At 38.6% G+C, this 72089-nt stretch overlaps 1 protein-coding gene and 2 non-coding genes across 3 annotated transcripts; all 3 read left to right on the top strand.

Annotated features, from left to right (window-relative positions):
* The first annotated feature begins 36134 nt into the window (after positions 1-36134).
* On the top strand, positions 36135-39326 carry LOC147543964 (G-type lectin S-receptor-like serine/threonine-protein kinase SD2-5). Its single transcript, XM_086637237.1, has one exon. The coding sequence runs from the start codon at positions 36734-36736 to the stop codon at positions 39173-39175; it is 2442 nt and encodes an 813-aa protein (XP_086493363.1). The 5' UTR covers positions 36135-36733; the 3' UTR covers positions 39176-39326.
* A 13207-nt stretch (positions 39327-52533) lies between these two features.
* On the top strand, positions 52534-52640 carry LOC147543963 (small nucleolar RNA R71). The gene has a single exon (XR_015224409.1). It is a non-coding gene; the product is annotated as a small nucleolar RNA R71 (small nucleolar RNA).
* A 6166-nt stretch (positions 52641-58806) lies between these two features.
* LOC147543962 (small nucleolar RNA R71) lies at positions 58807-58913 on the top strand. Its single transcript, XR_015224408.1, has one exon. It is a non-coding gene; the product is annotated as a small nucleolar RNA R71 (small nucleolar RNA).
* Positions 58914-72089: the final 13176 nt, after the last annotated feature.

Here is a 72089-nt window from a genome sequence, read left to right as displayed (position 1 = left end):
AATTATTAATAGAAAATCGCAAGAAGCGACCTTCGATAATAGGCAAAATTTAATCAGATTACATGCGTAGTCAACTAAACCGTCAGCTAAGACAAAGTATGAAAATCATGCATAAGTCTAAGGCATAAGGTGTATTTTGAGAATAACCTTGACTGGTAAATTGAGTGGTTAGAAAGAGTTTTATGGAAGAGGCTCAAATTTACAAACTCTCGTTATCAGAAATAAATTAGTTATTTCGCAGTCGTCTAAATTTGGTTTAGTATTTAAACGACAGTCCGTGGATAATAAAACATTCCAAATAGGTTTGTCAGATACGTGATCTGATGAATGAAACCCTATTAAGTGAACTTGAAATATTTCATTATCATCTCCCTAGTCCAGGTCATTGCATGGACAATAATGACTCAGGAACACTAGCACGTGAGGTCGTCGAGATACCGCAGTTTCATGAGTTATAGGATTAATGTATACAAGTCGACTACGTGGGTATGTGATGAGACATGCAAATGTCTTATTTGAATACCTTAATTTGGGTTAGTTAGTCCATTTCGAGCCGTTTCTCCGATGAATTACTTGTGTTTCCTTTCTCAGGTGTCTTTACAGGGTTCAGTGTGAAAAACAGACAAAATCGGGAAAAATTGATGTTAGGGGCATTTTGGTCATTTGGTGACAAAGGTAACATGGTAATATTGGATAATGTTGATGCTCGGATGAATAGTAGGGTCAGAGAGGAACCCAACGCCGAAAGCAGAGGCTAAATCGGAGTCCGGACGGGAAAGATAGAGCGAGTCAAAGTTCGGGTTAACGTACAGTTTTTTTTTAAGGACACGTGGCGTGCAATCTGACGCAAGATGAACTTTTTCGGTACAGTGTTAGGCCAAGGTGGGACAACATTCGGGTTCTTCTTTGGCTCTGATCCCGTGTGTTGCGTTGCAAGATAGGTTGACGGTCCCTATAGATCTAAAGGCTGATTTATCCCCACAAACACGTTGCAATCAGCGAAGCACGTGTGGTGGTAAGAATTCGCGGGTCAAGAAGTCAGCAGAGACCGGGTCGTTGACCGGAAGTCGAACCTCCACCTGTTAATAATTTTGCGGGCAACGACAATGTCTTTGGGCTTAACCTGTGACAAAAGAGACAACAACGCACGTGATCGTGAGATCTTAGGGGACATTGGGATGGTGCCGGCCGAAGGGGGCTCCGACGGTCAAGTCAGTAAACTTGGCAAAGAGTAAGTAAGAACTGTAAACCAGAGTTTGAGCTATGGAGTTAAATATGTTGCTTAGGCGAGACGCTCGTTAGGAGAAAAGGTGATACAGCCGAGTGTATGCCTGCCTAGTTCTCTGGTCGTCGAGTGAAATAAAGCGCTTGCACCCCTTAGTCGTGTGGAGAGAGAAATAAACAGTCGTTTGGTCGTCCTTCCTTGGTTGTCAGGTCGTTAGGACAGAGAAAGATTACCCGTCTTCCTTGAGCAGGTGGTCGTTGAGGAGAGAGAAGGATCACTCGTCTTCCTTAAGCAGGTGAGGAGATGATGGTAGTAGTAGTCGTTGGTTGCCTGCCAAAGGTTTGGATGATTAATATGAGAGAGAAAATAGGTGGTTTGCTTATTGCCAGTGAATTTGGATGTCGGGTGTTGTTATCCGTAGTTGGATGCCTTAGCCAATACCAGTTGATCCTTATATAGGGTTTTGTGGTCAACTGTCCGTTTTGGTTAACCGTCACCTGGTGGTGAGTTGTTGCCTTGAATATGGTAACGCACAGAGTTATTACCATGGATGGGGATATCGTAACTCCCATCCAACGGATATACTGGGAATATTGTCATCTTGAATGACGGTGTCGCTTCCCCAACTGATATACGAAGAGAGGTTAACTGAGGAGGAGAGGACGGACCTCTTCTATCCAGGGCTGGTTGTACTCCTGTATTTTGGTCTGCTGAGGGAATGAGGGTGAACCTCTTTATACAGAGCTGAATGCACTTCCGTATTTTAGCCTGCTGGTGAGGACGGACCTCTTTATCCAGAGTTGGACATACTTCCGTACTTTAACCTGCTGGTGAGGACGGACCCCTTTATCTAGAGCTGGACGTACTTTCGTACTTTAACGTTACTTCGGGATGCTTGAAGATAAACGGGTCGGGCCCATTGGTTATTAATTCATGGGATTGGTCACCGTGTAAGCCCAACAATCGTGGATTTCTGGGGGCGCCCCCGATGACGTATTTTGGCCTATACAGCACGTCGTATCCGTTCTTTGATACTCTGCACAACACCGAATCAATCTTGGGATTTATTCTATCTCTCTAACGTGAAAAGGAAAGAGTCCAGTGATTCTTTTAAATCAAAATCTAGAGAGAGGGGAGGAAATAAAATCATTAATGGAAGGTTGAAAAGAGAATCAAACCGAGATGGAAAGATTGAGAAGCTCGAACATGGGAATTCCTTTTATTCTTTGATTTATTTTAGACATACAAAGAGAAAGTTTTGTAATATATCTAGAGTCTAGAGAGTGCACTCTCTGAGAATGGAGACAAATTAAAGATATTTTCTAGGGGATGACTGAAGGAAGATTTGAGATGGATTTGTTTAGAGCTGGGTTCTGATTCTGATATAAAGTTTTGGATACTTTCTCTGGTTATAAATTATTATGGAGCTCGGCTGGAGATGATCTTGACAGTAGACAAAGTTAAATCTAGAACGAGAGATAGGGTCGGGCAGATTATAAGAAGAAATGGCTGGATAATTTCAAATTGATTAGAGAGAAGATATTTTCTCTCTCTAAAAATCTTTACAGAGAACTTTGGCTAGGGACTTCTCAACTTGTTGGTCGGACTTTCTTGATATTTGCTCGGATTTCTTTCCTTGATCCCACATATTCTTAAAGAGAGAAAGGAGCTTCTACAACTTCCTTTTTCTTCTACTTTTTCTATACAAACAGAAACAGAGACATCTCAGAGATTATCTCATCTTCGAGGATCCTCTCGAGCTCAATAGAACAGCGAGATTAGAGAGAGAGAGAGAGAGAGATCTCGGCTTTAACAGAGAACAAGCATCTCGGCTTTAACAGAGAGCTCGGGCTTGAACAGAAAATTATCTTTTATTTCTTTTTAGTAATCTCTTTTTTTTGTGAGAGAAAAGAGAGATTAATAGAGGAGAGACAGAGTGGTTGTTTGTGATTGAGATTAATAGATTTTCAATTCATTATCTATACTTTTAATTTGATGCATCATACTTAGGTCGAATCCTTTGATGATGTATACTTACCGATTGATAGATAATAGTTTCGAGATTTATTTATTTAAAACAAAACGATCACATTGTTATGGTTTTTCGGTTTTAACGAAAACATCTCCCGGAATTAGGATAGTTCATTATCCGAAATTCTGAGTTATAAAAAAGATAATTAATCACTTTAAGTATTTGTTCCAAAAAGTGATTTTATGCGTGAATTCTAAAATCCTAGATTCCTCCCCCATTTGAGTTCATTTTTATTGTTTGTTTTAGTATTTGATTTTATCATCACCAAAAACCCGATTTTAAAAGAAAACGTGTTACTTCTAAGTCTTAGAGCGAATTTGACTAGTCTCTGCGGATCGACCCGGTCTTACCGGAATTATCACTTGACGCCCGTATACTTGCGGGTGGTGACCTATTTTAGAAAACTTTCTAGGCCCATCAGTATGTAATAAGGATTATACACTGAATAACCCTCAATCAAAAGTACATCATTAGTGATGAACGTCAAACGCTTCTCATTGACAAATTGGAGAGATTCCTTAAAACATGAGTGCACCGCTCATCTTATGTAAGGAATGTCCGACTTTGGTTCTGCCAAACATCGGGCCGTAAAAGGAGGTTATAAAAGTGGATACTGGGAAAGACAGGATAGACATGAAGCTGAGTGGGAGTAAAAGAATGATTTGTGTCATCCTAATTATATTAGGAAAAAGTGTCTCAAGGTCGCTTGATGAGTAGCAACTGAAAATGCGTGGTCACGCTCAAATGGATTAAGAGTTAATTATTTTTCTTTGACAGTTGTACTCGGGATCAAGAAAGTCTGAAAGATGTAACGTATCAGATGAGATATAAATTGACACGAAAATCGAGCATTGCACTTGTTTTAAGTACAAGTGAGAGTCTGAAGGAAATGTCCTTCGTCCAAAGATGCAATGCGAGCAATTTTTCGGATAGGATATTTGATGAAGAAGATCATCAAGTCCGGACGATTTAGGGGTCGTAATGTTTAGCTAGAAACCAACTACGATCGTCGAATTACTAAGTAATTCGCGGCTAACTTTGACCGAATCTTACATTGGGTTACACAAAAGAATGTCTATTTGATCGGGTGATATGAATAGAGTGATGAGACATATAATCATGGGAGAGTGCCATAAACATGTCTCATAGGCCTAAAAGAAGTTTAGTCAAAGATAGTACAAAAGCCCCAAAAGAATGGTATTTGGGTCGGGCACCGAAAGAGGTGATATGGGGCCCAAAAGGGGACGGCCATGCTTGGACATGTACCCCTATAGGGGCCGGTCAGATCTGCCCAAGAAGGACCTCATATGGTCGGCCAAGGCAAGGGAATTGAGAAAACCGAAACTATTTTCTATTTTTGAGTATTTCCTAATTCTTATTCGGAAGGCCTTTTATGGAAACCTGGTTAAGATTTTATTCTAAAAAAAAGGTTCTATATAATGTCTCTAAGGAACTTGAATAAGGTGTGGAACTTTCTCAGGGAGCTTTCTTAATCTAAAACATCAAGTATAGAATGAAAGAGAGGAAACTACCAACTATCTATCTAGTCATAAAGAAGAAGGATTTCTTCTAATCAAACCACCATTTGTGTTCTAGCTAGCAAGAAGGTAGGATATTAAATTGATCATTCGGGTGTCTTGAGTAGAGGAACAACAATTGGATCTCTTGGTCTTCACATTCGATTGGAAATGTTCGAGGGAAAATTTAGCGATTAAGGTAATCTCTAACTCTTAGTTAATTATCAGCTTGTGCATGAGTTAATGGGGAATAGTAGTGTTAGACATCAGAGCGGAACTAATGTCTGAGATTCCCCTAGTGACACTAGGAGACACCATAACCCAACAGCAGGACAACTTAGTAAATAAATATATTCGTGTGACTTATTATTTACCAAATTTCAACTGTTCCATAATTGAAGGAGATGATGGTTGTAATCCTTTTAACGAGCATTGATCTTCTATAATCGACAGTGTTGAGCTCAAACTCATACTTCAACATATGAACTTGAACTCATTGAATTGTTTGAGATGTGGGCTCAGGCAGAGCCTTACATGATATTCTTAATAGATTATTTAAATACACCGGTCTCGCGGTGAATGAAGGAAAGAGTTCCATTTTTTGTGCAGCCATGCTAAATGAACAGAAAGAACAATTACGGGTAATTCTCGGTTTCCAACTAAGTGAACTCCCTATTAAATATCTCGGACTCCCATTACTTGCTTCAAAATTATCGTATAAGGATTGTATTCCATTATTAAATTAGATTCTGATGAGAGTACGAAGGCTCGCTTTCTCTCTTATGCAGGACGACTTGTATCGCTTAAGTCTGTCTAGGCAGTATGATTATTTTCTGGTCGTCAGTGTTTGTACTTCAGAAGCGAGTTTTTAAAGAAATTAATCAGATATTTAATAGGTTCATTTAGAAGGGCTTGGAGGAGGGCAGTAATAGACCAACAGTTAGATTGCTCGAGGTTTGCTTGCCGAAGGAAGAAAGTGGATTGGGATTGCGTGATATTGAAACAATGAATGAGGCAATGAATCTTCGACATGTGTGGGATATCATCAGTGAGAATAATACTCTTTGGGTTCGTTGGGTGAAGAAATACTTGATCAAGGGAAAAAACTTCTGGACTATGGAGATTCCAACTAATTGTTCTTGGTGTTGGAGAAGCATTTTGGGCAGCAAAGGTTTGGCTGAGGAGTTGGTCCAGTACCTTATTCATGATGGCCAGACTACCTATTTCTGGAGAGATAGTTGGCACCCGTCAGGGTCGCTGACCGAGTATTTCAAAACGAATCAACGATTTGCATCCCAATTAAGAGAAGATGCCTGAGTGTCCGATTTTCAAATTAATGGCAGTTGGGTAGTTCCTGACCGAGTAAGCCATCCTTTCTGTGAGGTGTTTAATGAACTGCAGACTATAGACGTGGGAGGGGGGGTTAGAGCATGACCAGGTAGTATGGAAGGTTACATCTTCGGGCGAATACACAGTAAGGGGCACTTATAACTCTATTAGGCTAAACGGTAATCGACAACAGTGGTTCAATTTAGTTTTGTGTATAGAGGGAGTTCCCAAACACTCATTTATCGCCTGGATCGCACTTAAGCCAGGTCTGAAAACAAAAGCAAAATTGCGGGGTTGGGGTTTAGGGAAGGATGAGCACTACCCGCTTTGTCATTCTGGAGTGGAGACGGACGAACATCTTATTTTCCAATGTACCTTTTCGATCTCTGTGTGGACAGAACTGTTGCTTATGATGGGCATACAACGCAATCACTCAGGTAATTGGGTTGAGGAAATTGACTAGTGTATAGATACATTTTGGGGTAACTCACTCCTTGGCCAAATGAGAGGACTGGTGTTTACAGCATATATTTATAATATATGGAAGGAATGAGATAAAGGGGTGTTTAGAGGTGAGGAAAGGTCGAACAGGGAGATCTTTAAGGAAGTGATAAGCGAGGTCAAAATTAAAGTAACATCATGGAAACAGAGAGAAACCCAAACGAGCGAGGCACTACTAATCATGGATGGGTGGAATCTAGCACTAACTTACCACGAAAATCGCAACTACGTGTACATGGAAGGGTCCTGAACTCGCCCAGATTCTTGTAAATACAGATGTGGCTTTTGATTCTTCATATGAAAGGTTTGGTGCTATATTGCGAGATAATAATGGAGATAGGACTGTTGCAGCTGCAGCCATTACAATGAGAGAGTCAGTAATAACTCATGCAATGCATGGAACCCGGTTAGGGCTCCAATTGCCTCTGAAATATGGTAGATCTCGGGTCAAGATAGCAACGGATATTTTGCTTACTGTTTCCGTCCTGACAAACCCAGAGAAACCCCCACTGAGGCAGATCAAGATATTGGTCCAAGAAATCAAACTATTATGGGAGCAATTTGAGTAGTGTTCTTTTCTGCACGTGTATAGGGAAATAAACGAGGCAGCGGATTACCTCTAAAAATGAAGGCGACAAATGGAATGATCGAGATGAACCCAGAAGCAATGCCTGAGAAATTAAAAAAGTTAGTGAGTAGAGGGGTGTAATTAGAATTAGGCATACTTCCATTTGCTGATTCATATGTTTCTTTATAAATTTTTATTGTTTTATTCGTTATTTTTCTGATTTATTAGATATGTAAAGGGTTGGGTCCTTTAACTCGTTGACAATTTCACATTAAAAAAGAGTCATTGCATATCATTAATATTTTTTGGGTTGAGTACAAAATTCCACGTGAATTAATTAACCAAAAGCAATACATAATTTTAGTTGACCGATCAGTTGGAAAATGCGTTTCGGGTTAAGCTTCAGCATTGAGATATAACTTTCCTCACTAGTTAAGAGCATCTCCAATGCAAAACTCAAAAAAATCTCAGTTCGTCCTATTTGTCAAGTTCCAATTGAGATTCTCACTCCTAGGTGTCGAAAATAGAGATCCTCAATTCTTGTATGTTTCCAATGCAACACTCTAAACTCTTTTATTTTACTTACGTGTCATGGTTATTTTTGTAAAAAAATAATTTGTTATTTTGGAAATATACGAAGACTTGATTTCTATTGGTTGAAATTTAAATATTGATGAGTTGGACAATTAGAGATATCTCAAGAGGACACTCTGAAAATAGAGTGTCCTCTTGAGATATCTCTATTCCACTCTCGACACATCATCTTTGAGATCTTAGTTGAGTTTTGCATTGGAGATGATTTTTTAAGAAAAACTCAAAAAATCCTATGTGGCACTCCGAATTTCTAAGATTGAGTTTTGCATTGGAGATGCTCTAATACCAAAACTACCACCATGGTTATCCCAGAAAATGATGTCAGCTAGGATTTCTTAAACGACAACTTAAGAAAAAATTTCAAGTTGGTTCCACTTTGTTGAAATTTAGGCATTTGGGGACTTCACCTAATCCTTTGTTTAATGGAAGTTGATGAATGTTTTCCAAAAAGTTACTTTTGAAGATGAACCACTCGAAAAGCAAAGACCTCCTACATTAATTAACTAGTTTTTGTTTCTTACGGGATTTCTTTCTTCAAAATATTTCCCTCTTCAATGCTTTACCCAGCACGACTCCATTTGCTCTTGTATAACTTTTCTTAAACCAACAAATAAAGTAATAAGCATTGGCCTAATTTTCCAAGGTGCCCAATTGGAAACAACAAGGGTAGTCTGCTGCTTCAGGGAAACAAAGAGTTTTTCGTGGTACAAAATTTTAGGTGGATTATCTTGTTTCTCCCAAATCTCCCACCACCATTTCTTTTCTAAACAGATATAGGTCTCTGTCAAAATGCAACCACCCTAAAACTTCAATGTCTTGGTTTCAAATCTTTCTTTTTTCTCCTCCGCCACCACCACATTCTCCCACCGCCATTATTCGTCCCTCCTCCTTCATGTCCCTCTCCTCCTCCCTCTCTCTCCTCATTCTCTATGCATCTGTTCCACGGAAAGGAATGTTGGTCCGGTTTGGAAGCAATTCAAAACCAGATCGGTGCTCCGAGAAAAGGGACTATACCAGTTAATTAGAGATCTAGTAGTACTAATTTGTATTTCCACATTTTTGTTTTATATCAACACAAGGTACAGTTAGGTGCCTAGGTAGGACAGGATAAAACCGATTTCAAATGTATAACAAGTTTTTAAGTTATAACACGTGGTGAGATAAAGTTGATTGGAGGTTTATTTATTCTAGCTAAGAAAATATGGGAGAAAGAATTTCTAAGCCAATTTAGATGGTAGTTAATTGATTTTAGTACTTCTCCAATGCCAAGACTACCATTCATTTTACAATTGTTTTAGCCGATGAAGTATAATATTTTTTTATGTGAGAGTCGTACTGGAAGCTTCGCATAATGTATAACTTTTTTTTATGGTTTTGATGTTCTTTGTTTTTTCCGATGAAGTATAATATTTCTTTATGTGATAATTTATTACGGATTAATCTCCGAGAATCTTGTGTTAGGACAAAAGTTTAGGACATCAAAACCTTTTCGCTACTACAGATAAATTAATCAGTATCAAGTTAAAAAAATGTTAGTCTGTATTTTAATTTGAGTACAAAAAAATAATAGAGTTGTCCGTTTTCGTGCCAATATAATATTTAAAACAAATAAAAGAAGAAAAAGCAACAACCATTGCATTATCAATTATACAGGTAAAAATATTTAAAACGACTAAATTAACCTTATAATGTTCCCTTTAATGTTGTATATATAACTTTTTTTATTAGATATCACATCTTGATTCAATTTCTATTGTTAGAAAAAAATTTGGAATATCTTCTTAACAAGATAAACTCTCAATACTTTTTTCTAAAAAGACACAAAAAACGGTATTTTTTGACCTTGAAACTACACTTGCAAATTTTAAAAACCCGATTGTAAGTTTTGCAAATCCAAACTTAATTTGTAAATCTCATAAACCAATTTGCATATGCAATGGGTTGGCGAACGGGATTTTAATTAAATTGGTCAAATTACTTTTGAAAGTGAGTAGAATAAAATCACAAAACATTTCATAATTATTATTGTTAGAAGTGACTCGAATATGGATTGGTATCGAACTCTATTTACAACCCGCAACCCGCCGAATTTTGGACCCGTTAGCAGAGCTGATTGCTGAGACAGGGCTAGTATGCGAAGCAGTGCTCCGAGGCAGAGCTGGACTCCAAGAAAGAGCTGGAATACGAAACTAGGCTTATGTCGGTAATTACTGTTAGCGTATCCATGTATAATGTCGGTTGTAGAGAGAGTCGGTGAGGCGGTGGGATTAGGGTTTAGTGGCTATATAAACTAAACCCTAAGGAGATATCAGTAGCACAATCTCACGAAATCTCTTGTGTAACTTGTTTGCTTATCATAGTGGAAATCATCGCGTTGTTGTCGCCGTGGAGTAGGTCTCACCAACCGAACCACGTAAATCTCTGTGTTCTGTTCTTGATTGTTCTTTATTTCGTATTGCTTCTGTTTGATTACCGTATTGATCACATTAAACTCCGATTGGCATAACAATTATTCAGGTCAAAAAATATACAAAGACTAATTAAAATGCCCTTTTTGTCATTTTGTGTAACTAATTTTTCTTTTAAACTTTAAATCTCTATAAGATGTCGGATTTTTATGAGATTTATATATTTAAAAAAGATTTTTTTCAATACCTCTTTCTAAAAAAAACTCAGAAAAACGTCGTTTTTTCTGTTTTTCTGCAAACGGGGTTTGCAAAATGTAAATCGCAAACTGGATTTGCAAGGTTTTTAGAATATAATCTCGGGTTCAGATTTCGCAAACTCGATTTGCAAATTCAGAACAAAAGAAAAACTGAAGTTTCTTTTTCTTTAAGTCTAAAAAATTTCTTCTCCATCATCATCAGATAAATTAGGATTTTAGATCGTGTTGCACGTCAGCATCATCATCACCATCAGCTTAATCATCATTATCATAATAAGAAGACAACTAGATTTTGTGTGTGTGTGTATGTAGAGAGAGAAAATGGTTGCGCCACTAAGATGGCTGAGAAGACAACATCCAATTAGTTGTTCACACTCAAAGTTTCTTCATCTCATCTCACCTTTCTTCCTTACCAAACTTTAATCTTGCCTTTTTCCCTACCAAATCTTTCATTTCACCCATACAACAAAACCACCACGTATTGTGGCATCTACACCTCACAATGTCGTTTTTAGTTTTCGATTAAGGAAAGTACCTGGGGATTTATATGGAGATGTTATTGGAGATGAACAAATTTCACCTTTAGAGCTTCACGAAGAAGGTTTTTCAATAGCAGAAAACCCAAATTTAGGATTTTCAGATTGAAGAAGACATAGTAGTTTCGTTGGGGAAGATAGAGACTGGATTTCAGTAGGAAGAAAGAGTGTTGATGTTCCAGCGGCACCAGTGAGTGTTGATGTCGGATTCGAAAGAAAAAGAAATAGAATATCAAAGAGGAAGACGAAGAAGAATCAGGAAGAAGAGATGGGAAAAAAAACCTAAAACTTTTTTGGATTTCTTGTGAGAGAAAAAAAAATTTTAATATACAAGGGTATTTCTGGAACCAATCAATTAGAATATGAAATTTAACAAAGGCGCAAAAACTTAAATATATCCAACAAAGAACACCAAAACCCTAAATTGTATTTCAATTGTAAAACCAATAAATAATGGAGTCTTGGTATTTTAGCCAATATACTATTATTAAGGTAAAAAATATTTATAAAGACTAAACTACCCTTATGAGTAATTTTCTCTTTAATTTTATAAATATAATTTTTATTAGATGTCAGATTTTAATAAAACTTGTAATCTTAGCAAGAAATTTTCATGATATCTTTCTAACAGGATCCACTTTCAGTACATTTTTTCTAAACAAACCCAGGAAAAATGACATTTTCTTATGTTTTGCAAATTACGTTTACAAATTTCGCAAACTCGATTTGCAGATCCAAACTGAATTTGAAAATCTCAAAAATGGAGAAGATGATCATGATGGTGGGTAAACGAAATGGAGGAGAGATGATGAAATGGAAGAGAGGGGGAGAGATGAGGTGGATTTATTTTGTTTGAAATTTTCAGAAAACTAATTCCTATTTGGCCTCTATTGGTATTTCCGAAAAGAATTGAAGTTTCTTTGGCCCTGCCAACGCGCATTTTCGGACCTTAAGGGCCAAAACATAGTTTGCTCACCGGGTCGTGTCGTCCAAGAAATAGACCTACACGATCTATTTCTAAGCAACACAACAAGTGATAAACGGGTTGTGGCAAGTCTAATATTTTAAGCTCTCAAACCCGTCAACCACGACACGTTAGGAACAGCAACCGGGAATGTGTCGTTCCTGACCATCCACGACCAAGTTAACCCTTTAAAAATGGGTTTGTTTTAATTTATAAAATGTCACGAAGTTCCAACAAATAAACAAAGGAAGGAAAAACACATGTTAGGCTTTAATTTTGACTTCAAAAAAGTTAAGTGTTATTTTTTGTTACTCTTTTTTTCACAAATAAAATAAAAAAATTTAAGTATTGGTGAATGGACCGATAAAGATTGGAACATTTACCACGACACAACAACGTCTGGAAACTCCACGACAATAGCTGGGGTCACTGCCATGCGACGTTTCTGTGCCCAAACCTTTGTGCTCTGAGCATGACACGACTCGAAGTTGTAGGTCGTGGTCGTGGCGTGTTAGACGCACCAGGACCCGTTGGCCTCCATTACCAAAATGTTGAGTTGGTCACGAACTAGGGGTGAAAAGACATTAACCCAAAAAACCTAGTCGAAAAATGTTGACAATAGAAAGAGATATGTTGATGAAAATAATTATGATGAAACGATTACAAAAAAAAAAAATATGGCCACGGTTTCGCAATAGAGATGAAAAGTGTTCTTTCTTGTTTCAAAGATTTATAATTTTGTAGACGTCGTAGAGAATATGATGTGCTTTATGTAAAGAAATACATTTTGTAATAATATTTTAGTTTTAATATAATAATTAGATATGGATTGAAGTAAACAGTAAAATTGATTTGGATAATAAATTTGAAAATTGCTAAAATGAACAGTAATTACATATGGAATTTAGTTTGCTATCTTCCCAAATAAAATGGAAAAAATAAAATGGAATAAATTGTTGGGAGATGATATTGAAATATAAAAAATAACCAATCTCATAGTCCTATCCATCATCTCTCACGATCAATCAAATGATTCAGATCTATGATTTTATATTCTTTTTAATGCTGAGGTAAATCACCAAAATACGAATCATATTTTATGATACTAACCTTGAGATCTTTTTCAAATCATTAACACTGGAGGAAAACTTTGGTTTGAGGCCCAAATAATAGGTCTCAGTACACATAAGTCCAATATCAGTAATACAGGAGGAAAACTTTGCAAATCTTGAGATTTTTTCAAATCATTTTTTGCATGCACTGTATTTTGTGGTTCCCCAAACAAATCATGTTTTGCATGACACTATTACCTTACTACATTAAACAAAACATAAATAACTCTACGCCTTTTATTGTTTATGCAACTTAGTTTGTGTTGCATACAAAACAAATATGACCTTACACATATCTACATCTTCACTAAACAATTGGCATATTAATGTTGCATTTGTGCATTTACACGAGGAAAAAGAATCAGGGATTCAAAAGAATGGGCTTTTTACCTATTTTTTTTATTAAGTTTGGACCATAGAATCCCATTTGTACTTGCTCAGTAATCTTAATAACCTTTTCATTGCCTTTCGAAGTTCCTCCCACCTTTCAGCCTTTATGGGTGAACTTTGTGTTTCCCTTGCTTCGAGGTCAACTAAGTCCATGCAAGTAAACTGACTCGATTGTTGAAGAGGATGGGGAACTACAACTCGGTTAACCTTTTGTGGATCCACTTTGCTGCTCTTATAGCAAGCATTTTTCATTTATTTTTGGTCCCTCTTTGATGATGCATAATATGTCCAGACGTTGACTAACGTCTAAAGAGTCAAGATCAGACCTGAAGTCAACAAGGTCAAGCTGGCTTCAGGCAGCAGGACCACTGAGCTCCTGATGGTCCCAAATGTTCCCCTAACTGGGAGGTCTTCCAGAAGAAACTAGCCCTACAAGACGCCCTTCGCATGGACAGATCAGCCCCGGGGTCTTCAAAGGAGTGAGGGGGGTCCACACAGGTTCGGCCAGTGTCTTACGCCCAGAACTGGCGAGGCAGCAACACCAAGCGACCTACCGACTTAATGCCGAAACTTCTAGAAGGATCTCGGTCGGCCATACATCTCGAAGTGTTTAAGCCAGTTTGGAATCTAAGTATCCGAAGGAGGAAACTTCTCCTTAGAGTCTATCACACCGGCAAGATATCTACAAAGAATCCTTGAACTTAGGAACTTCCACTTATCAAATATCCGGGATAGACTCTAAGAGAAACCCTAGATACTCAAGAGAGGGAACTTTCCCTTCGGTTTGAGGGCAACCGCCTCACCACCGCCACTAATCACAGTCGGCCTAACATCGCTTATAAAAGGCCCCCCACATCGTCCTTCAAAGGACACGATCTCTTTACCCTAAAAAGATCACAAGAAACTAAGAGTTCTCATAACTCGCCCCCCAAAAGGATCAATCAATATTCATTCTTTTACTGCAATGAGCACCCTGACTGGCTTGAGCGTCGGAGTGGTTTTCGAACCCTTTGCAGGTTTCCCCCCTCAAGAACAGATGAACATAAGCAAGGAGCTGGAGCAAGGAGCTGGAACTAAGAGAAGCAAAGCAGGAAGCAGAGCTGAAAGCAGGAACACAAAGCTAATCAATCCCCAACATAACGAAGGATTCATACATAACAGAGGTTGTCATGCATCAACTCCCTATTTCATGGTGATCTAACGGAAAGCCATTTTTTGGCATCAGCACTCTTAGCTTCATGTTATGGACATAAAGTGAACAGTGGGCGGTCAAAATGCTACTAACGATGCCTCTATGAATGTCTTGAGCTTGAAGGAGGGAAGTTCTAAACACGCCGGCCCAATCTGTTATTAGGGCCTCTTGGTTGTTGGCGCCCCAAAATGTGAAGAAGTGTTTATGTGCACCTCCTAGCGAAATAAGCACCCCCACCTCAAGTTGGACCTAACGAGGATCTAAACGCCATTAAGTCATCGTTAAGTCTTCATCCCTTGACTAATACCCAATAATTTTCATCTTCTTCATCCCTTTTTCATTCGTTAACTCACATGTCATTTTTTTTCTCTCTCTAAATTCAACTCTAAACCTAAGACCAAAAGCGTTTAAAGGTCTAATACTACCCTAAGTTTTGTTACGAACTTTACTTCACCTCCAGATGGTCTGCATATACAAACATTAAAACGAAACATAATTAGAAGTCAGTGCATTATAAATGTGAGTGTCATCTTCCGTGGAAGTCAGCTGAAGTATCCATACAAACAAAAATATAATAAGTACAGATCTTTGTGCCTAATGTAGCAAGAATCTTTGATGGTTGTTCGTCGCTCATAAGAACTCAATTGGCCTTGTTTTGACAACATGTTAAGATGCCTGGCTCGGCAAGACTGTGAGCATGCTTGGTTGAGCATGGTTGTTGAAAGTGGCTTGAATATAGGTTGATATCAAACCCGGTTTACAATCCGCCAACCCACTTACAAGGCAAAAGACCATTGCCTCGATTCATCACTCCTCATAGCTTCTTCGTAGGTGCATGATTCACCTCCATCAATGCTTTCTCCCACACTAAGTGCGAATGCAACCATATCTGCCATTCCATACCTTTCTGATGCTCGAATGTCTCTCCTTCTCCTGTTCCTCGCAACATTGTAATGACCTTCTTCCTGTTCATCTTTCTCAGCTTGCTCATCTACCTAAGGTCTGACCTCATCCCGTGTGCCTAAAACTCCACCTGTTCTCCATGATCTTCTTTCTCCACCTGTTTACCAACACACTCCCAAGCATCTACAAGTGTTACCTTCTGAGTTACCATGACTAACTCATCAAAAGTAACATCTCTACTTATAAGAAACTTCTTTGATTTTCCATCCGGATTCAACAACCGATAACCTTTCACTCCAGCCTCATAACCAAGAAATACACATTTCTTAGCCCTCGGATCTAGCTTAGCTTCCTGTTCATCTTTCTCAGCTTGCTCATCTACCTGAGGTCTGACCTCATCCCGAGTGCCTAACTCAAACTCCACCTGTTCTCCATGATCTTCTTGCTCCACCTGTATACCAACACACTCCCAAGCATCTACAAGTGTTACCTTTTGAGTTACCATGACTAACTCATCAAAAGTAACATCTCTACTTATAAGAAGCTTCTTTGATTTCCCATCCGGATTCAACAACCGATAACCTTTCACTCCGGCCTCATAACCAAGAAATACACATTTCTTAGCCCTCGGATCTAGCTTGACTTCTTTAACATGTGCATAAGTCGGGCAACCAAAAATCCTCAAGTTCTCATACTTTGCATGATAACCAGACCATACCTCATTAGGAGTTTTACACTCAATAGATGTACACGGAAAAATATTTACCAGATACGTTGCCTTGTTCGCTACTTCAGCCTAGAACACCTCTGACAGCCCTGCAACATACAACGAGCTCGTTCCAATAGAGTTCTGTTCATACGCTCTACCACACCATTCTGTTGTGGTTTCTTTCTGATCGTATGGTGTCTCACAATGTCTTCACAGAACCTATTAAACTCGTTTCCACAAAATTCCATGTCATTGCCAGTCCTTAAGCGTTTGGTTGATTTTCAAGGTTGTTTCTCGATCAAGGTCTTACACTGCTTGAACTTGACGAATGCTTCATCTTTGCATTTCATTATGTATACCCATACTTTCCTGGAAAAATCATCTATCAAGGTTAACATGTATCTACCCCCACCATGTGAGCTAACCCAGAAGGGACCCAAAAGATCTGAATGGATGTAGTCCAGAGTTCCTTTAGTATTATAAACCGTTGTACTGAACTTTACCCGACATTGCGTACCGAAGACGCAATGTTCACGGAATTACAGTTTTCCAACCTTCTGTCCACAGAGTAAACCCTGCTTGCTCAGTATAGCTATCCCCCTTTCGTTCATATGTCCTAACCGCGTATGCCATAGCTTTGTAGTCTCAACCTCTTTGTCTAATGATGATACTACCGCTACAGATCCAGTAACAGTGTTACCCTGTAGCACATATAGACCATTCTTCTTCAACCCTTTCATAAATGTAAGACTCCCCTTAGAAATCCGCAGAACACCACCTTCAGCAGTATACTTGCAACCATTATCATCTAGAGTTCCCAAAGAGATTAAATTCCTCTTTAATTCTGAAACATGTCTGATGTCTGTTATAGTCCTCACAACACCATCGTGCATCATGATCTGAATTGTATCAATTCCAACCACCTTACAGGGAGCGTCGTTTCCCATTAACACTTTACCGCCATTAATGGTCGTGTAAGTGGAAAAATATTCCCTATGAGGACATACATGGAACGTACAACTAATGTCCAAAATCCACCTACCTTGAGCGAAGCAGGCATTGACATCCAGAACCATAGCTTCATCACATTCTTCAATGATTGCCAAGACAGCGCTATCGTCGTTGTCTTCTTCGATAACTGCTGTCTCCCCTGATGAGACATGAAAATGTCCCATCTGAATCTCTTAACTCGGGTTAGTTAGTCGATTTCGAGCGGTTACTCTGATGATTTGTAAGTTTCTCTTGTTCAGGTGTCTTCTATGGAATTGTGCTCGAAACTTAGATAAAAACGGGAGAAAGTCACACAAAAGGGCAGTTTGGTCATTTGAAAATTCTGGTAATTTGGCCAATATTGATGCTCTAATGAAAAGAAGAGTCCAAGACGAACCCAACGACGAAAACAGGAGTCTGATCGGAGTTCGGATGAGAGAATTATGGCTAGTCAATATCTATTGACAATGTTCTAGAGGACACGTGGCAATGTTCCAGTTCGATGATATTGTTCAATCTGACGGTACGAGAAATATTCGGTATATTGTCGGGTAAAGAAGGACGGTACTTTAGGTTTTCCTGGAAACATGATTTGGTGCATTACTTTTCTACCTTCGGTACTCCCCACGGAAATCCAACGGAGGTCGAAATGTAGCGTTCAGATCGGACGATTGTTTCATCTGGTCTCGATACCCCAACTGCGCAGCAAATTTCGTCCTCTAACAGCTGTCAATAAAATCACGGGACCTCTTGACTTTTGATCCCGTGTGTTGCTTTGCAAGATAACTCGGTGGGACTTTTGATCCCGTGTGTTGCTTTGCAAGATAACTCGGTGGTCCCACAGATCCAACGACCAATACACTAGGCCGCAAGCTATCTAGTAGCTCGCGAAGTATGTGATTATTTCTATTGCCAATCTAGGATTCACGTGTGGACCCGTGACCAAGTTTTAACTGTCTTTCCTTTTCTTTCTCTTATCCCCTCAAATTAGTTTGGAAAGTATTAACCAAGTTAATACTAATAAACGAGATAGAGAAAGGGAAGATAAAACTACATGGAGATTGAAAGAAGATTTTTGGGAAGTGAAGATTGAGAAAAGGAGATTTTCAGAAGTTGGAAATATCATCATCTCGGTTGGAAACAGAGGTAGTGATGGAAATAAACCAAGAGCAGATTTTTGAAGATTGGGTTATTACCCAAATCATCTCAGATTCTCTCTCCCTCTCGTGATTTTCTCCATAGATATTCCTTATAAGAAAGTACAGTAGAGAGAGAGAGAGTGATCAGTGGGTTTCTTTTTGGAAAGTTTTCGCTGGAGATTTTGATTTAAAGAGAGATTGATTGAGTTTTTCAGAGAGGGAGAGAAATTATACTTCTTTCTCTTTTAACCAGAGAATGAAGATGGTGATTAAAAGAAAGAGATGATTGGGTTATTATAAACAAAGAGAGAGGAACTGGCTGGCTTTGATTTTCTTCCTTTCTGATTTAGAAAGTACGGCTGGAAATTTCTCTTATTCTAAAAGATGATGGAAGGTGCTAATTAAAGAAAGATTACAGATTATAGACAGAGAGGGACGACTGCAACTAAGGGATTCTCTTACATATATATTGAAGAACAGAGAGAAGGGATTTTTATCTCTCATTTGGGGGATCATCTCCTTTCTGAAGCTCAACTAAAACAGAAAAACCAGAGAGAGAGAGAGTAGTCAAACAAAATAGAGAATCATCAACTTGTCATCATCTTATCTTCATAACTTTTCTTTTCTTTGTGAGAGAGGGAAGAGAGTTATTGTAGAGGCAGAAACAAAGAGCATTTCTTATTCATCTTTTCTTCTTCATCTTCTGTATTTCTTATCTTTTTGTGAGAGAAAGTGAGAAACAGAGTGGTGAGTGAGAGAGAGAAAGAGTGATTGTAGAGGGAGATTAACAGAGAAATCCAATGAAATCTGCTCTTGGTTTATTTCCATCACTACCTCTGTTTCCAAATGATGATATTTCCAACTTCTGAAAATCTCCCTTTCTCAATCTTCACTTCCCAAAAATCTTCTTTCAATCTCCATGTAGTTTTATCTTCCCTTTCTCTATCTCGTTTATTAGTATTAACTTGGTTAATACTTTCCAAACTAATTTGAGGGGATAAGAGAAAGAAAAGGAAAGACAGTTAAAACTTGGTCACGGGTCCACACGTGAATCCTAGATTGGCAATAGAAATAATCACATACTTCGTGAGCTACTAGATAGCTTGCGGCCTAGTGTATTGGTCGTTGGATCTGTGGGACCACCGAGTTATCTTGCAAAGCAACACACGGGATCAAAAGTCAAGAGGTCCCATGATTTTATTGACAGCTGTTAGAGGACGAAATTTGCTGCGCAGTTGGGGTATCGAGACCAGATGAAACAATCGTCCGATCTGAACGCTACATTTCGACCTCCGTTGGATTTCCGTGGGGAGTACCGAAGGTAGAAAAGTAATGCACCAAATCATGTTTCCAGGAAAACCTAAAGTACCGTCCTTCTTTACCCGACAATATACCGAATATTTCTCGTACCGTCAGATTGAACAATATCATCGAACTGGAACATTGCCACGTGTCCTCTAGAACATTGTCAATAGATATTGACTAGCCATAATTCTCTCATCCGAACTCCGATTGGACTCCCGTTTTCGTCGTTGGGTTCGTCTTGGACTCTTCTTTTCATTCGAGCATCAATATTGGCCAAATTACCAGAATTCTCAAATGACCAAACTGCCCTTTTGTGTGACTTTCTCCCGTTTTTATCTAACTTTCGAGCACAATTCCATAGAAGACACCTGAACAAGAGAAACTTACAAATCATCAGAGTAACCGCTCGAAATAGACTAACTAACCCGAGTTAAGAGATTCAGATGGGACATTTTCATGTCTCATCAATGCTTCTTTAACATCCTCTAATGTTGTAGTTATTTTAATAGACATAAAAGAATCAACAAAGCTTTTATATGATGGTGGTAGGGACGCAAGCAATAGTATTGCCTTATCTTCATCTTCAAATTTGACATCTATATTTGCCAAATCCAAGAATACTCTGTGGATTTCATCCATATGGTCTGGTCTTTCAACGATTCCCTTTCTAACATCTGTAAACCAAATAATTTCTTCTTTAGATACAAACGATTAGTTAGAGATTTCGTCATATACCTAACCTCCAGCTACTCCATAGCCCATCAGTTGTAGTTTTGCGTCGCTACTTCCCGCAAGACCTCATTGCTCAAACACAACAGAATCTGTCCCTGAGCTCTTTCTATTGGATCTCCTTTCTCTTCTTCTGAGAACGATTCAGTGAGTGCAGCCTTCCGATATGTTTTCAGCAAACCCTGTTGAACTAATACTGAATTCAATATCAACCCATATTCCAGTCACTTTCAACAGGTTTTATCATGTTTGGCAGATCGAGACTTTTGTCGTGCTTGGCCGACCAGGGCTTTATCGTGTCTCTAGAGCAGGGATTTTGTCTTACCGGGCAAAGCATGACTTTTATTGTGCTTGGCTGAGCAGAATTTTTGTCGTGTGTGGCAGAGCATGCTTTAATCGTGCGGGGTCGTGCAAAGCTTTCATCGTGTCTGGCGGACCAGAGATTTTGTCTTTCTTAGTTTAACAGAGCTTTTATGGTACCTTATGAAGTAAGACTTTCATTGTGCCTCGAACAGTAAGATTTTTTCATGCCTAACAGAGTAAGATTTTATAGTGGTGTGGTTATGGTCTGAATGTTCAATCGTCAGACTAACAAAGCTTTTTCGTGGCCTTGTTATGGTGTGATTGTTCAATTTTCAAACTATCAGGCCTTTTCCATGGTCTGGTTAGGGTCTGACTATTCCGTTGTCAGAGTAACAATGCTTCTGCGCGGTCTGGTTAAGTTTAGCTATTCCATCCTCACCTAACATGGCTTTCTTACCTCGTTGAGTTCTGATTGTTCTGTAGTCAGACTAGCGAGCCTTTTCTTAATCTAGTTATGGTCTGATAGTTACACTGACAGACTAGCAGGACTTCTCGTGGCGTGGTTATGGTTTGCCTGTCAAGGCTTTTCGGTGGCTTGGTTATGATCTATCCCAATGGGGTATGTCTCTCCCTTTGTCGCTATATCTCTGGTGCTTGGGTTATGACTGTCATTGTCTAACTCGTAAGGCTTTTGGGTGGCCTTGTTATGGTCTGTTATGAAGGAGATCCTTCGACCAAAGATGCAATGCGAACAATTTGTCGGATAGGACAATTGATGAAGAAGATCATCAAGTCCGGCCAGGGGTCGTAATGTTTAGCTAGAAACCAACTACGATCATCGAATTATTAAGTAATTCGCGGTTAACTTCGACCGGATCCTACATCTGGTTACACCAAAGAATGTCTATTTGATCGGATGATATCACTAGTGGGATGAGACATATAATCATGGAGATTCCCATAAACATGTCTCATAGGCCTAAAAGAAGTTTAGGCAAAGATAGATAAAAGGCCCAAAAGAGGGTCCTTGGGCCGGGCACCAAAAGAGGTGATTTGGGGCCCAAAAGGGCACGGCCAAGCTTGGCCATCTGCCTCTATAGGGGCCGGTCAGGTCTGCCCAAGATGGGCTTAAAGTGGCCGCCCAATAATGAGGAAAAGATAAAATAGAAACTACTTTCTATTTTCGACTAATTCCTTAATCTTATTCAAAACAGACTTTTGGGAAACCTAATTAGGTTTGGACTCTAACTAGGATCCTATATAATGTCTCTTAGGGTTTTGAATAAGGTGTGGAATTTCTCAAGAAGTTTTTAACCTCTACAACATCAAGTAGAGAAAGAAAGAGAGATAATTCCCAAATTAGCTAACTAGTCTTGAAGAAGAAATGTTCTTCTAATCAAACCAACATTGGTGTTCTAGCTAGAAACAAGGTGGGAGATCAAGTTAATCATACGGGTGTCTTGAGTAGAGGAGCAACAATTGGAACTCTTGTCTTCACATTCGATTAGAAAGGTTCGAGGGAAAATTTAGCGATTAAGGTAATCTCTAACTCTTAGTTAATTATTAGCTTATGCAGGAGATCCTGGGAAATACTAGTGTTAGACATTAGAGCGGAACTAATGTCTGAGATCCCGTTAGTGACACTAGGTGACACCATAACCCAACATGTTATGTCTTTCCCTTTATTGCAATTTCTCTGCTGTTTTGGGTTCTATTCAGCTTTAGGCATGTGCATCTCTGCCAAATTCTTCATGCCTTCAGGGTAAAAATCTTGTATTCGCCTATGCTTCCGTCATTGCAGGATTTTCTCTTAATGAACTCACATGGTGCTTACTAGACACTAATGTCATACCTTAAGCATTCAGAAGACTTTGATCATGGTCTGCATCCTCCCACACTTCTGGGTGGAGTTATTTATGTCATAGCCAAGACACCGGCCTTCTGTTTCTTTTCTTCTCGCAGTCGGGTTATTTCTTCCACTAGATCTCCATGCTCAGACGTATTAACAACGGATTCAAGTGTTCAAACATTCTGAAGATTTCATGATCCGTGGTAATGAACGTCTGGGTTGTTCAAGTGACAATAACTTCCTTTAGCGTCAAAGTGATGATTTTGAGAAGTGCTTTCCTGGATATCTCTGGAAAAATTGTCAATGTTACCTTTTATTTGACTACCTCGACTACTATCATAGTTTATACTCTGGCTACCAGCTCTGTCAAGTTTATTGGTATTTCTTTAGTTATTTTTGGATGAGAAGGGAATCCCAAAATCACTTTTCTAGAGGAGCTCTAGCTATATCTTCGTTCAGGTGAGAGACTTACACCATCTCACCTCTGAATCTACGTTAATAGTCTTTTAGGTTCTCTCCCTTTGGTTGGACCAGGTTTAATAGATCTTCTTGACTCTCCTTTTGGCATGTTACTACTGTACAAGACCGTGCAAAAAGCAATAGACATATGTTCGAATCCCTTAATTGACCCTTATGCTAAACATGTATATTAGGATTTTATCGCCCCTTCGACACTATGGGGAAGATTCGCCACATAATAGGCTCGTCAGTAGTTTCCAAGCTCATGATCGTGACGTAGTTATTCACGAACACTTTTGGATCAATAGATCCATCATATCTTTACAGAGAAGAACATTTGATATCTGAGGTTTCTCGACATTTGTGTCTCCTTGCGAAAAGTTAATGGCATTAGCTTACCCGTTTAGGAGCTTCCTTCTCAATCATTTTTGTTTTCATCTCTGCTAACTAATGAACCATCAACGAGCTGAAGGTTGGCCCCTCGTCTTGTGAAATCTTTTCGTTTTGTGAAATCTTTTCAATGACCTGCAGGTCACCATCACAAGTGACAACAGGGGTAGCTAGAGGGGTTGGCGTGGCAAACAGGTTTCTTACCAGGGATTGAGGGGGTTCTTTTCTTACCTGAGCTTCCCTCTGCCTTTTCATTTGGTCCAACTTTTCTTACATGTTTAAGGGACTAGTATGCGCCTCTTCTCTTTTCTTCTTTAATGTGTGCTAGTTCTTCTACAAGATCCTCCACTCTCGACACGGTGATGATAGATTCGAGGGCAGGGGTGTTTTGTAGGTTTTGGATTCGTAGGAACGAATGTCTGGGGTTCTTCAAGTGATAACCCCTTCCTCTAGTGCCAAATTGGTGATGTCGAAAAGTGGCTTCCCAAAAATCGTCTTAAAAATATTCCTTATACTTTCGAGAATTGTTCTTCAATGCCGTTAGTGAGGAGATAGGGGGTACCAACAAAGACACTTCAACGCTTAAGTCAGCTCACTATTGCAGGTGGAACGTCAATACTAATCGAAGGGTAAATATCGGTTCACTTTTTAGGCAAACATTTGTCATTTATTTAGGCTTGTAAGATGGTGGTGAATTACCGACTTAAAGGATGCTACGTGGCGGGGCCATCAATCGAATCTTTCTGACCACAGTAGATATGACGTATCTCGGGAAATAGCGATCACACATTCCGCGTTATTTGGCCTTCCACATAGTAAACATATTTGTCAGGCAGAGCAGAGCTTGATGTGTCGAGCATACTTCTGTGGACCTCCTGTTTTAGGGCTAAGGTTGCAGAGCATACTCTGATCCACCCTCTACTGGCCTTTAAGTTATGACAAAGCTCGGTGTGTGTATGAGACTTGTGACGATCTCTAATGTTAGGTCTTAGATGTCAGAGCTCTTTCAGGTCCATCTTTTTGTGGGCTTCGTCAAGATCTCGTTCTTTAATTGCTTTTAGTTGGTAAAGATTTAATGGGATAGGGTAACCTTTTATTTGTCTGAATAAGTAATAATATGTTGACCATGAGAAAGCAATAAAAGATCACAATTACATGATAGTTATAATTGAATATGTACAATAAAAATAATGAAATTGACAAAAAAAATGCTAATAACATTTTAGTAGGTAAAGCCTAAATACAATGTCAATTTGATTTATTAAATTAAAGACTTCCTTGAGAGTGTGCCCACTACGTCAGATACCACCAAATGACATAAGAATTAATGGTGTTAAAATAACCTCTGCACATATTTAATTATTTTTATCAACTAATTAAGTCTATAAGTTCAACAAAAAAAAAAACTAATTAAGTCTATTAGACAAGTTATGTGTTTTGGACTTTTGACCTATTTGGTGTTTATACTTGGACTTTGTTATTAAGTTCCACATTTTTTTTGGGCTAACTTCCTACACTCATATTACCTTTTTTCTTGCAAAGATCACTAAATTAATAATAGAGCGTTATTACCAAACTTGTGCGAAAGAAAAGTTGGGACTATTGTCCAAATGGTATTACAATTATGGGTACGAGCCTATTTAGCTAAACTATCGGCTTGAACATTTCCCTTGCCAGGTATATGAGAGAATTTGACACGGTGAAAATGCGATAACAGTTTTTGATTGCTTTGGCATGAGCCTGCGAACGCCAGTGAATAATTTTACTGGGGTCTTGAAGATGCTTGATGATTGCTTAATTTTCACTTTCTACATGTACGAATTTTACATTGTTGCTAGAAGCCCATTTGATCCCCATTAAAATAGGTTCGATTTTGCATTTTTCCGCATTTCTTGATCTAATGGTATGCAACTAGTCCTAGAAATTTCATTAGTTTTGGTAAATGAGGCATCGGTACTCACTTTAATGTGAGATTAATCGGAGGAGCCCACTTAATTACTTTCACTTGAGGACTTTTTGAAGGAGTTGGAGGAGATGTCCTTCGACCAAGATGACAATGCGAGCAATATGTCGGCTAGGACAATTGATGAAGAAGATCATCAAGTCCGATTGATTTAGGGGTCGTAGCGTTTAGCTAGAAACCAACTACGATCGTCGAATTACGAAGTAATTCGCGGCTAACTTCGATCGGATCCTACATCGGGTTACACATAAGAATGGGTATTTAATAGGATGATATGACTAGTGGGAGTGTGATATAACATTGGGAATGTCCCATAAACAAATCTCACAGGCCTAAATAGAATTTGGGCAAAAGATAGCAAAAAGGCCCGAAATAAGGGTTTTGGGTCTAGGCCGATTCGCGCACTTTTAGGGCTCGGATTGGGCTGATTTTTGGAGGGACGTTTCCTTATGTTATGATCATTAAATATGCCAATTTTTGCTGGATTTGGACGTCATCTCCTTAGGGAATTGAGAAAATATCAACTAGTTGCTATTTTCGACTATTTTCCTAAATCTTATTCTAAAGGGTGTTTTAGGAAATCTAAAAGGAGGTGGATTCTTATTAGGGTTCTATATAAACACTCTTAGGGCAGAGAATAAGGTGTGGAATTTCTCTCTAAGCTTTCTTACTCTACCACATCAAGTAGAGAGGAGAAAGTGAGCAAATTCCCAAGCTATCTTCTAGTCAAGCAAGAAGAAGGTCTTCTTATTATCAAACCACCATTGGAGTGCTAGCGAGCTTTCAAGGAGGGAGATTAAATACACTATTCGGTGTCCCAAGTAGAGGAGCTACGTTTGAAGCTCTTGGTCTTCTTTAATCTATATAACTAGTTCGAGGGAAATAGCTGAAGGGATTTATACCCTTATACTAGTGTTTATAGCGGATAACGACATCTAATGTCTAACACTAGTATCCCCAAGATCATCATGCAAAACTAGTAATTAAACTAATGGAGATAGTAGATTACCTTAATCGCTTTTCCCTCGAACTAGTTGAATTGATTAAAGAAGACCAAGAGCTTCAAGTGTAGCTCCTCTACTTGGGACACGAGCAATCAACTTGATCTCCACCTTGTTGTATAGCTAGCACACCAATAGTGGTTGGAAAGAAGAACACCTTCTTCTTTGACTAGATAGATAGTAATGGGAATCAGCTCACTTTCTCCTCTCTACTTGATGTGGTAGAGTAAGAAAGCTTAGAGAGAAATTCCACACCTTATTCTCTTCCCTAAGAGTGTTTATATAGAACCCTAATAAGAATCCACCTCCTTTTAGGTTTCCTAAAACACCCTTTAGAATAAGATTTAGGGAAATAGTCGAAAATAGCAACTATTGATATTTTCGAAATTTCCTAAGGAGGAGGTGTCCAACCACCACGAAAATTGGCAGATATAGTGTTTATTATATCAGCAACTAACCCTACAAAATTCAGCCCAATCCGAGTCCTAGAAGTACCCGAACCGGTCTAGGCCCAAAAACCCTGTTTTTGGCCTTTTTGTACTATCTTTGCCTAATTCCTTTTTAGGCCTATGAGATATGTTTATGGGACACTCCCATGATTATATCTCACTCCCACTAGTCGTATCCTAGATCAATTTTTCACTCTTATGTGTAACCCGTTGTAGGATCCTATCGAAGTTAGCCGCGAATTACTTCGTAATTCGACGATCGTAGTTGGTCTCTAGCTACAACTCTACGATCCCTAAATCAACCGGACTTGATGATCTTCTACATCAATTGTCCTATCCGACAAATTATTCGCATTGTCACCTTGGTCGAAGGACATCCCCTTCAACTCCTTCAGACTCCCACTTGGACTTAGAACAAGTGCAATGCCTTGATTCCCGTGTCAATTTAGTATCCCATCTGATACGTCACGTCATTCAGACTTTCTTGATATCCGAGTACAACTGTAAAATACAAACGATTAACTCCTAATCCGTTTGAGCGTGGCCACGCATTTTCAGTTGCTACTCATCAAGTGGCCTTGAGACACTTTGTACCTAATGTGATTTAGGATGACACAATCCATTCTTGCGCTCCCACTTAACTTCATGTCTATCCTGTCCTTCCCAGTATCCGTCTTTATAACCTCCTTTTACGGCGCGGCGTTTGACGGAACCAAAGTCGGACATTCCTTTCATAAGATGAGTGGAGCACTCATGTTTTGAGGAATCTCTCCAATTGTCTTTATGAGAAGTATTGACGTTCATCACGAGTGATGTACTTCTCATTTGAGGGTTATCCAGTGTATAAACCTTTTACACACACACGTAGTCGAATAGAATATACTATTCCTATAGCCCATGAAACTGCGTTATCCCATCGATTCCCGTGCTAGTCTTCGTGAGTCATTGTTGTCCATGCAATGACCTGGACCAGGGATTTGATAATAAATATTCCAAGTTCGCTTAATAGAGTTTGATTCATCAGATCACGTATCTGACAAACCTATTCGGAATGTTTTATCATCAATGGACTGTCGTTTAAACACTAAACCAAATTTAGACGACTTGTGAAATAATTCTATTATTTCTGATAACGAGAGTTGTTAATCTGAGCCTCTTCCGTAAAACTCCTTTTACCCACTCAGTTTTACTTGTCGAGGTTTAAAATTATACCTCATGCCTTAGACTCGTGTATGACTCTCATACTTTGTCTTAGGTGACAGTTTAGTTTGACTACGGATGTAATCCGTTTAAACTTTGCTAATTATCAATTAATTTGAAGACCGTTATCTTCAACCTTAATAATTTCTAGTAACTTTTACTAGAGTCAAGGCTTTTAATTCTTTATGTAGTATTTGCAACAGTTCCCGGCTTAAAACACTTTTAGCCTACTTTCCTTCCATGTCTGGAAGTTTGCTACGATGACATGTTCAACTTTTGTACTACTTCATCCTTTAGCCTTCTAGGATGTTTCTATGTAGTGTTTCGGTTTTCAAATCCGAATTTGGATATTCAAATGCTAATCATATCCAATATGATTGACTTTATGTATTCGAACATAAATCTCCCTCTCATGCTTGTTTGCTACATCGGTGTCTTTTCAAACTCCGATTTAGCAACGCTCTTAGTCATGAGTTTTGGGTCAAAATTCTTTTAGACTTTCCGAGTCTTAGATTTTCTGTTTCAGATCTCAAGCATCTCAGCGTACTGAGTCTCTCTAATCCTATCATCCTTTTGATCTATGCTTCTAGATCTTCAGATGCCCAAAATGGCATTTCATCCTTGTATGTGGTCCTTTTATTGAGTCAGTGTGTTCATTGTTACACAACATCTTATGTCGTACTCAATCTTTTGTATGTACTCAGCATACGGACCCGGAAGGTTTGTTTCTCCCACTTACCTTCTTGAAACTCGTGATTCAAGATTATCTTCATTCCTCAGGAATCAAACTTCTTTGATTGCCTTTTGAATCGAAGATTCTAACTCTTGCGTGCTTTTAATCCGTCGATAGATTTATGAAGCATGCCTATGGACATAACTTGATTGGAAGAATCTTATTCTTCTTGTCTAGTTTCGGGAAACATGAATGTTTCCATTCTTCTCAGTTTTCTACTTTGGAAAACCAATTTAGGTCTTCTGTTGACTTAAATTATCAAGCTTCATGTCTTGACGAGATATGGTTTCCACGATGATTTTGGCTTCTAGCCAAAATCTAGAGTCAGTTTCCGTTTCTGCGCAGGTCTTTTATCTCTTCAGAAATAACCTTTATTTTCTGAGTCTTTAATATTTTATTTTGACCTTTCAGGGCTTTTGAACAACAACTTGGAATTTTCTCAACTACTTTGAGATATTCCTTTAGAGACACTTTCACTCGCTTTGAGAGTTCTCCTGCGAATGACATTCGCTTTTGTGCGGTGGGTTTACAAGATCATATCTTTAACCTTTCCTTTTCCGAGGAGCCGCAGTTTGTTGCTCTTGGTCGAATTTAATCGTCTTGTACAAGTTTCATGATTGTTCTTCATGACCCTCCACGATTTTTTTCATGATCGAATTAAATCGACTTATACAAGTTTCATGATTGTTCTTCATGACCCTCCATGATTTTTCTCATGATCGAATTAAGTCGACTTGTACTTTTCTCTCACTTATTCTTGTAATAATTAGTACTTTTCTCCCAGACTACTAGGTCTGCTAATTACTAGAAGAATACTATCATGAGCAACAAACACTTTGTTCTCTTGATTGGTAGTGTAAGAAGCCCAAATTTCTTCTAAAAGAAATTGCGTCAGATATTAGCTAGTTTTGTGACGTTTTTACAAGTTTTAGCTTTAGACGGAATAGGTTAAGTGTGAAAACAATCGTGTCTAGATTATATCCCAAAATATTCGGAAGACTAGCTTAAACCCATCTTTGATCGAATCATGCATAGCAATGTTCGATTACTCCCACTGAATCCACCATCCCACTGATGTTGTTCCATGGAGCGAGTAAGGAATCGGCTTCTCAACTCCTTTGATGGGTTATCAAATGTTTGGCTCAAGTTTTTACCACTCCAATCTAATCGGGTGACTTAAACTCTCTTGTCAAAATGATTCTTTACTTCGGTTTGTACTTTGTTTGAACCTTTCAAACATTCTGACTTATACTTTATGATTTGTACGTTTCCATACTTCATGAAGTTGTCAGAGTACGTATTTGAAGTTTCTCTCGTTAGCTTCTGCAAGTAAACTTATAGGTCTGCATAACACTGTATGAGTCCTAATAGATTACTAGTCTCTATGCCTTTTGAAAAAGGGTGACTTTGTCAATTTAGTCCTTAAGACCTAATTGACAATGCTGAAGTTTAATGAGTTTGAATCTCTTGATTTTAGCCATTATCAATGTTAACCTTCAGTTAATTTTACCACTGGTTTAAAACATCATATGTTTCTGGAAGAACAAAATAATCACTATTAAGTTCTAAGCTAGATCAGTGTCTAAAAGAAGGCTTTGATCCCTTTCAGCATCCCTAGCATTACTGCTTCTGCTCCCTCTTGGATCTTTACTTCTTTTAGTCAAGTATGTAATTACCTTAAGCTTACACTGAGCCGCTCATCTGGTCTTAAACACCTGATGAAGGAATTTTATGATACTTGTTTTTAACTTTGTTAACAAGGATACGGAACCGGAATTCATAATTCCATTCCTTTTTGTCCTCCAGGTGCTAAAGGTAGTTTCCTCTTAAATGGTCTAGCCATTGTTTAGAAACATTCACATTAATGAGAAATACTCTTGATCATGTACTCGACAATTGCTTTTCTTTGATCAAATGTTTGTCTCACTTGACTGATCCTTTTGCCCTTTTGAATCTCAAGAGCTCTTTCTTAGATTCTTTGTACCAAATCTCAAGAACCTTTCTTAGATTAAATATTCCCGTATGTTCTGCTCAGTTTGTTCGTAACAATCTGAGTGACTCATTTAAGGTCTTATCTATCTTTGTTCAATCGATATTGAATTTGGGTGATAGATGTATTCTGTTGTCTTCCCTTAGGATGACTTTCAGATTGCCTTGGAGGTCTCGTACCTCCCCATTTATGACTTCTGTAGGAATTTCTTCCTTAGTTTATCTTAATGGTCGTGCTAGCATCCATTGCTCTTTCAAAGAGAATGTTATAGGGTTATTTCCCTAATGGCCCCCTACTTTGTGACCAGCTTCCCGCCTGGCCCCCTACTTTACGAGAAATACCCATATGGCCCCCTAAAACCGTTAACTTTAACTTTCCGTCACTCTCTCTCCTCCCTCTCTTTTTCTCTCTCTGCCATGTCACGCCACCTCATCTATTAGGCCACCTCATCACCTTCTCCGGCAGAGGTCGCCGGCCGGCCAAATTTCCGGCCGGCGACCTTCAAACTAAAAAAAAAAAAAAAAACTTTTTTTTTTTTTTTTATCTCTCTCTCCTATTTTCTCTCTCTTCTTCTTCTTCTTCTTCTTCTTCTTCTTCTTCTTCTTCCTCTCTCTCATCTTCTTCCTCTCTCTCTCTTCTTCCTCTCTCTCTCTCTCTCTCTCTCTCTCTCTAAAATGGCCGGCGAAGGGGGGAACCCTTCGCCGGCCGTCGGTCTGGGAAACCAGACCGACGAGGTCTGGTTATCCCAGACCTTCGAAGGTCTGGTTTCCCCAGACCGACGAAGGTCTGGGAAAAACCCAGACCGACGAAGGTCTGGTTTCCCCAGACCTTCAGATCTGGGAACTCCCAGATCCGGGAATTCCCAGATCTGAAGGTCTGGGGAAACCAGACCTTCGTCGGTCTGGGATAACCAGACCTCGTCGGTCTGGTTTCCCAGACCGACGGCCGGCGAAGGGTTCCCCCCTTCGCCGGCCATTTTAGAGAGAGAGAGAGAGGAAGAAGAGAGAGAGAGAGAGAGAGGACGAAGAGAGAGAGAGAGAGAGGAAGAAGAAGAAGAGAGAGAAAATAGGAGAGAGAGATAAAAAAATTTTTTTTTTTTTTTTTTTAGTTGAAGGTCGCCGGCCGGAAATTTGGCCGGCCGGCGACCTCGCCGGAGAAGGTGATGAGGTGGCCTAATAGATGAGGTGGCGTGACATGGCAGAGAGAGAAAAAGAGATGGAGGAGAGAGAGTGACGGAAAGTTAAAGTTAACGGTTTTAGGGGGCCATATGGGTATTTCTCGTAAAGTAGGGGGCCATGCGGGAAGCTGGTCACAAAGTAGGGGGCCATTAGGGAAATAACCCAATGTTATACGATTGCATGGCTTTTGACCTTCTCTTGTATGAGTCAACATTGGGATTGGGTATTCTAGTGACCTTCCTTTTGAATCTGAGAACTATTCTCGGATTCATTATTCCATTCTAGGAAGTGGATCAACACCTCCCTTAGGTGTGATTCAATGTTGAAACCGTTTCTACGTGTCATCTTAAAAACTACATAAAGAAATGACAAAGTTTTAAAACTCGTTATCGTTTTTGAAAAACATTAGTTTTCCCCGTTATTCAATAAAAAACGTCCCCGATTGAATAAGTGATTCCAAGATCTCAGTTCTTCAGAGTAAAGCGGACGAAGGCCCTACCCTTTGACTCCGTCGTTCCGGGTGAGTGAACTACTTCACTGATCATACCTTATGACTCTTGGTTGATAGATTTCATTAATGAATGACTAATCTATCCTTTTGCCTCGAGTATCCAAGACTCTCTTGCTATCTCGTTGAGTAGAACCATTTAGACGTGTAGGCCTCTTCTATAGACCTACCCGCATTGTCCCAAGGTAGAGGAGGTACTCTGCGAAGGCCGACCCACCTTCCTCGAACAAGGGCGCAACGAGTGTCTTAATCTGGATAGGCGATTACTCAAGATTACGTTTTGTGGACTTTTACGCTAGTCTGGCGTTTGTTATAGTGAACTATTTAGCCTAACTAACATCCACGACATAAAGCGTAAATAAGTAAGTAAATGCGGGCGAGAATGTAAATCAAGCAGACATGGATCCTAGTATGGCCCCTAACCTAGAAGATCTAATCTCCTTTGGTTTTCTTCTTGTTTCGCCTTTTGGTTCGTCTTAAATCGCCATCTTTGAACCTCCATTGATTTCTCCTACTCGCCTTTGGATTTCATCCTCGAGTTTCTTCAATGGACTCATAGACCCTAAACTCTAATTACAAGACTCTAACGATTCGCAAATCGTATAAACTTGAAATTAAAATTAATTACAAAGCATGCACCCATCCGTGCTTAAAACAAGAATAAAGAAATAAATCTATGGCCATACTAGTTTCTCACATTCACATCACATGCAATCATATAATATATCAAGGCTAAGAATTATATATGCATGATTATCTTGGGAGATACTTTTGTTGACATCACATGTCACATTACGGACCTTAAGTCTAAATTCGAAGAATTCAACTAATGGTGCGTTCCGGTTTTATCTTTTATGATTTCTAAAATCATCTTTAAGAAAAACTCCGTTTTGGGCTCGAGAAAGCTCGGGTCAATTTCGGGAAAAATATTGGTTCGATTCTTAATGATTTCATAAATCAATTTAAAGAGAAATCCGTTTTGGCCTTCTGGATGGCCCGGATTGATTTTGGAATTATTTGGTTGGAATCGGAAGAAATTTTGGCAAAAAACTCCCACTCGAATGATGGTCCCTTTTCGTGGTCCGAAAAGCCTCGAAAAAGCCCGGGACAAGTCCTAGACAAGTCCCGGCCCAAGCCCACAAAAGGGCTCGGACAAGGTCCAGACATAGCACGGCCCATAGGGCCGGCATGTCCTGGCCGAGGCCTATCAAGGCCTGGTCTCGTTCTGGCCGGAGCCAGGACGCTAGTCCATGTACCAGACGCGTCCTAGACGTGTCTGATGCTGGACCGGACCAGCACTAGGTGTCTCGGATTAGTCCGAGACACCCAGAACCTCCCAGACGCATCTCCAAGACGCGTCTGGTTGAGAGCTCTGGACGCGTCTCAGACGCGTCCAGGAAGCTCCCTTGCAGCTGCTGATCGCGACCTGGACGCGTCTCCAAGACGCGTCCCCAGTAGCTGCTCTAGACGCGTCCAGAAGACGCGTCCAGGAGCTTCTGGTTGTAGCTGCTTTGGACGCGTCCAGGAGCTTCCGGTCCGGCCAGGAAGCTTCCTGGCCGGACACTAGGGTTTTTCAAAACCCTAGTTTCAAAAAAAAAATTTTTTTTTTTTCTTATGCAACTCTAAGTTGCTATTTTCCAATTTTAAAACTCTTTCTAAAATTCCATTTAGAACACTTCTAAAAATTTTCAAAACTTTTAGAAACTCTTAAAATTTTCCAAATTTTGTTTTTGGGAGTTTTCTAAACTCAAAACAACTCCTTTTAGAACACTTCTAAAATTCCAAATTTTTGTTATTCAAAAGTTTCCAAAACTTAAAAACAACTCTTAATCAAACCAATTTTAGATCAAAATTCTAGGTTTTTGAAACTCTTCCAAGAACAAATTTTGAAATCTATTTGAAAAATTCTTGAATCCCATTCAAAATCAATCAAATTCTTATGTTTAAAACTCTTTTAAACATAACTATCAACTTAATCAAGCATGGATTAGTCCGAAATTCAATCAAATTGAGTTTTTAGAACACTTTCAATCATCAATTTGATTCTCAATTTGAAAATTTATTGAATCCCATTCCTTTAAATATAAAATGTAAGCAGAATGAAATATTAAAATAAAATTAAATATTTCTAACGAAATTGCGATGAAGTAAAACGTGTTCTTAAGTTTCGATTTCATAACAAAAATAACAAGTCGAAATGTTACCAATATATTTGTCAATGCGATGACGAACAGGTAAACTATCAGTACAACATTTCCCTAAGACGAGTGAAATTCTTGGGATAGTATTAATGTTCCAAATAAAGTTTTAGTTGAAATCATTGTGGTTATCATGAATGTTCTCCTCTAACATCTGATGATACATCGAACTTACGTTGTAATTCTCAGATTTAGTGAGCGTCCATCTAATAGTACCTCATGTCCTCCTTCAATAATGGGAAAAGTTTTAATAAGATTAACTATATTGGAAACGAAGATGGAAGAGAGTAAGGTATCATCCTTATTGTTTTTCTGGATCAATTGAGACACCGTGATATACGGGGAGTTGTGAGTGTTGACTGCAAGAGGTGGTTGATTTGGAATCCAATAATCATTCTAGATTGTAAGCTGCGTGCCATTGTCAACTTCCCATATAGAGTAGGCCTTGACTTTTGCTATCTGCCTTGTGATGGTTTTCCATATCCAGGAGTTCTCCTCCTTAGCCGGACCCGGGTTCTTGGTATTGTTAAAATACTTAGCTTTCAAGAGTTGAGCATAGTAGCGTTTGGCTCAACAAGAAGGCGCCAAGCTAATTTTCCAAGGATGCCCTGATTACCAAGATAAGAATCACGAAGACCCAAACCTCCAAGCTTTTTCGGTCGGCATATGGAGGGCCAAGCCACAGTGCATAAACCTTTGAATTTTCCCCATCAAAAAGACCTTTGAGACGTCTTAATGCGATTGCATACGCCTTTTGGAATGACAAACCGTTGCATTTAGTATTGGGAAACGACCGCTGCAATTGCCAAGACAACCACAGTACGACCAGCTTGTGATAAAAAATTATTTTGCCACTTGGATAATGTTGACTGAATTTGATCAATCAAAGAATTAGAAAGTTTCATTTTATTAGCATCGATGAAAAGTTGAGCCACGAGATATTTATCTGAGAGGGAGGCATGTCTAACCTTGAAATGTCTAATGATCATACGTTTTAATTTGGAGTGAGAATTGCGAAAAATGATACAGTTATCAGCAAACAAAAGATGTTTGATGATAAGGTCACGGTCTCTAGTTGGAAAGCCGATAAAAGCGTTAGCCTGAATATTATCATCTAATATTCGGTTAAGACCTTTCATAACCAAAGTGAACCGAAAAGGGGAGAGGAGATCGCCTTACCGAATATTTTTACCGGGCCAAAATTTAGCCCTAGACGACTATTGACAAGCACGGCCATTGTAGAGTTAGAAATGCATGTGATGATCATCTTTATCACACCCTTATTACCCCTACAACCTACACCAATAATCTATACTTTGTTACACATGATTTTGGAAGCTTCTTTGTCAGCAAGTGGCCTCAAATTGCAACTTTAACATAGGCAACCTCACCTGACAAGAAATACTATGACTTCCGTGGAGCCCACACATAACAAATATGAGAAGTAGAGAGTAAATACTTGTCAACGTAGACTATTATGTAATTAGTTAAGAAAACTGGACTCTTCCTAAAATCCTAATATTTCCACCCAACCTGGTCATAAATTTTCCAACAGCATTCACTCCAATCTCTCATCTAACTCCATTAAACAAAGAAAAAATCATTTCAAATCCCAAACTAATTTAATATTGAATTAAAACCCAAATCCAGAAAAACTTGTCCACACATCAAAACCACCTTCCTCAGTTTTAAACCATCAAGAAACTTCAAATCCCACAACCACAGATCACCAAATCTCCAGCTGTAAAACTTCAAGACAGAGAGAGAGAGAGAGATCAGAGAAATTTTATTTGTTTTTAATGCTCCGTCTTTGTCATTAGTTTAGAAACTATGAAAGAGACCCAAGATCCATAACCAAATTTGTTTCTGCAACAGAAGCAAAACTTAAACTAGTGAGGTCAGTGGTTAAGTTTCTTTTAGTTTAGTTTTGTAGTTCAACTCTGAAATTTATTTTCCTTAATTTAGGTTCTTGGTTAAGTATATAGTTCTTGATAAGGTGATGATATTTCTGTTAGAGGAGATTTGGGTTTACTAGAAATCTTTGAGCTCTTCAAGTTTTGGTTCATTTTCCTTCTTAAATTGCTTCACCCATTTTGGGAACTTGGCTGAACCATGAAAACTAGGTTTACTATCTTTTGTATTGGATCTTTGATCTTGATCCTTTTTTCTCTATGTGATATATGTGTTGCAAGTGTTCGTCAATTCGGCGAAATTTATCCTGGTTTTCAAGGATCTCAAATGACTTGGGTTGATAATAGTGGGTTGTTTCTATTATCTAACAACTCAAATTATGCTTTTGGATTGACAACAACATCTCAGGATGTGACTTTGTTTCTGTTAGTTGTTATTCATATGCCAACTTCAAGAATAATTTGGACTGCTAACAGAGGTTCCCCTGTTCGTAACTCGGATAAGTTTGTTTTCGAGAAGAATGGAAATTTGTACTTGGAAAGTGGTGGAAGCAAAGTTTGGTCCACAAAAACAGCAGATAAAGAAGTCATTTCCTTGGAATTACAGAACAACGGAAACTTGGTCTTGATAGGAGAAAATCGTTCCCCGATTTGGCAGAGCTTTAGCCATCCAACTAACACACTTTTATCGGGTCAAGATTTTACAGAAGGGATGAAACTTATAAGTGATAGCAACTCTGCTAATCTAAGCTACTATCTTGAAATTCAGTCAGGAGATTTGCTTCTCTATGCTAGTTTTCAAACCCCACAACCTTACTGGTCTATTCGGCATGAGAATCGAAAAACCGTTAATCAAATAGGTGGGGATGTTGATTCTACAATCCTAGAATCTAATTCATGGAGATTCTTCGATCAGAAAAAGGATCTACTGTCGCAGTTTATCTTCTCCTCGAACTCTGATCCTAACGCTACATGGGCAGCTGTTTTGGGCAACGATGGGTTCGTTTCATTCTATAATCTTCAGAATGGAGGATCAAATACAGCAGAAAATACAAAGATACCTCAAGATTCGTGCAGCACGCCAGAGTCTTGTAATCCATATTATGTTTGCAGCGGTGACAACCAATGTCAGTGCCCCGAAGTTCTTAGCTCCTTTGGTAATTGCAATCCTGGGGTTGTCTCTTCATGTAAGAACTCTTTGGGTCCAATGAAGATGATAAGCGTCGGTAATAAACTTGATTACTTTTCACTTGACTTCGTTCATCCTATTTCTAAATCTGATCTGAATGGTTGCAAGGATGTTTGCCTCAAGAACTGTTCGTGTCTTGCTCTATTCTTCGAAACAAGTTCAGGAAATTGTTACCTATTTAATCAGATAGGAAGCTTGCAATATGCTAAACAAGGTTCTTCTGGATTTGTTTCCTATATTAAGGTTTCAGAAAAGTCAAGTGAAGGTGAAAAGAAACATTTTCCTTTTGTGATTGTCATAGTTATTGGGTCGGTACTAATTATAGCTATTCTGTTCTATTTGGCATTTTGGTACCACAAGAAAAAGAATAGATTGCTCGATCAACATCCAGAAGATGACTCTGAAGAAGATAATTTCTTAGGAAATTTAGCTGGAACGCCAGTTCGATTTAGTTACAAAGAACTTGAAGAAGCCACAAACAATTTCACTGTGAAGCTTGGTCAAGGAGGATTTGGATCAGTCTACCGAGGATCGCTTAAAGATGGATCTGAAGTAGCTGTAAAGAAATTGGAAGGAATTGGTCAGGGTACAAAAGAGTTTCGTGCTGAAGTCGGCATCATTGGAAGCATTCACCACATTCATCTAGTCAAGCTTAGAGGCTTCTGTGCTGAAGGGACTCATCGTCTTCTTGCTTATGAGTTCATGGCGAACAATTCTTTGGAGAAATGGATTTTCAAGAAAAATAATGGAAGTTGCAAGTTGGATTGGGATACTAGATTCAGTATAGCTTTGGGTACTGCAAAAGGATTAGCATATCTTCATGAAGACTGCGAATTGAAGATTGTCCACTGTGATATAAAGCCCGAAAATGTACTTCTTGACGAAAATTTTGTAGCCAAAGTTTCCGACTTTGGCTTAGCAAAGTTGATGTCTAGAGAACAAAGCAATGTATTCACCACTTTGAGAGGTACACGAGGTTACTTAGCACCTGAATGGATCACAAATTATGCAATATCAGAGAAGAGTGATGTTTATAGTTTTGGGATGGTTTTGCTTGAGATAATCGGTGGTAGGAAGAACTTTGATCAGTCGGAGAGTTCAGAGAAAGCTCATTTCCCTTCCTACGCTTTAAAAATGGCCGAAGAGGGTAAACTTGTTGAAATCCTCGACCCAAACTTACAAATCAGCAAAGACGATGAGAGGGTTTCAAATGCAATCAAAGTGGCTTTGTGGTGCATCCAAGAAGATATGCATTTAAGACCATCAATGAGTAAAGTAGTCCAAATGCTCGACGGTAATTGCTTCATTCCTCAACCTCCAGCAACATCACAAATGGGACATCGTCTTTATTCAAGTTTCTTTAAATCGATAAGTGAAGATGGAACTTCATCTGGACCTTCGGATTGCAACAGTGACGCATATCTTTCAGCTGTTCGACTATCAGGCCCTAGATAACAGTATTTCTGTACTAAAAACATAGATATAATATGCATATTTAGAGTGTCCAAGGATGAATCAGTTCACATATACAAAGATCTCATCTTTAGCATTTCTTGTATATTGTTGAAGTTAATAATGATATAAAATCTGAAATTTTCTTACAAAATGCTCATCTGTGCAGTTTAATCCATTTTACCTTCAAGGTTTTACAAAAGCACGATAATGTGTACCCGTCACGCATCAGCTTGAGCCTTTATGAGTTATTAAAATTATAAAATCTCAAACTTATTACTAATGTAAAGTTTGTTGAGAGATGGTTATGCGTATCACTTATGTAGTGATGACGAAAGAGTTCGACAAAACATGGACACAAAGTCATTGTAGCTTTACTTTTTGAATCGAGCATCAAATGAATGTAAAGGGAGGCTCCTTTAAGATAGATATAATTCTTTGGTTTGCTGGTGGGAGTAGGTTGAAAGAAGTTGTTACCTCTTGAACTAAACCAAAGTCATTGCTTGGAATTTGAAGAATTGAGATTTAGGAGTTATTGCTTGAAATTTAGTAAATTTAAGAGTTATTGCTTGGAATTTAGTAAATTTGAACTGCAGATAAAGGAAATTAGCCAACTTTCACACCATTTGTGCCAGTACAAAAAGAGACTCATTAGAGATACAACTTTTTCTGGTAAGTCCCTCATCAACATAAATTTGGGACAATCATTTGATGCAGATGCATCAGAACTTTAAAAATAGAAACTAGAAACTCCAAAAGTGATGAAGTAGTAGCTTTCATTATAATCCTCTTACAGATTTTTATAGACTACCAAAGAAGAAGATTACAGATATTTATGACTTACAAAGAAGAAGATATTATTTGAAATATATAGCTAATATGATGCCAATTCTTTGATTTCATATGATCTCTAAATTATTCATAATATTTGATTATATGAATTTTGATTTGATTTCTTCATTTTCTACTAAATAATAATTCACAAGATTACAACCAATATTCTACAATAAAATATCAAGCCTATGCTCCCCTTTAAGGTAGACGAAGACATGAGACATCATATATGTCTAGTCTAACAAGTGAGTTATTGAAGGCTTGACTTGAAACAAATTTTGTTAAAATATCAGCTGGTTGGTCTGAGGTCTTTGATAAGCCCAAAATGGGTTTTTATCTGCAAGTATACGAGGTCAAGCAATAATAATTCTAAGAAGTCCGGGGTCGATCAACACCCCATTCGTAAAATTGATTGTTTTGAAATTGATTTTAATGAGAAAACAATAACAAATTAAAGAGGAGGTAAGCAAGATCTGAAAAGATTTAGGATTTTAGAATCCACCATATTAATTCACTTTCTAACATATGCAATTAATCAAATAAACCTCTTTCATTATAACTCGAAATTTATAATAATGAACTATTTAAATTCCGGAAGATATTCTTGATAAAACCTTTTATAATCATGTATAAGAAAATAGACATTAAAGCACAATCAAAAGATTTAACTAATCAAACAACATATCTCAAAAAGATCTAAAATTGGTTTCATCTACAATCCTAGATGGATGAATTAGCTATACATGGAATTTAAGGAAATATTCATTGAAATTACAACATAATGGAATTACAAAAAGGGAAAGGAAAGGAAATCACCAAAGTGGATCCACATCCATAGCCTCATGTGCCTCCATATTGTCCAATGTTTGCTCCGAATGTGCTCAAGAATATTACCCAAAGAATCCCAAGTATTAGCTCTTTTTGAGAAGATGAGAGATGATGAAATTTAGAAAAGAAATAGAAGAGGAAGAGATTTTAGAGGAGAAATGTGAGTGAAATTAGATAGATAAGAGGTTTAGATAAAGAAATTGGGAAGAATAAATGAAGGTGGCTAAGAACAAGAAGATAGATTTTTGGTTTTTGTTGTTAGAAACTAAAAGAAGAGGGAGGATAGGGTGAGAGATAGTTGAAGAGAATGGAATGACAGGGATTTCAAGTCTAGGTCTTAATGAGGGAGAAAGAGGTTATTTATATGAGTTTATTAGGGTTTTAGGATTTAATGAGGAGAAAATGAGAGAAAGAGGGTTAAAATGGGAAGTTCTAGTTACTTTTTATTCAAGAAATGGACACTTGTTGGAAATCAAGTCGGGAGCAAATGGGGGGCAATTTCGTAATTTCAGTAAACTCAATACCCTTGTGGGAAATTAGGAAGCTAAGGTGTACCCCGTTGCAAGAAATCAAGGTTGCAAAACAAACAGAAACTGTCGGATCTCAAAAGCACGGAGGTGGACGGGTGAGATTCATCGCCATCACGGAAACTTGGTTGTAGCACACTGAATCATCTTTGAGGTCTGTTTTACGCTTAGTGGGTACATGGAACTAAGATACGCCAGGCACCAGATTGTGCCACGTTTCTCGTGGTATACCACACGCTTAGTGGGTACATGGAACTAAGATACGTCAGGCACCAGATTGTGCCACGTTTCTCGTGGTATACCGCGCGCCAGAATGTATCGTGACATACTGTCGTTAGTCAACTGCCATGGACTTCATCTTTGACTTTACTTTATTCGCTCGTCCGGACACCGATTTAACTTCCATTTTCACCTACGGGTCCGTCTCTGAATCTACTTTTCACCCAAATAATGATCTTGTCCAAATTTACCGTAATACCTTTGGCTCCAAATGACCAAAATGCCATTTGTGTACCTTTCACCAGTTTTTAGTCATTTTCAAACTTAACTCCACAAAAGGCACATAATCACGAAAACCAATCATTTTATTATAATAAGGGTTCGAAATGGAACAATTTGCCTAACTTACATTTTCATGACCCATCAATCTTCACATATAGAATCTTCGAATTTCTTATATATGAAATTATGATCTCTAATTTATTTCTAATGTTTGAATGTATGAAATCTGATTTGATTTCCTTATTTTCTACCAAATAACAGTTCACAAGTTTAATACTAATATTCCACAATATATTGCACCCCCCCCCCCCCCCCCCACCAAGGTAGACCATGTTGGGTTATGGTGTCTCCCAGTGTTTTATGTGAAATCTCAGACATCTAATATGTCTAAGACTAGTATTCCAGGATCAATGCATAAGCTAAAGATAAACAAAGGGGTTAGAGATTTACCTAAATGGTTAATTCGACGGACTAAATTGATTGCTTTTGATCGAAGACTTAGCACTCCAAATTTAGTTCCTCTACTTGAGACACCCGAGCAACCAACTTGACCTCCCGCCTTTCCAGTTAGCTAGAATAACTATCCCCGACAGTTAGACGAACAACTCCTTTCTTCTTTAGACTAGACAAATAGTTGAGAACTTTTTTTTCTCTCTACTTGATGTTTGTAGAGACATAGATCTCTTTGAGAAATTCCGACACATGTTTATGTTTTAAAGAGACTCTTATATAGGATCCCAGAAGTCGGAATCCCATACGAACAAGGATTCCTTAATGATCACATAAACAAGGTATTTGAGTTCCACACAGATTGGGATTCCCACATGAGTTAATCATTTGGGGAACCCTACTAAACTGTCTGACCACATTTTCCCCTTATTGGGATAGGCTTGGTCGGCCCTTATAGCATGGTCGACCATGCCTTGGTCGTCCATTCTTTGGTCAGGCCTTTTTCCCGACCCATTACCCTTTTGTCTTGAGCTCTTGTCATCTTTGTCTATGGCCTTTGGACATATTTATGGATCTAATCTATATTTATATGTCTCGTCTCTCTGGTCATATCATTTGATCAAATCGACACTATTTGGTGTAACCCGATGTAAGATCTGGTCGAAGTTAGCCACGAATCACCTAATTGATTCAACGATAGTAGTTGGTTTCTAGCTATACATTACGACCCCTAAATCGTCCAGCCTTGATGATCTTCTTCACCATATATCCTATCCGAAAAATTGATTGCATTATCACCTTGATCGAAATACATCTCCTTCAGCCTCCCACTTGTACTTAGAAAAGTGTAATGCTCGATTTCCATGTATCTTCGCACCCTATCTCATACGTCATTCCTTTCAGACTTTCTTGATCCCAGAATTTTCAACCATATGATTAATTACTTAATCCATTTCAACGTAGCCACACATTTTCCAACTGCTACTCATCTGAAGGAGATGTCCTTCGACCAAGAATGCAATGCGAGCAATTTGTCAGATGGGACAATTGATGAAGAAGATCATCAAGTGCAGATGATTTAGGGATCGTAGTGTTTAGCTAGAAACCAACTACGATCGTCGATTCGTGAAGCGATTCGCGACTAACTTCGTTCGGATCCTACAACATTTTACACAAAGAATGTCAACTTGATCGGAAGATATAACTAGAGGGATATAAGAATATATACATGGGTGAGACCCATAAGATATGTCCAAAAAGCCTCACAGAAGTTTAAGCAAAGATAGTAAAAAAATGCCCAAATGGAGGGATTTTGGGTTGGGGCAGTAAAGGCATGTTGTGGGCCCAAAAGAGGTGTTGGGTTATGGTGTCACCTAGTGTTACTAACAGAATCTCAGACACTAGTTCTGCTCTAATGTCTAACACTAGAATTTCCCAAGATCTCATGCATAAACTAATAAGGGTTATTTCCCAAATAACCCCCAACTTTGTGACCAGCTTTCTGCCTAGGCCCCTACTTTATCAAAAATACCCAGATGGCCCCCTTTTTCAATTACCGTTATAACTCCATTAACTAGTCATTACCTCTCTCTCCTACATCTCATCACTTCTCTCTGCCACCTCATCTTCACGCCACTTCATCCTCTTCACCGGCGAAGGTTGCCAGCCGACCAATTTTCAGGTCGGCGACCTTCAAACATAAAAAAAATCTAATTCTTCCTCTCTCTCTTCTCTCTCTCTAACTAATCTCTCTCCCTCTCTCCAATCTCTCGAAAATGAATTTTCTTCTTTTTGTTAACCAATTCTTACTCCTGCTTCTATTAGCTCCATATACTTAGCCATCTCTTTCTCTCTCTTGAAATATCTATATAATAAAACAGAGGGGAAAACGATGACTGAGACAAACATCCTTTTTTAATAAAGGATATTGTCTAGAAGCCCTTCTCAAAATTTAAAATATAGTCCTTCGTAGAAATAAAGTTACCTATTTAAAAAACAATATTCATTTCCTTCTTAGAAATAAAATAACTAATTTACGAAAAAAAGAAACAAAATAAATTTCAAGGGTTAAAAAAAGAAATTAAAATCTCTCTTTCTCTCAATAAAATAATAACTAATTTAAGAGAAAAGAAACAAAAAAATAATTACTAATAAAAATCTCTCTCTCTCAATAAAATATAACAATAAATTTCGTAACATTTGATTGATACAAGTGTCTGTGCCCTAGGGCGCGGGATATACCCTAGTATATATATATATATATATTATGAATCAAAATCAAATCAGAGCAAGAGAAGACGAAATGGAGAAGAAGAAGAAATGTAGAGAGAGAGATAGAACAAAATTCCAGATTAGTTGGAGACAGAGATTAGTAGATCAAAAAAATTCCTAATTAAAAACCCAGTCAACCTAAATTCCAGATCCATTAACAACTGCAACGTCCTCGCCGTATCCGGTCTGAACACACCACCAGAATCCGGCATCAAAATCCTCTAAACTTGGTTGAAAACTCTATTCAAATCTCCTTGCCGAGCATCACGTAACAATCCATGGCCATCGGAACTTAAATCGGTCTTCGACAAATCAGTCTTCAAATGTCAAAAATCGGATCAGATCCAAATTCCAATCAAGAAACCACAAGAAGAGGGAGAAGAAAAGTGTGAAATTTGTTGTTTAGCCAAGAATCGTGAATTTGAAGCGGTGGAAATAATTCTAGGAGGATCAATGAAAATAATGAGGGAAAATCCAACTTCAGCTATTGTTAGGTTGTAGAACCAGCACATCATCATAAATATGGACTCCATAATGTGATGGTGATGAAAGAAAGTAAAAGGGTATGGAATTTGAGTAAGGGAGAGAAATATGATTTGGGAGTTGGTGAAATTAGATTTAGGGCTACAGTCAAATTTGCAAGGTCTCCATTCTACAATTAAACCCTATGCATCATTTTTATTGACTCTATCTATATTTCTTCAATCTCTCATTGACCCAAGAAAGAGTTAAACACCTTTCATCTTCATCATATTCCCATAAAACCCAAACAAACAAAACAAATATAACAAGACAAAACATCTCCCCAAAAGAAAAGGAATATGAAATTTGTTTCCTTTTCACTGGGATTTGAGCTTCTCTAAACTTTCTATTTCTTCTTTTCTACAACTTTTCTATTTAGAAGACCTTTTAAAGAAGAAAAGTTCTGATAATACACTTTTTCTTTGACTTGTGTGATTTCATTAGGTTTTGAGTTCATGAAGATTTCTGAAACCATGATTTGGTTATGATGATTTTTACTAGAAGACAAATTGGTAGTATGAAAAGGAGATGGGTTATGATGATTTTTTACCATTGAAGGTTTGTCCTGTTCACAAACCTCCTCTCTCTCTAGATCTGTTTAGAGAGAGAGAGAGAGAGGAGAAAAGAAAAAAATTACTTTGTACTTTATTTTTTAGAGAGAGGAGAGAAGAAATATTTTTATGTTTGATGGTTGCCGGCCGGCGACCTTCGCCGGTGAAGACAATGAGGTGGCGAGAAGATGAGGTGGCAGAGAGAGCTGATGAGATGGAGGAGAGAGAGGTGATGACTAGTTAACGAAGTTATAACTGTCACTGAAAAAGGGGGCCATCTAGATATTTTTGATAAAGTGAGGGGCTAGGCAGGAAGTTGGTCACAAAGTTGGGGGCTATTTGGGAAATAACTCAACTAATAATTATAACTAAGTTAACTAGTCGACGATTACCTTAATCGCTAGTTTTCCCTCGAACCTTTCCAATCGAATGTGAAGACCAATAGCTCCAATAGTTGCTCCTCTACTCAAGACACCTCAATTATCAACTTGATCTCCCACCTTGTTGCTAGCTAGAACACCAGTGGTGGTTTGATTAGAAGAACACTTCTTCTTTAAGACTAGATAGATAGTTGGGAATAATCTCTCTTTCTTTCTCTACTTGATTTTGTAGAGAAGAAAGCTCCTTGAGAATTCTTTCATACCTAATTATAGTCCCTAAGAGACATTATATATAATCTTAGTTAGAGTCCAACCTAACTAGGTTTCCTAAAAGACCTTTTTGAATAAGATTAAGGAAATAGTCAAAAATAGAAACTAGTTTCTATTTTCTCAGTTCCCTTACCTTGGCCGACCATACGAGGACCTTCTTGGGCAGATATTGGCAGCCCCTATAGGGGTACACGACCAAGCATGGCCGTCCGCTTTTGGGCCCCAAATCACCTCTTCTGGAGCCAGGCCCAAGTACCCTTCTTTTGGGCCTTTTGTACTATCTTTGCCTAAACTTCTTTTAGGTATATGAGACATGTTTATGGGACTCTCCCATGATTATATGTCTCATACTCTAGTCATATCATCCGATGAAATATACATTCTTATGTGTAACCCGATGTAGGATTCGGTCAAAGTTGGCCGCGAATTACTTAGTAATTCGACGATCGTAGTTGGTTTCTTGCTAAACACTACGACCCCTAAATCGTCCGGAATTGATGATCTTCTTCATCAATTGTCTTATCCGACAAATTGCTCGTATTGCATCTTTGGTCGAAGGGCATCTCCTTCAGACTCCCACTTGTACATGAACAAGTGCAGTGCTCAATTCCCGTGTCAATTTGTATCCCATCTGATACGTCACATCTTGATCCCGAGACAACTGTCAAAGAATAATGATTAACTTTTAATCCATTTGAGCGCGGCCACGCATTTTCAGTTGCTAATCATCAAGCGGCCTTGAGACACTTTTTCCTAATATAATAAGGATGACACAAACCATTCTTGTACTCCCACTCAGCTTCATGTCTATCCTGTCTTTCTCAGTTCCTGCTTTTATAACCTCCTGATGCACCCGAAAAAGTTGCAAACCCAAGCGGAGGTATTAAGTAGTAACCAGCAAAGCTGGAATCGATCCAAGGATAGGAATGTAGCTTATATATCGAAAGGGTTTCGTTCAAGGGTTTAAGTATCACAAGCTAACTTAGACTAAAACGAAAAGGGAACAAAGGTAAATGAGGGGTTTTATAATCGAATAAGTAACAAAAGAAGAAAACAAGTAAAACTAACTAGATTATCAAAGCAAAAGGGCGAGAGAGATTCGAGAGAAGAGTCGAAGGAGCAAGAGTCGGGAACAACAAGTGAGAGAAGTGTCGAGGTCCGGGAATCCGATGTGGTGAACCTACAACTACATACGGTCTAATCGAATGGATTGATACAAACCTCGTCTCGATTCCTAAGGTGGATGTTCATAAGCACTACGTATGTCCGGAGATAATACTTAGTCAAATACACTTCCTAAACGAATAAAACCGAATCGTCGATCACATTGCCTAATCGATTAACTATGCGAAGTACTTGATAAGACACATGAAAAACAATTGAAACAAGTAATCGAAATAAGAGAACATCAATTTATTATCAAACCATGAAATCATCACATAGGCTATCACATATTCATCACATTTCATCCTATATTCGACACACGAGAATTAGCTAACAATGGTGAATCAAGTAATGAATTGAAAGAATATAAAGAAAAACATGAGTTAAAGCGAGAATCCCCCTTTTTCGATGAGGCGTGAGGCTAAGATTGTCGGAAAAGATAAGTCTTTAAATGCAGCCGAACTCCTCTTAGCAGAATGTAGGTTTCCCTTTAGTATTGCAAATTGGGTGTCCCCAAGCAAAAATAGAGTGCCCCGTAGCCTTAATCATCTTCTTCCTCTCAAACTCTATCCACCATTAAAGCTTCATCCAAGCTTTCTCTCTCTAGAGATCAACGGCAAACCTCAAACCAAACACAAGGAAACCAAAGCAAAATGATGTCAAGCGAAACCCATGAGTTTTCCGGCAAGAATGATGGAGATTTCGGCCAAGAAAACAATCGAGAAGATCTGGCCGGAATACACAAAAATCCGAGCTGCTCCTTGTTGTTCCGGCCGAGTAAACATCAACCCGAGCTGCTGTGCCGAGCTGAAGAACCCGAGCTGCTGTTCGTGATGCTCCTCTCGGTTGTGTTGGAATTGTACCGTGAAGAATGGCAGCAGCCTGAGCTTGCTGCTTGACGAAGTCGAGCCCTAGCTGCTAGTTTCTCAAGCTGTTCCCGTGAAGACCTTTAACGTCCCGTGCCGGCCAAGCTTTGGCCGGCAACTCCCTCTTATTTTCTCTCTCTTCAAACCCTCTCTCAAGTGAAGAACCCTAGAACCTTTTCCATGGAGAAGATGTCTCCCTCTCCCCCCCCCCCATCAGACTTTGTGTTTTTGTTTCTTTAAACAACTCAAATGGTCCCATGACTTAGTCAACTACATTTGACTTGGGCTTCTTTGATGAGGTGCTCATAGAATCCTTATTTCACCTTCTTCTTTGGCCTTTTGGGCTTGGCTTTGAGGTTTCAATTAGAGATCAAGAGGTGCCTCTATCTTCTCTCTATATTTAGCACCAAGGGGAGTGCCTTCAGATACTTCTCTACCAATCTAGTTTCACGAAACGACTTCGGCTTCTATCTTCCATAATTTCTTCGTCCGAACTCCGAATCGACTTCCGTTTTCACCGTCGGAGTCGTCATTGACTTCACTTGTTGTTTGAATCTGATTTTGACCAAAATGACCAAAATACCCCTGGTGCTCTTTTCTTCCATTTTGCCGCATGAGATGAAAATGTGATCATTCACTCTCTTTATTCCGAATTACATGTTTATCTCCAAATATGATACCGAACAAGAAAAGTAAATAAAATATTATTTATAATATTCGAAAGGAACTAACTCATCGAAGTTAAGTGGCCTAAATGTAGCATTTTCACGCCACATCAAACATCCCCAAACTTAAAATTTGCTAGTCCTCGAGCAAACAAACCAAACAAAACAATAAAGTAAACCTAACTCACTTCCGGAGGAATCCCGGTTGCATTTAGCGTATGCAACAAGTCTTTAAACCCTTAGGTTACCCCTAAAGGACGAGTTTTGTCTCGTGAGGGTTTCCAGTGAATACACCCACAAAGTTCTAGATTTCCAAGAGACATAAGGGTTCAACTATCGATGCAAATAAGGTGAAGATCAACAAGTGAGAGACTTAAGTATGTCAAACATATGAATCAAACCAATAAACACAAAAACATGCTAAGAGTCTCCTCACTAATAGTTTCATACTCAAGTACAAATGTCTCATCATCATGACTATCATCCAAGGCTAAAGTTACAAAACCTTGTTTCCTATCATAGCACATTTCGCCTCGACTTTAGCCTCACGGTCATACGCTCTTAAACATGAAATCACTCAAAATCGAATTGTAATGGTTCACTCTCATGTGTGAGCATGGAATAAAGTAAACTCAACACATACAAAATTAAATGAGGATGTCAAGTTCTAAAACGAAATGATCTCTTAGGAATGGAAACAACCACTAACGGAATGGGGAAGCTCACTCACCCTTCTCACCCACTCTACCCTCTAATAATGTCTCCTAAAGGTAAACGGATACAAGTGATGGAATGGAAGATGATGAAATCCCGAGAATGTCGACGCCTTCAATGATAAAAGAATACTCAAACAACCTTTAAACTTGACTTTTTGCCTTGAATACTTTATTTTTCACAACACTTACACAAACACAAAATAACACATATAAACACTTTCTTTCTTTTTTTTTCTTTCTTTTCTCTTCTTTTCACTTTTCTCTTTTTCTTTTTTTCGTTTTTTCCTTTTTTTTCACTTTTTCACTTTCTTTCCCTTTTTTTTTTTTTTTACACACATACCTAAACACCAAAACAAAAATACAACTAGTATTCTCAACAAATCACCTTTACTTTCACATTTTGCTTTCACATCCTTTCTTCTTTACTTTTCATGCCTTCATTCTCGAGAGTAGTATGATGAATGGATGGTGGAGTATCCGTTTCCCTAAAGTTGACACCATTATCGGGTTTCATGGACTACAAGAGTAAGGTTTATTCGCTATCCTAATGTCACTCCTAGTGGCTAAGGAAGTTGAGCTCATGAGATCGTCTAAGCTCTATTGAAAGTTGCGAAGTTGAGTAGCTCTTCATTCTACTCGGAGTTAGCGCGGAAGAGTACACTCAAAGGCAATAAAAAGGCTCAGATATCTCACATGGGTTTAAGTCTCCACTAATGACTATTTTAGGTCACTTAGAAGTGTTCCTTCTTCCTTAAGATGATAATCACATGATAAAACACCAACACCAAAGGACTCAACATTCATGAAAAGACTAAGAGCATGCATAAGATTTATCGAGAAAGACACACATGCATCAACATACTTAAGAAAATCACTAGAATCATACCAAATCTACCCAAAAAATTTCAAATTTGGTCGAATTTGTTGAACTCTCTTGTCTTTTGAAATCTAAGGTCATGATGTCATGCGACCAAAAACTCGTATCCCCATCCCCAAACTTAAAACTACATTGTCCTCAATGTTCTAAGCATATACTCACCAAAAGATAAGAGGTACAATAAGTTAAAGAGAAGAGTGGAAGGATATTACCATAGCCGGCGGAGATACAAATTTATACTACCAAGACTTGTGTATTCGAGTTCAAAGTTGATGATAAGCCCATCGCCATCCCCAAACTTGGAACGAACCACGTCCCAAAGGTGTACAAAGTGAGAAACACTCCTAACACATCAATATAAAACATAAGAATGAAGCATAAGCATAACCACATAAAAATGACCACTCACGCAGGATCACTCGATTGCATCGAACCATGCAATTAGTCATTGATTCTCTTGCTTTCACAAGAGCACGAGTTAGGTCTCGTGGAGGGTTTCCAGAGATGATACCCACAAACATCAAACCCATCTCAATAGACCAACCACTCATATAACAAAAGACGAAATATTTGGGGGTCTACCCATACGAAAGTTTTAACTGGTAAGAACCGTCTCACAACAATGTAAGGGTATGGGTTTATACGTGAGACGGCAAAAAATAAGAGGTAATCCCCAATTTTGGATGACGACAAGGCAACAAAGTTTGACATAATAACAAGGAGGACATGCATTTCACTAAAGGGATCTACGTATGTATGAGATATTGGTTTAGATGCCCAACTACAACTTAAGGATTTGTCCATAAGGCTCGGAACTAAGTCAGCAGTTTCCTTAAGTGAAGGTTCAACCAATCGTTTAAACATTATTCTCGTCTCGATATCATACGTGTCCGTAGAGAAATCTATAGCTCCGCTCAAGAGGGCATCCACATCTAGTCCATCTTTACTAGCTACAAATATCTCAGGTAACAAACTAGTCATGTCGTTATGGTTCTCCTGAGCACTACTAGTATTGTCCCTCTTAACTATCGATGCTAGCATATTCATATCTTTGGTAGGGAACAATTGTTGAGGGAAAGCGGAATGAGGTTTATCAACCAGTTCAGACTCAGATTTCGATTTTAAAACCATGTTATGCCCATTACCATTCTCAAAAGTTGCACGATCCTCGGGTATGTCTACCGTCATGGGAGTATCCAAGCTAATCATTTCATCACTTTTGAGACTGGAATTGGACTTAACATTAGCATTAGGTGTATTACCTTAACCTATACCCTTGGGATTTATTGGAGTTTGGGGTTGTAAAACCCCTTTCTCGATGTCTTTAAATTTTTCCTCCAACTCTATAAGGGCGTGCAAAGTGTTTTGGCTAATCTGAGTTTCTGCCTCATAAAATGATTTCGAAACATCTTCAAGATTCCTCTCATGATGAGACGCATAAGTGAAACCGACTAAGGGCTCTTGAAGATTCTCATAATCATTTGTAAAGACATCACTCCTCGAACCTACGTGCTTCATATGAGTGTCTACGACATTTGTGCCTCCTAGTGAGACATCTCGACAAAGAGAAATAGTAGGGCATTCACCCGCTAGGTGTTCTCGACTTGCACAAATGCTACAGACACTATCAATCACCAAATCACCATCATGCATATCTATAAATTCTTTCCGAGCCATGTAGGCAATTTTATCTTCTACTTCCCGGTTCTCCTTTAAAAAGCATATGCCTCCTTTTGAGTAATGGTTTCCTTCGGCTATATCTCCGTCACTCTTAACGGGTGTGTCCCAATCTTGGACTTTCTCCGCTAAGAGGTCAAGATACTCCCAAGCCTCATTAGGACTTTTACTCATAAACTCTCCGTTGCACATCACTTCCACGAAGTGCTTCATTTTGGAGGTCAAGTCATCGTAAAAGAACCCGATGACCCTCCATATTTCATAGTTATGATGTGGACATGCGAGAAGGAGGTCTTTAAATCTCTCCCAACACCCAAACAAGGTCTCCTCTTTGTGTTGCTTAAAATTGATAATTTCTCTTCTTAAGGTGTTGGTTCGATGGATTGGGAAAAACTTTTTCAAAAACGCCCTAGTCATCTCATCCCAACTTCTTATAGTCCTAGGCCTTAGAGAATGAAAGCATATCCTCGACTTTTCTTTCAATGATAATGGAAATAGTTTGAGCTTAGCGACTTCCTCAAGTACTCCATTGATTGGGAGTATCGAGCAAATCTCATCGAACTCTCTCAAATGAAAATATGGATCTTCATTCTCTAGGCCTCGGAATATAGGAAGTAATGGAATAATCTCAGGGTCTATACTAACTTACACTCATTACTTGGAAATATGATGCATGAAGGTATGCTAGCCATATTAGGTTCAAGGTAGTCTCTAAGACTTCTAAGTGGTCGATGAACCTCATACCCACCATTCCAACTATCATTCCCATAAACATCCATTGAAGCACAATTAAAATAAAATGCAGGCAATCACAAGTGTTCAATTCGACTACAACTATCAATAATAGACAAGATGCAAATGCACTTAAGCCGCTCAAATAGGTAAAGGTTAGGGAACGATACTAGAGGTGGCGTTTGTTACCACAATTTGATCCTCTTCCCTTTTCTTGTCTCTACCTTTTTATCTCAAACTTGTTAGCTTTCGTCCTTTAGAGCTCCTTGGATGAGTACCTTCGAGAAAACAAAAAAAATGAAAAAAAAACTACGAAAAATGAACAAAGAAAACGTCTAAGTAAATAAGTAACACTAAACTAATGAACAAACGATAAACGATCTCCAAACTACTAGACCCATCCCCGGCAGCGGCGCCAAAAACTTGATGCACCCGAAAAAGTTGCAAACCCAAGCGGAGGTATCAAGTAGTAACCGGCAAAGCCAAAATCAATCCAAGGATAGGAATGTAGCTTATATATCGAAAGGGTTTCGTTCAAGGGTTTAAGTATCACAAGCTAACTTAGACTAAAACGAAAAGGGAACAAAGGTAAATGAGGGGTTTTATAATCGAATAAGTAACAAAAGAAGAAAACAAGTAAAACTAACTAGATTATCAAAGCAAAAGGGCGAGAGAGATTCGAGAGAAGAGTCGAAGGAGCAAGAGTCGGGAACAACAAGTGAGAGAAGTGTCGAGGTCCGGGAATCCGATGTGGTGAACCTACAACTACGTACGGTCTAATCGAATGGATTGATACAAACCTCGTCTCGATTCCTAAGGTGGATGTTCATAAGCACTACGTATGTCCGGAGATAATATTTAGTCAAATACACTTCCTAAACGAATAAAACCGAATCGTCGGTCACATTGCCTAATTAACTATGCGAAGTACTTGATAAGACACATGAAAAACAATTGAAACAAGTAATCGAAATAAGAGAACATCAATTTATTATCAAACCATGAAATCATCACATAGGTAATCACATATTCATCACATTTCATCCTATATTCGACACACAAGAATTAGCTAACAATGGTGAATCAAGTAATGAATTGAAAGAATATAAAGAAAAACATGAGTTAAAGCGAGAATCCCCCTTTTTCGATGAGGCGTGAGGCTAAGATTGTCGGAAAAGATAAGTCTTTAAATGCAGCCGAACTCCTCTTAGCAGAATGTAGGTTTCCCTTTAGTATTGCAAATTGGGTGTCCCCAAGCAAAAATAGAGTGCCCCGTAGCCTTAATCATCTTCTTCCTCTCAAACTCTATCCACCATTAAAGCTTCATCCAAGCTTTCTCTCTCTAGAGATCAACGGCAAACCTCAAACCAAACACAAGGAAACCAAAGCAAAATGATGTCAAGCGAAACCCATGAGTTTTCCGGCAAGAATGATGGAGATTTCGGCCAAGAAAACAATCGAGAAGATCTGGCCGGAATACACAAAAATCCGAGCTGCTCCTTGTTGTTCCGGCCGAGTAAACATCAACCCGAGCTGCTGTGCCGAGCTGAAGAACCCGAGCTGCTGTTCGTGATGCTCCTCTCGGTTGTGTTGGAATTGTACCGTGAAGAATGGCAGCAGCCTGAGCTTGCTGCTTGACGAAGTCGAGCCCTAGCTGCTAGTTTCTCAAGCTGTTCCCGTGAAGACCTTTGACGTCCCGTGCCGGCCAAGCTTTGGCCGGCAACTCCCTCTTATTTTCTCTCTCTTCAAACCCTCTCTCAAGTGAAGAACCCTAGAACCTTTTCCATGGAGAAGATGTCTCCCTCTCCCCCCCCCCCCATCAGACTTTGTGTTTTTGTTTCTTTAAACAACTCAAATGGTCCCATGACTTAGTCAACTACATTTGACTTGGGCTTCTTTGATGAGGTGCTCATAGAATCCTTATTTCACCTTCTTCTTTGGCCTTTTGGGCTTGGCTTTGAGGTTTCAATTAGAGATCAAGAGGTGCCTCTATCTTCTCTCTATATTTAGCACCAAGGGGAGTGCCTTCAGATACTTCTCTACCAATCTAGTTTCACGAAACGACTTCGGCTTCTATCTTCCATAATTTCTTCGTCCGAACTCCGAATCGACTTCCGTTTTCACCGTCGGAGTCGTCATTGACTTCACTTGTTGTTTGAATCTGATTTTGACCAAAATGACCAAAATACCCCTGGTGCTCTTTTCTTCCATTTTGCCGCATGAGATGAAAATGTGATCATTCACTCTCTTTATTCCGAATTACATGTTTATCTCCAAATATGATACCGAACAAGAAAAGTAAATAAAATATTATTTATAATATTCGAAAGGAACTAACTCATCGAAGTTAAGTGGCCTAAATGTAGCATTTTCACGCCACATCAAACATCCCCAAACTTAAAATTTGCTAGTCCTCGAGCAAACAAACCAAACAAAACAATAAAGTAAACCTAACTCACTTCCGGAGGAATCCCGGTTGCATTTAGCGTATGCAACAAGTCTTTAAACCCTTAGGTTACCCCTAAAGGACGAGTTTTGTCTCGTGAGGGTTTCCAGTGAATACACCCACAAAGTTCTAGATTTCCAAGAGACATAAGGGTTCAACTATCGATGCAAATAAGGTGAAGATCAACAAGTGAGAGACTTAAGTATGTCAAACATATGAATCAAACCAATAAACACAAAAACATGCTAAGAGTCTCCTCACTAATAGTTTCATACTCAAGTACAAATGTCTCATCATCATGACTATCATCCAAGGCTAAAGTTACAAAACCTTGTTTCCTATCATAGCACATTTCGCCTCGACTTTAGCCTCACGGTCATACGCTCTTAAACATGAAATCACTCAAAATCGAATTGTAATGGTTCACTCTCATGTGTGAGCATGGAATAAAGTAAACTCAACACATACAAAATTAAATGAGGATGTCAAGTTCTAAAACGAAATGATCTCTTAGGAATGGAAACAACCACTAACGGAATGGGGAAGCTCACTCACCCTTCTCACCCACTCTACCCTCTAATAATGTCTCCTAAAGGTAAACGGATACAAGTGATGGAATGGAAGATGATGAAATCCCGAGAATGTCGACGCCTTCAATGATAAAAGAATACTCAAACAACCTTTAAACTTGACTTTTTGCCTTGAATACTTTATTTTTCACAACACTTACACAAACACAAAATAACACATATAAACACTTTCTTTCTTTTTTTTTCTTTCTTTTCTCTTCTTTTCACTTTTCTCTTTTTCTTTTTTTCGTTTTTTCCTTTTTTTTCACTTTTTCACTTTCTTTCCCTTTTTTTTTTTTTTTACACACATACCTAAACACCAAAACAAAAATACAACTAGTATTCTCAACAAATCACCTTTACTTTCACATTTTGCTTTCACATCCTTTCTTCTTTACTTTTCATGCCTTCATTCTCGAGAGTAGTATGATGAATGGATGGTGGAGTATCCGTTTCCCTAAAGTTGACACCATTATCGGGTTTCATGGACTACAAGAGTAAGGTTTATTCGCTATCCTAATGTCACTCCTAGTGGCTAAGGAAGTTGAGCTCATGAGATCGTCTAAGCTCTATTGAAAGTTGCGAAGTTGAGTAGCTCTTCATTCTACTCGGAGTTAGCGCGGAAGAGTACACTCAAAGGCAATAAAAAGGCTCAGATATCTCACATGGGTTTAAGTCTCCACTAATGACTATTTTAGGTCACTTAGAAGTGTTCCTTCTTCCTTAAGATGATAATCACATGATAAAACACCAACACCAAAGGACTCAACATTCATGAAAAGACTAAGAGCATGCATAAGATTTATCGAGAAAGACACACATGCATCAACATACTTAAGAAAATCACTAGAATCATACCAAATCTACCCAAAAAATTTCAAATTTGGTCGAATTTGTTGAACTCTCTTGTCTTTTGAAATCTAAGGTCATGATGTCATGCGACCAAAAACTCGTATCCCCATCCCCAAACTTAAAACTACATTGTCCTCAATGTTCTAAGCATATACTCACCAAAAGATAAGAGGTACAATAAGTTAAAGAGAAGAGTGGAAGGATATTACCATAGCCGGCGGAGATACAAATTTATACTACCAAGACTTGTGTATTCGAGTTCAAAGTTGATGATAAGCCCATCGCCATCCCCAAACTTGGAACGAACCACGTCCCAAAGGTGTACAAAGTGAGAAACACTCCTAACACATCAATATAAAACATAAGAATGAAGCATAAGCATAACCACATAAAAATGACCACTCACGCAGGATCACTCGATTGCATCGAACCATGCAATTAGTCATTGATTCTCTTGCTTTCACAAGAGCACGAGTTAGGTCTCGTGGAGGGTTTCCAGAGATGATACCCACAAACATCAAACCCATCTCAATAGACCAACCACTCATATAACAAAAGACGAAATATTTGGGGGTCTACCCATACGAAAGTTTTAACTGGTAAGAACCGTCTCACAACAATGTAAGGGTATGGGTTTATACGTGAGACGGCAAAAAATAAGAGGTAATCCCCAATTTTGGATGACGACAAGGCAACAAAGTTTGACATAATAACAAGGAGGACATGCATTTCACTAAAGGGATCTACGTATGTATGAGATATTGGTTTAGATGCCCAACTACAACTTAAGGATTTGTCCATAAGGCTCGGAACTAAGTCAGCAGTTTCCTTAAGTGAAGGTTCAACCAATCGTTTAAACATTATTCTCGTCTCGATATCATACGTGTCCGTAGAGAAATCTATAGCTCCGCTCAAGAGGGCATCCACATCTAGTCCATCTTTACTAGCTACAAATATCTCAGGTAACAAACTAGTCATGTCGTTATGGTTCTCCTGAGCACTACTAGTATTGTCCCTCTTAACTATCGATGCTAGCATATTCATATCTTTGGTAGGGAACAATTGTTGAGGGAAAGCGGAATGAGGTTTATCAACCAGTTCAGACTCAGATTTCGATTTTAAAACCATGTTATGCCCATTACCATTCTCAAAAGTTGCACGATCCTCGGGTATGTCTACCGTCATGGGAGTATCCAAGCTAATCATTTCATCACTTTTGAGACTGGAATTGGACTTAACATTAGCATTAGGTGTATTACCTTAACCTATACCCTTGGGATTTATTGGAGTTTGGGGTTGTAAAACCCCTTTCTCGATGTCTTTAAATTTTTCCTCCAACTCTATAAGGGCGTGCAAAGTGTTTTGGCTAATCTGAGTTTCTGCCTCATAAAATGATTTCGAAACATCTTCAAGATTCCTCTCATGATGAGACGCATAAGTGAAACCGACTAAGGGCTCTTGAAGATTCTCATAATCATTTGTAAAGACATCACTCCTCGAACCTACGTGCTTCATATGAGTGTCTACGACATTTGTGCCTCCTAGTGAGACATCTCGACAAAGAGAAATAGTAGGGCATTCACCCGCTAGGTGTTCTCGACTTGCACAAATGCTACAGACACTATCAATCACCAAATCACCATCATGCATATCTATAAATTCTTTCCGAGCCATGTAGGCAATTTTATCTTCTACTTCCCGGTTCTCCTTTAAAAAGCATATGCCTCCTTTTGAGTAATGGTTTCCTTCGGCTATATCTCCGTCACTCTTAACGGGTGTGTCCCAATCTTGGACTTTCTCCGCTAAGAGGTCAAGATACTCCCAAGCCTCATTAGGACTTTTACTCATAAACTCTCCGTTGCACATCACTTCCACGAAGTGCTTCATTTTGGAGGTCAAGTCATCGTAAAAGAACCCGATGACCCTCCATATTTCATAGTTATGATGTGGACATGCGAGAAGGAGGTCTTTAAATCTCTCCCAACACCCAAACAAGGTCTCCTCTTTGTGTTGCTTAAAATTGATAATTTCTCTTCTTAAGGTGTTGGTTCGATGGATTGGGAAAAACTTTTTCAAAAACGCCCTAGTCATCTCATCCCAACTTCTTATAGTCCTAGGCCTTAGAGAATGAAAGCATATCCTCGACTTTTCTTTCAATGATAATGGAAATAGTTTGAGCTTAGCGACTTCCTCAAGTACTCCATTGATTGGGAGTATCGAGCAAATCTCATCGAACTCTCTCAAATGAAAATATGGATCTTCATTCTCTAGGCCTCGGAATATAGGAAGTAATGGAATAATCTCAGGGTCTATACTAACTTACACTGATTACTTGGAAATATGATGCATGAAGGTATGCTAGCCATATTAGGTTCAAGGTAGTCTCTAAGACTTCTAAGTGGTCGATGAACCTCATACCCACCATTCCAACTATCATTCCCATAAACATCCATTGAAGCACAATTAAAATAAAATGCAGGCAATCACAAGTGTTCAATTCGACTACAACTATCAATAATAGACAAGATGCAAATGCACTTAAGCCGCTCAAATAGGTAAAGGTTAGGGAACGATACTAGAGGTGGCGTTTGTTACCACAATTTGATCCTCTTCCCTTTTCTTGTCTCTACCTTTTTATCTCAAACTTGTTAGCTTTCGTCCTTTAGAGCTCCTTGGATGAGTACCTTCGAGAAAACAAAAAAAATGAAAAAAAAACTACGAAAAATGAACAAAGAAAACGTCTAAGTAAATAAGTAACACTAAACTAATGAACAAACGATAAACGATCTCCAAACTACTAGACCCATCCCCGGCAGCGGCGCCAAAAACTTGATGCACCCGAAAAAGTTGCAAACCCAAGCGGAGGTATCAAGTAGTAACCGGCAAAGCCAAAATCAATCCAAGGATAGGAATGTAGCTTATATATCGAAAGGGTTTCGTTCAAGGGTTTAAGTATCACAAGCTAACTTAGACTAAAACGAAAAGGGAACAAAGGTAAATGAGGGGTTTTATAATCGAATAAGTAACAAAAGAAGAAAACAAGTAAAACTAACTAGATTATCAAAGCAAAAGGGCGAGAGAGATTCGAGAGAAGAGTCGAAGGAGCAAGAGTCGGGAACAACAAGTGAGAGAAGTGTCGAGGTCCGGGAATCCGATGTGGTGAACCTACAACTACGTACGGTCTAATCGAATGGATTGATACAAACCTCGTCTCGATTCCTAAGGTGGATGTTCATAAGCACTACGTATGTCCGGAGATAATATTTAGTCAAATACACTTCCTAAACGAATAAAACCGAATCGTCGGTCACATTGCCTAATTGATTAACTATGCGAAGTACTTGATAAGACACATGAAAAACAATTGAAACAAGTAATCGAAATAAGAGAACATCAATTTATTATCAAACCATGAAATCATCACATAGGTAATCACATATTCATCACATTTCATCCTATATTCGACACACAAGAATTAGCTAACAATGGTGAATCAAGTAATGAATTGAAAGAATATAAAGAAAAACATGAGTTAAAGCGAGAATCCCCCTTTTTCGATGAGGCGTGAGGCTAAGATTGTCGGAAAAGATAAGTCTTTAAATGCAGCCGAACTCCTCTTAGCAGAATGTAGGTTTCCCTTTAGTATTGCAAATTGGGTGTCCCCAAGCAAAAATAGAGTGCCCCGTAGCCTTAATCATCTTCTTCCTCTCAAACTCTATCCACCATTAAAGCTTCATCCAAGCTTTCTCTCTCTAGAGATCAACGGCAAACCTCAAACCAAACACAAGGAAACCAAAGCAAAATGATGTCAAGCGAAACCCATGAGTTTTCCGGCAAGAATGATGGAGATTTCGGCCAAGAAAACAATCGAGAAGATCTGGCCGGAATACACAAAAATCCGAGCTGCTCCTTGTTGTTCCGGCCGAGTAAACATCAACCCGAGCTGCTGTGCCGAGCTGAAGAACCCGAGCTGCTGTTCGTGATGCTCCTCTCGGTTGTGTTGGAATTGTACCGTGAAGAATGGCAGCAGCCTGAGCTTGCTGCTTGACGAAGTCGAGCCCTAGCTGCTAGTTTCTCAAGCTGTTCCCGTGAAGACCTTTGACGTCCCGTGCCGGCCAAGCTTTGGCCGGCAACTCCCTCTTATTTTCTCTCTCTTCAAACCCTCTCTCAAGTGAAGAACCCTAGAACCTTTTCCATGGAGAAGATGTCTCCCTCTCCCCCCCCCCCATCAGACTTTGTGTTTTTGTTTCTTTAAACAACTCAAATGGTCCCATGACTTAGTCAACTACATTTGACTTGGGCTTCTTTGATGAGGTGCTCATAGAATCCTTATTTCACCTTCTTCTTTGGCCTTTTGGGCTTGGCTTTGAGGTTTCAATTAGAGATCAAGAGGTGCCTCTATCTTCTCTCTATATTTAGCACCAAGGGGAGTGCCTTCAGATACTTCTCTACCAATCTAGTTTCACGAAACGACTTCGGCTTCTATCTTCCATAATTTCTTCGTCCGAACTCCGAATCGACTTCCGTTTTCACCGTCGGAGTCGTCATTGACTTCACTTGTTGTTTGAATCTGATTTTGACCAAAATGACCAAAATACCCCTGGTGCTCTTTTCTTCCATTTTGCCGCATGAGATGAAAATGTGATCATTCACTCTCTTTATTCCGAATTACATGTTTATCTCCAAATATGATACCGAACAAGAAAAGTAAATAAAATATTATTTATAATATTCGAAAGGAACTAACTCATCGAAGTTAAGTGGCCTAAATGTAGCATTTTCACGCCACATCAAACATCCCCAAACTTAAAATTTGCTAGTCCTCGAGCAAACAAACCAAACAAAACAATAAAGTAAACCTAACTCACTTCCGGAGGAATCCCGGTTGCATTTAGCGTATGCAACAAGTCTTTAAACCCTTAGGTTACCCCTAAAGGACGAGTTTTGTCTCGTGAGGGTTTCCAGTGAATACACCCACAAAGTTCTAGATTTCCAAGAGACATAAGGGTTCAACTATCGATGCAAATAAGGTGATGATCAACAAGTGAGAGACTTAAGTATGTCAAACATATGAATCAAACCAATAAACACAAAAACATGCTAAGAGTCTCCTCACTAATAGTTTCATACTCAAGTACAAATGTCTCATCATCATGACTATCATCCAAGGCTAAAGTTACAAAACCTTGTTTCCTATCATAGCACATTTCGCCTCGACTTTAGCCTCACGGTCATACGCTCTTAAACATGAAATCACTCAAAATCGAATTGTAATGGTTCACTCTCATGTGTGAGCATGGAATAAAGTAAACTCAACACATACAAAATTAAATGAGGATGTCAAGTTCTAAAACGAAATGATCTCTTAGGAATGGAAACAACCACTAACGGAATGGGGAAGCTCACTCACCCTTCTCACCCACTCTACCCTCTAATAATGTCTCCTAAAGGTAAACGGATACAAGTGATGGAATGGAAGATGATGAAATCCCGAGAATGTCGACGCCTTCAATGATAAAAGAATACTCAAACAACCTTTAAACTTGACTTTTTGCCTTGAATACTTTATTTTTCACAACACTTACACAAACACAAAATAACACATATAAACACTTTCTTTCTTTTTTTTTCTTTCTTTTCTCTTCTTTTCACTTTTCTCTTTTTCTTTTTTTCGTTTTTTCCTTTTTTTTCACTTTTTCACTTTCTTTCCCTTTTTTTTTTTTTTACACACATACCTAAACACCAAAACAAAAATACAACTAGTATTCTCAACAAATCACCTTTACTTTCACATTTTGCTTTCACATCCTTTCTTCTTTACTTTTCATGCCTTCATTCTCGAGAGTAGTATGATGAATGGATGGTGGAGTATCCGTTTCCCTAAAGTTGACACCATTATCGGGTTTCATGGACTACAAGAGTAAGGTTTATTCGCTATCCTAATGTCACTCCTAGTGGCTAAGGAAGTTGAGCTCATGAGATCGTCTAAGCTCTATTGAAAGTTGCGAAGTTGAGTAGCTCTTCATTCTACTCGGAGTTAGCGCGGAAGAGTACACTCAAAGGCAATAAAAAGGCTCAGATATCTCACATGGGTTTAAGTCTCCACTAATGACTATTTTAGGTCACTTAGAAGTGTTCCTTCTTCCTTAAGATGATAATCACATGATAAAACACCAACACCAAAGGACTCAACATTCATGAAAAGACTAAGAGCATGCATAAGATTTATCGAGAAAGACACACATGCATCAACATACTTAAGAAAATCACTAGAATCATACCAAATCTACCCAAAAAATTTCAAATTTGGTCGAATTTGTTGAACTCTCTTGTCTTTTGAAATCTAAGGTCATGATGTCATGCGACCAAAAACTCGTATCCCCATCCCCAAACTTAAAACTACATTGTCCTCAATGTTCTAAGCATATACTCACCAAAAGATAAGAGGTACAATAAGTTAAAGAGAAGAGTGGAAGGATATTACCATAGCCGGCGGAGATACAAATTTATACTACCAAGACTTGTGTATTCGAGTTCAAAGTTGATGATAAGCCCATCGCCATCCCCAAACTTGGAACGAACCACGTCCCAAAGGTGTACAAAGTGAGAAACACTCCTAACACATCAATATAAAACATAAGAATGAAGCATAAGCATAACCACATAAAAATGACCACTCACGCAGGATCACTCGATTGCATCGAACCATGCAATTAGTCATTGATTCTCTTGCTTTCACAAGAGCACGAGTTAGGTCTCGTGGAGGGTTTCCAGAGATGATACCCACAAACATCAAACCCATCTCAATAGACCAACCACTCATATAACAAAAGACGAAATATTTGGGGGTCTACCCATACGAAAGTTTTAACTGGTAAGAACCGTCTCACAACAATGTAAGGGTATGGGTTTATACGTGAGACGGCAAAAAATAAGAGGTAATCCCCAATTTTGGATGACGACAAGGCAACAAAGTTTGACATAATAACAAGGAGGACATGCATTTCACTAAAGGGATCTACGTATGTATGAGATATTGGTTTAGATGCCCAACTACAACTTAAGGATTTGTCCATAAGGCTCGGAACTAAGTCAGCAGTTTCCTTAAGTGAAGGTTCAACCAATCGTTTAAACATTATTCTCGTCTCGATATCATACGTGTCCGTAGAGAAATCTATAGCTCCGCTCAAGAGGGCATCCACATCTAGTCCATCTTTACTAGCTACAAATATCTCAGGTAACAAACTAGTCATGTCGTTATGGTTCTCCTGAGCACTACTAGTATTGTCCCTCTTAACTATCGATGCTAGCATATTCATATCTTTGGTAGGGAACAATTGTTGAGGGAAAGCGGAATGAGGTTTATCAACCAGTTCAGACTCAGATTTCGATTTTAAAACCATGTTATGCCCATTACCATTCTCAAAAGTTGCACGATCCTCGGGTATGTCTACCGTCATGGGAGTATCCAAGCTAATCATTTCATCACTTTTGAGACTGGAATTGGACTTAACATTAGCATTAGGTGTATTACCTTAACCTATACCCTTGGGATTTATTGGAGTTTGGGGTTGTAAAACCCCTTTCTCGATGTCTTTAAATTTTTCCTCCAACTCTATAAGGGCGTGCAAAGTGTTTTGGCTAATCTGAGTTTCTGCCTCATAAAATGATTTCGAAACATCTTCAAGATTCCTCTCATGATGAGACGCATAAGTGAAACCGACTAAGGGCTCTTGAAGATTCTCATAATCATTTGTAAAGACATCACTCCTCGAACCTACGTGCTTCATATGAGTGTCTACGACATTTGTGCCTCCTAGTGAGACATCTCGACAAAGAGAAATAGTAGGGCATTCACCCGCTAGGTGTTCTCGACTTGCACAAATGCTACAGACACTATCAATCACCAAATCACCATCATGCATATCTATAAATTCTTTCCGAGCCATGTAGGCAATTTTATCTTCTACTTCCCGGTTCTCCTTTAAAAAGCATATGCCTCCTTTTGAGTAATGGTTTCCTTCGGCTATATCTCCGTCACTCTTAACGGGTGTGTCCCAATCTTGGACTTTCTCCGCTAAGAGGTCAAGATACTCCCAAGCCTCATTAGGACTTTTACTCATAAACTCTCCGTTGCACATCACTTCCACGAAGTGCTTCATTTTGGAGGTCAAGTCATCGTAAAAGAACCCGATGACCCTCCATATTTCATAGTTATGATGTGGACATGCGAGAAGGAGGTCTTTAAATCTCTCCCAACACCCAAAGAAGGTCTCCTCTTTGTGTTGCTTAAAATTGATAATTTCTCTTCTTAAGGTGTTGGTTCGATGGATTGGGAAAAACTTTTTCAAAAACGCCCTAGTCATCTCATCCCAACTTCTTATAGTCCTAGGCCTTAGAGAATGAAAGCATATCCTCGACTTTTCTTTCAATGATAATGGAAATAGTTTGAGCTTAGCGACTTCCTCAAGTACTCCATTGATTGGGAGTATCGAGCAAATCTCATCGAACTCTCTCAAATGAAAATATGGATCTTCATTCTCTAGGCCTCGGAATATAGGAAGTAATGGAATAATCTCAGGGTCTATACTAACTTACACTGATTACTTGGAAATATGATGCATGAAGGTATGCTAGCCATATTAGGTTCAAGGTAGTCTCTAAGACTTCTAAGTGGTCGATGAACCTCATACCCACCATTCCAACTATCATTCCCATAAACATCCATTGAAGCACAATTAAAATAAAATGCAGGCAATCACAAGTGTTCAATTCGACTACAACTATCAATAATAGACAAGATGCAAATGCACTTAAGCCGCTCAAATAGGTAAAGGTTAGGGAACGATACTAGAGGTGGCGTTTGTTACCACAATTTGATCCTCTTCCCTTTTCTTGTCTCTACCTTTTTATCTCAAACTTGTTAGCTTTCGTCCTTTAGAGCTCCTTGGATGAGTACCTTCGAGAAAACAAAAAAAATGAAAAAAAAACTACGAAAAATGAACAAAGAAAACGTCTAAGTAAATAAGTAACACTAAACTAATGAACAAACGATAAACGATCTCCAAACTACTAGACCCATCCCCGGCAGCGGCGCCAAAAACTTGATGCACCCGAAAAAGTTGCAAACCCAAGCGGAGGTATCAAGTAGTAACCGGCAAAGCCAAAATCAATCCAAGGATAGGAATGTAGCTTATATATCGAAAGGGTTTCGTTCAAGGGTTTAAGTATCACAAGCTAACTTAGACTAAAACGAAAAGGGAACAAAGGTAAATGAGGGGTTTTATAATCGAATAAGTAACAAAAGAAGAAAACAAGTAAAACTAACTAGATTATCAAAGCAAAAGGGCGAGAGAGATTCGAGAGAAGAGTCGAAGGAGCAAGAGTCGGGAACAACAAGTGAGAGAAGTGTCGAGGTCCGGGAATCCGATGTGGTGAACCTACAACTACGTACGGTCTAATCGAATGGATTGATACAAACCTCGTCTCGATTCCTAAGGTGGATGTTCATAAGCACTACGTATGTCCGGAGATAATATTTAGTCAAATACACTTCCTAAACGAATAAAACCGAATCGTCGGTCACATTGCCTAATTGATTAACTATGCGAAGTACTTGATAAGACACATGAAAAACAATTGAAACAAGTAATCGAAATAAGAGAACATCAATTTATTATCAAACCATGAAATCATCACATAGGTAATCACATATTCATCACATTTCATCCTATATTCGACACACAAGAATTAGCTAACAATGGTGAATCAAGTAATGAATTGAAAGAATATAAAGAAAAACATGAGTTAAAGTGAGAATCCCCCTTTTTCGATGAGGCGTGAGGCTAAGATTGTCGGAAAAGATAACTCTTTAAATGCAGCCGAACTCCTCTTAGCAGAATGTAGGTTTCCCTTTAGTATTGCAAATTGGGTGTCCCCAAGCAAAAACAGAGTGCCCCATAGCCTTAATCATCTTCTTCCTCTCAAACTCTATCCACCATTAAAGCTTCATCCAAGCTTTCTCTCTCTAGAGATCAACGGCAAACCTCAAACCAAACACAAGGAAACCAATGCAAAATGATGTCAAGCGAAACCCATGAGTTTTCCGGCAAGAATGATGGAGATTTCGGCCAAGAAAACAATCGAGAAGATCTGGCCGGAATACACCAAAATCCGAGCTGCTCCTTGCTGGTCCGGCAGAGTAAACATCAACCCGAGCTGCTGTGCCGAGCTGAAGAACCCGAGCTGTTGTTCGTGATGCTCCTCTCGGTTGTGCTGGAATTGTACCGTGAAGAATGGCACCAGCCTGAGCTTGCTGCTTGAAGAAGTCGAGCCCTAGCTGCTAATTTCTCGAGCTGTTCTCGTGAAGACCCTTGACGTCCCGTACCGGCCAAGCTTTGGCCGGCCTTGAGTGTTGGCCGGCAACTCCCTCTTCTTTTCTCTCTCTTCAAACCCTCTCTCAAGTGAAGAACCCTAGAACCTTTTCCATGGAGAAGATGCCTCCCTCTCTCCCCCCCCCCCATCAGACTTTGTGTTTTTGTTTCTTTAAACAACTCAAATGGTCCCATGACTTAGTCAACTACATTTGACTTGGGCTTCTTTGATGAGGTGCTCCTAGAATCCTTATTTCACTTTCTTCTTTGGCCTTTTGAGCTTGGCTTTGAGGTTTCAATTAGAGATCAAGAAGTGCCTCTATCTTCTCTCTAGATTTAGCACCAAGGGGAGTGCCTTCAGATTCTTCTCTACCAATCTAGTTTCACGAAACGACTTCGGCTTCTATCTTCCATAATTTCTTCGTCCGAACTCCGAATCGACTTCCGTTTTCACCGTCGGAGTCGTCATTGAATTCACTTGTTGTTTGAATCTGATTTTGACCAAAATACCCCTGGTGCTCTTTTCTTCCCTTTTGCCGCATAAGATGAAAATGTGATCATTCACTCTCTTTATTCCGAATTACATGTTTATCTCCAAATATGATAGCTAACAAGAAAAGTAAATAAAATATTATTTATAATACTCGAAAGCAACTAACTCATCGAAGTTAAGTGGCCTAAATGTGGCCTTTTCACGCCACATCACCTCCTTTTACGGCGCGACGTTTGGCGGAACAAAGTCGGACATTCCTTACATAAGATGAGCGGAGCACTCATATTTTGAGGAATCTCTCCAATCTGTCAATGAGAAACGATTGACATTCATCACGATTGATGTGCTTCTCATTTGAGGGTTATCCAGTGTATATTCTTAATAGTACACCCACGTAGTCGATTCGAATACTCATATTCCTATAGCCCATGAAACAATGCTATCTCGTCGACCTACGTTAGTCTTCCTGAGTCATCGTTGTCCATGCAATGACCTGGACTAGGGAGATGATAATGATTTATTCCAAGTTCACTTAATAGGGTTTCACTCATCAGATCACGTATCTGACAAACTTATTTGGAATGTTTTATTATCCGTGGACAGTCGTTTAGTACTAAACAAAATTTAGACGACTCCGAAATAACTAACTTATTTCTGATAACGAGTGTTCTTAAATATGAGGCTCTTCCGTAAAACCAATTTTACATACTCAATTTACTAGTCAAGGTTACCCTCAGAATATACCTTATGCCTTAGACTTATGTATGATTCTCATACTTTGTCTTAGGTGTCAGTTTAGTTGACTACGGATGTAGTCCGATTAAACTTTGCTTATTATCGAAGGTCGCTTCCTGCGATTTTTTATTGATAATTTCTAGTAAACCTTTACTAGAATTAAGGCTTTCATTCTTTCGTTTGTAGAGTCTGCAACAGTTCCCGACTTGAAACACTTTCAGCCTACTTTCCTTCCATGTCTGGAAGTTTGCATTGACATGTTCAACTTTCTTTTCCACTTTGAACTAACTCATCCTAGTATTTTTATAAGCCTTTTAGGATGTTGTTGTGGTTGAGATTGTCTTATCTGAATTCGGATGTTAACACCTTTTAACACACCAGTATTCGAGATGTATTGGGCAAATGCTAAATCATGTCCCACATGACCGATTTTATGCTTTTAGCATAACCATCTTCCTCATGCGTGCTTGCTCATCAAGGTCTCCCAGACTCTGAGTCTTGCCGAGCTATACGCCATGAGATTTGGGTCGAATATCTCTTTTAGGGTCTTTCGTATTTGGACTTTTAAGAATCCCAAGTTTCTTATTTCAGTCCTATCATCTTTTGATCTATAATCATAGACCTTTGATGCCCAATAACATTTCATCCTTTGTGTGGTCCTTCATCAACTGATTCCAACACCCTATGTTGTTCTCAATTCTGGTATGTACTATGCGCATCGAACCTCTGGAAACGCGTAAGTCCCACGAACCTTCTTGGAATCCTGATATTCAAGATTTCCTTCATTCTTCTAGGAATCAAACGTCATTGATTTCCTCTTTGAATTGAACATTCTAACTCTTGTCTGCTTCACTTCCTAGATGGATTCTCTGAAGCATGCATGTTTACTAACTACTAAAGTCGGCGACCTTTTTCGGTTTTTGACTTCCTTGTGTTAGCATGGACTCAAAGTTAGACTGATGTAAGGTCTCGTTCATACTCACGGTATGAATCCACGATCTTAATCTTCTTTCTCTAGTTTTGGGAAACTCCAATGTTTCCATCCTTCTTAGTTTTCTTCTTTGAAACTAATTTCCGTCCTCTTGTTTCGCTTCATTGACCAAATTATCAAGTTCGAAACTTGATGAGATATGGATTCTATTTTTTATTGACTCCCATCCAACTTTAGAGTTGGTTTCCGTCTCTGCGCAGGTCTATGCTCTTATCTTTTATCAGCAAGATTTTAATCTTCTAATCTTGTTAGATAAGCTTTAACGACCTTTAGGGCTTCTGAACAACATGATACGCTCAACACTTGAGATATCACTTTTGAGTAACTTTCAACTACTTGATAGTTCTCTGAAGAATTTCTATTCGTCTTCCGCGGTAGGTACTTAGACCTTTTCCTCCCACTGTTCTATAATCATTTTGTTGCTCTTGGTCGAACCATTCGACTTTTCCTCCCACTTATCCTTCGTAACTAATCATTCTTTTCAGAACTAATTATTAGGAGGATACCATAAAGAGCAACAAACCTTTTGTTCTCTGATTGGTTGTGGAAAGCCTAAATTTCTTCTAAAGAAATTGCATCAGTCTTAGCTAATTTTTGTGCCCCTGTAATCCTTGTACAAGGCCATTAGCTTTTAGAAGGATTTTGGTTTCGTGTGGGAAGATGTGTCTATAAATAGTTTTTTTCAGATAACAGTGTTTGATTCGTATCCTTCTATTTTATCCTTTTGGACACTCCAATTTGGATAGATTAGAAGTGATGATCAACCTCTGTTATTAACTCAAGACTTTCTTTCTTGTCAATGCGATTCTCCGCTTCTTAATTGTTCTTGATTATATTGGACACTCTATCCTCATCCCTTTATCATTGGGATGTTCCTGTTTTATGAGTCACATGTTAATGTCTCTCTTTCACATGTACAACCAAGTTTAGAAACTTTTGGTAATCGTTAATTCAACACTTTTATAACATCTCAATATGGAAATAAACTTCTTTATTGATTCTCCATAATACTTAATAAAAAGATGATGTTAAACTAGAAAAACAAAATTCTAGACAAGTGCCTAAAGAAGACTCTGATCCCTTTCAGCATCCTTAGTAGTCTAGGCTTCTGCTCCCTCTTGGATCTTGTCTCCTCTAGCCAAATACTCAGTTCCTAACTGCTCCTGTACATTCACAATGATAGGGCATTAGGTATCTCATACCAATTGAGAATTTTACAGTATTTGATAAATTAACTGCCAATACCTAAAGTAGAAGCTACTGTTTCATTCTTCTTGTCCTCCAAGAACTTAGTGGATTTTCTCTTCCAATGGCCTTTGCCATCACAGTAGAAACACCTAGTCTCAGAAGAGGAACCTTTGTCTTTAGGTTTAGCATATATTCCTTTCCCTTTGGACGTTGATTTCTTCTTCTGCCTTTTGTTCTCTTGAACAACAAGAATCTCATTCTTTGGCTCCATGATGGGCCTAAAAAGTTTCCTAAATAGGTTTACACCCGCAAGTGCACGGGTGTCAAGTTGTAATAAATTCAGGTAAGACCGGTTCGTTCCTCAGAGACTTAGTCAAACTTAAATTCTAACTTTAATTCTAACTTGGAATCTAACTTGGTTTGATTGATAATAATTTTCAGATTATAAAAGAAAATAGCAATTAAAATTTAAATAACTCTTAAGTTGATATTAAGAAAAGGGGAACCTAGGGTTTTCGAATCAGTCCTTCTAACAATTTTAACGATGATTTATTATGATTTAATTAGCATATTCTTTATATAACTCAGATTTTTGGTCCATGAATGGTCTAAAAATCCGGAAGGTTTTATCATGAAAAACAATAAAAATTATTAACAAATCATATCGATAAAATTAAGTACGAAGAACTTCATCTAAAACCCTAGATAAAAGATTAGTTACTCATAGACATTATATAAAAAAAAATTGGAAAATAAAGTTAAGAGAGGGAGAAGAAAACTTAACTTTTTCGCTATTTCAAAACCAAACAGGACCTTATGGAAAGGATTTCCTTCTGTTTTCCCAGTTTTCTGCCAAACGCACCCTCAGGGAAAACGATTTTCTCGTCTTCCCGGAAATGAATTCCCTGTGAGAAAATTATTTTCTCACCTATTTTCTCGTCTTCTCCAATCAATTTCTCTAACTTTCTTCACTCTACTGTTTCTATTTCTCTCTCTATTTCTATTAGAACTCTCTGTATTATCTTTCTCATTAAGAATACAGTAAATCAATAACAATAATAAGCAAAATCCAAGAACAACCTTTTTTCTGTAAATTTGTTTTACTTCTCTCTCTCTCTACAATTTCTCTTTCTCTTTCTGTAATCTCAATCTCTCTGACAAAGAGGAAGGAACAAAAAATGGGAAAAGAAAAGTAAAAACACAAATGATGATGATCTTCTCTCTCTCTAAACCGTGGTGATTCTCCTTTTTCTCTCTGTCTAAACTCTATTTTTTTTGTTTTTTTTCTAGCCGTGGAGAGATCATTTGATAGCTCTCTCGGTTTCTTTTTGTATTCTCTAACCCCATGATCTCTTCTCTCTCTAACTTCTATTTCCAGCGAATCTTACCATTTCTTCTCATTCTTTCCTTTTCTCTCTCGGTTTCTAAAACTTTCTATA

This window comes from Eschscholzia californica, unplaced genomic scaffold (assembly GCF_041429995.1).
Source record: "Eschscholzia californica isolate CP2 unplaced genomic scaffold, dmEscCali1.0.p SCAF_4, whole genome shotgun sequence".
In the NCBI taxonomy this organism is placed as follows: Eukaryota; Viridiplantae; Streptophyta; class Magnoliopsida; order Ranunculales; family Papaveraceae; genus Eschscholzia; species Eschscholzia californica.
The sequence above is the reverse complement of the archived record's forward strand: the minus strand, read 5'-3'. Positions and strand labels throughout refer to the sequence as shown.

Excerpts from the sequence above, each read along its gene's own strand:
- LOC147543964 (XM_086637237.1), top strand. The coding sequence starts at position 36,734 with ATGAAAACTAGGTTTACTATCTTTTGTATTGGATCTTTGATCTTGATC.